The sequence below is a fragment of the Tinamus guttatus genome, unplaced genomic scaffold, assembly GCF_059628265.1.
Source record: "Tinamus guttatus ecotype Peru unplaced genomic scaffold, ASM5962826v1 Tinamus_guttatus_pri_ptg000138l, whole genome shotgun sequence".
Lineage (NCBI taxonomy): Eukaryota > Metazoa > Chordata > Aves > Tinamiformes > Tinamidae > Tinamus > Tinamus guttatus.
This window is the reverse complement of record NW_028288672.1, coordinates 3,159,121-3,231,209: the sequence shown is the minus strand read 5'-3', so window position 1 is coordinate 3,231,209 and position 72,089 is coordinate 3,159,121. Positions and strand designations below refer to the sequence as shown.

The window sequence follows — 72,089 nt, the reverse complement described above, 5'->3', positions numbered from 1 at the left end:
CAATAGGCAATTTAGAAGTCATTTATTGTCAGTGCCTACAACAAATGAAATGCTAATAGTAAATAATGTCTTAGAGATGGGAGCTGACAAGCGTTAGAGTTATCTCCCTTGTATATTCTGTCCAGCTACATTAGGTAATGTAATAATTAAAACACTGCAGAATAAGCCATTTCAAATAAACATTGAAAACACTATCTGAATCACTGAAAAGATGATTTTATTTTCAGGTATAAGTCAGTTGACACAACTGGTTTGTCAAAGCTGAAGCCTGTGTTCCAAGGACCCGCAGCAGTAGAAAGTGCCTTGCAAAAGAGGAAGGAGCTGCAAGTTGTCAGCAGTTGTTTGTGAGACAGCGCAAATACCAGGAGCCCAGCACCAACCCTCTCCTGTTTTAGTTCAGAGGTAGGGAGTGTATGAGCTGAGTGCAGGGCAGGATGAGGGAAGGCGAGGGCCTCAAACTCTTCTTTTTTTCATCACAACATACCTTTGACTGGTTAAACAGCATGTTTGGAACACACTCTTTTGAATCGTTTTATTCATGGCTGTTCTCCAAAGGGCTTGTGTACATGCTAAACACAGGTGGCCGATAGAATTACCATAACTGGAGTCAGAGCTGTGCTATCCAGGGATCTCATCTAAAAACTGGATACTTGCAGGGAAATCACACAGAAAGGGGAAACTAGCTAAGTAATTTGCTTATCTATTTAATTTATCTCATGAGTGACTCCCACCACCTCACAACCTAACAACTCACTCTGGTGACTATGAAGGATTCAGGAGACGACTCAGATTGTGGCTATAATGATATGATAGGAAAAGGGAGAGACTCAGTCTGAAATGAGAGCAAACATGTAATTCTGCACAGGGAGGAATACCTGCAACATCCTGCTGCTCGTGAAAAGTGGCCACAGCAGAGATATCACAGATGCATCTCATTTTTGAATGAGACAACAAAAAAGATTAACGAAATCCATATTTTTGAACGTTTCAGTATTAATAATTTAGATTGTCCTGATGGGGAACCCAGACGTGGGAAAAACTTGAAGGCATTGACCTGATTAGTATTTGGTGCAGTTTCTAGACAGGGAAGGAACTCGTTTAAAGATTTCTCATTAGAGTTCCCAGAAATTGAGTCACTGTTTGGTGTTTTTTTTTTTTTTTTCCCTCTCTCTCTCTCAATTTGTTTCCATCCTGTATCTAAAGAGCTGCTGTCATAAGAATTACTGAAGCTAAAAAGTAGTGTTTTATACCTTGTGAAAGCTTTGCAGCCCTGAGTCATATGGAGGGTAAAAAGCGATCCCTCTAAAAGATCATCAGTTTTTAAACTACTAAAACTTACGTTTGACCTTAAAAGTGGGAGGAAGGGGATGTTTATCATGATAATGGGACTTAAAACCTAATTCTTTCTAGTGTTGTATGTACACAGTCTGTCATAAACCAGTGCAAACATGAGTGAGAAAGCCAGTGAATTACCAGCAGAGATGAGATGTTAAGCACAAACGGCTGTGTTGGGCAATGTAAGTTATTTGCCTGTATAAACACATCCTTTTACACTGGAAACAAAAGCTTTAACTTAGGATATATGTGGAGAGTAGGTATTTCCGAGACTTGTCCTGCTCTCCTTTGTTTTTGCTGCTCAGGATTACACACATTCAATTAAGTCTAATCTTTGTTATATTCAGAGTGAGGCACTGGCTTCCTTCTTATTCCTTCAGACTGACTTGTGCAACATTCGTGTCGTCTCTGTGGCCAGTCTTGTGAAATTTAAGATACCTCTCTTGTCAATTCTTCTTACACCATGCATCCCTTGAACAGAAGCTTGAGTAACACAGCATCCTCCTGTCCTGTGTCCCAACCCCACTTTCAAAACAAGTTTCTTTATCATATCCCTTCCATCCATTCCTGAGTGATTCCAGTTGTCTTCTGCTGCTTCCTTTCTTCTCGGGGAATGCCTTTCCTGAGGTGCTTTGCAAAGCCACCACTCTCTGCATCTTTAAAACTTCCCCCCAGATTCACTTCTGTGATGCTTTCAAAAAACTAGCTAAGTAATCTGCTTATCTATTTCATTTATCTCATGAGTGACTCATTCCTTCCACGGTGTCTGCAAGAAACTTGGTGATTAAATATATTTCCTCTTACTCTGGTTTTATCTAATAAAACTTTGCTACATTATGCTCTGCATTGGCCTTCTGAGAGGTTCACAGAATTCTAGGATACTTGGGTCATGATCAGCTTTTAGATGTCATTCTGTTCTTACTATCCATTTGTTGCTTCTCATTAAAAACGATTCTTTGTCTTCTGACTGTCTACAGATGCCCTTCTCTGCTCTTTGCTTACGTCTCCCTGATTTTAGTATGTGTAGGAGTCACCAACATGAAACTTATAGGATCAGTGTGTTAGTTTTGGAACCGCTCCTGGCAAGATGCTATTTGTTTCCGGCAGGTGTCTCTTACCAGAGTTTCCAGGAGTGCTTAAAATGCTAATAATAAGCAATTAATAACATCTATTTACTGTCAAGCATTGTCATGTCAACCTTTGCTACTTGCAATTTTTGTTATTTAACATTCATTGTTTTATAACTCCACAAAAGGTTTCTGCCAGATAAATGTGTGGAGGTTCATCTCTGCTTACTATTGCTCTTATTAGCAATTGCGTATTGTGTTAACCACACTTCAAACAGAAAATTTTAGATACTTTAATTGAACTACATTTTAATCTAACAGGTAACAACAACCATTTAAAGAAATAGTTTTCTTAATGAGAGAAGGTAGCTGACTGAATCTTTTTATAAATGTACTTTGTAGTGCCATAAAGTGAAATATCGAGGCATCCTTTTTATTCCTGTGTTCCGTAAAGGCAGTATTTATTTTTGGCTTACTACACTTGCCATGTCTTTCTAATGTGTAGAAAAATGGTCTCCCTTTTTGTGCAAATGGTCACATCCATACTCAATGCCCTCATCAGTGGGGCATTCCATACGTATAAAGTTAAGCACATGCTGTGTATCTGCGGCATCTGTGGACAGCAGTTCGTGACATCTACCTGCTCTTCATTTTTTATTGGTATTTCCTGAAGAAATGTGCATTGCCCTGGCTATGTCAAGATTCAGACGTGGTACTAGACTTGTGGCAGTATCTTAGAGCAAGCAAATGTTCACTAGACATAGTTAATATTGCTAGACACAACGGCAGCATTATTCTAATTATTAGAGGCTCAAGTTTGTTCACTAAGACCCGGGGTTTGAATCCTAGTATTCCCAAAGTGTCTTGATTTGGAGAGGGAGGATAGATATGCATTAATGAAGCTAATTCTTGGTTTACTTTCCCTGCCGAATGGGGAAGGATTGCCTGGGGGATTCCTGAATGTTATATAAGCATTAGAAATTTGCTAGGACTAAAACAAGGGAGCTGTAGTTGAATCCTCATGGTTAACACTGACTAGCTCTCCCAGGTGCAATCCATTAGTTAAAATGTAAATAACAGCAAAAGAGAGAGTAAAAATCACCAACAGAGGATAAGTTTCTCCAGTGAATTTTGGGATGTTTAGGCAGTAGAGAGCTTTGAAATGCACACCTAGAACATGCTTTTAATGTATCTTTCTTTTTTCCTGTAGTTCAGCCTATGATACTAAAACAAGACAGAAGGTGGCAGTAAAAAAGCTTTCAAGACCTTTTCAGTCACTTATTCACGCAAGGAGGACCTACCGAGAGCTCAGATTGCTTAAGCACATGAAGCATGAAAATGTAAGGGAAGGGTCCGTTCTTTCCCCTTCTGTTTTTTATGAGAGCTTGCAATATAGACTTTAATTTCAATTAGGTGCAGTCTTTTTAGAAAATTTTCTTCCAATTACCCAAAATATCTGGACCTAGCTACCTGAGAAGTCATGGGAAAAACTGCATTTTTATGAAAAAAAAAAAATGTTCTAATTGAATCTTGAAAATTCAAGTAATGAAATCTAATGCAAGTGGTTCTACTCCTCTCTAACTGAAGTACAGAGTTCTGCTGTCTACTATTGGGTGATATTGAAACACCCATCCTGGAAAATATATTTCAAACATGCTTTTGCTGAATTTGGTTTCTGTTGAGAAATTAAGGACAGATACTCTCAATGAAGTGAATGACAATGATATGCTTGTCTTACACAATTCACCTGTTAATCTAGCTAAAAGATAGGAAAACTTCTGCCTCCAAATAACTCAGTACTTGCCTAAAATTATGTCACAGCTGGTTGATTTCAGTGGGAATATCCGTCTGCTTAAAAGTAACTTGCTTAACTGAGGCCTAATATAGTGGGCTGAAAAATATCCTGGAGAGAGGATACTTAGTTATTTCAACAGAGCAAGAAAACCTGTGAAATTGCACATAATCTTAAGTATAACAAGTGTACAAACCATGTATCAGTTTTTCTGTAGTGAGACATTGCATTTCCTGGCTTGATTTATGATTGGCTGAAGCCTTGTTCCACCTGCTATAGTTAATATATATTTTTAATTGGTCGTGGAGATAGCTGAGTCTGTCTCGGGATAAACCACTGATTATATTGGTTTTACTAAGTTTCCAGAATATCATATGTTATGTATTTGTAATTTTCATGCCATTTTCTAAAAATAAACTGGCAGTTCACTTGTCTTTCAGGTAATTGGATTGCTAGATGTTTTTACACCTGCAACATCAATAGAAAATTTTAATGAAGTGTAAGTAACATTTTAAAATTATTTTGAGTGTTTAATGTGTAAATAGGGATAGTGCTGCTCTGGTTTTAAAAAGCGCATTCTTTTCTAATATTGCAAAGAATGCAATATGTCTTATGTAGGTTTTCCACAATAGGAAAGCAAAAGGATGGGTCTCATTTTAGTACTTTTTTGAATGGTCATTAAAGAGATCCTTCGTCCCTTGTACTGGTGAACGTTTTGTGTAACGGTTTGTTGCTTTAATGCCAATGAACTTAAAACTTCCTAAATTCAATTATGTGTTAATAGTAGATTATTTTTTCACAGCTAGATTAGATTCCTGCTCAGAAATGCAGAGAAATATTATATTGGTTTAATTAGACAAGATTCCCAATTGACCTAGGAGTAGTTTTATGTTCATATTACTCAAACAAATCATTTATGTTGTTTTTGTCAACTGGTATAAGCATTTAGGTTAACAGTTTAGCAGAGGTAATAGTAACACTTTTTAGCTTTATGGAAATTAATGGCCAAAATCCCTTTAACTTAGTGGAGTGAAATTGAACCATGAAAATTGGGACTGGTAGGTGCAGACTTTTGTACCACAAACTTTCTTTGGAAGAAAATTGATGTTTCTGCAAAACAGGTTTAAAAAATAAACCCCTCAGTTGGAGTGGAGGGATTTAAACAAAGTACCCTTATTTCAACTGATGCTGTGTTAATTTTCATCATCAGATATTCCCAGGCCTCACAGTAACCGTCATTTGGGTATCTCAGGCTTCCATTTTTATGTAGGTTGAGGTTTCCTATTCATTTCAAAACGTAGTATATTCTCCCTTCATTGCTGTAGAGCGTCATTGAGAAAACATAGATAAACTGTTAATGTGCAAGCAGTTTTTTTTTTTCTCATATTAAAGCTCATAGGTGATTTCACTATTAGACATATTAAATTTCAATGCTGAAGCCACAGCTGACTGGAAAGAATGCAAACCATATGTTAGTTCTAAACAGAGTAAGAATCTACATGGAACTGTGTAGTTACACTTAAAAGGGTCTTCTTTTGGGGTATCCCTTCTGCCAATCTTAAACGAGGTGTGTTTGTTTTGTTCTCTGGGGTGTGTATTTTATTTTCACAGGTATCTTGTGACAAATTTAATGGGTGCTGACCTGAACAACATAGTGAAGTGCCAGAAGTTAACAGATGACCATATACAGTTTCTCATATATCAGTTGCTTCGAGGTCTTAAGGTACTGTCTGAATGCAAGAATTTTAGGCTTCTCAATCAAAATGTAGTAATGGCTGGTCATTACAGTGCCAATAATTATACGCTTGTGTTTGTGTTAAGAGTACACAGATATTTGTTTCCTTTGATCAGCAGTAATCATTTCAGAAATGATCTGATTCTTTTTTAGCCAAAGATAAAACCCCAAGCCTGCAAATATTTATATGCATAGTATGTGTGACCATTCTTTGTGACAGTTAACCTTCAATCAGGGTCTATTTGAGCTATTATGGAAGGATGGATGCTTCTCATGTGATATCTCAAGTAACATGTTCTATAGCACACGGAGTGTTCACTGCCTGCTCTGAACAGGGTGAATGTCTGTAGTGCATCGTGGCAAATGATTCATGTTCATGTTTTTGGAAGACATGAACCAGTCCAAAAAGCTACAGTGCTAATTTTTGCAGAAAGCATCAAATGAGTGGAGAGAGAACCAAGTTAGCTCTGTTTTTTTAGAAAACGTGTGGAAATTTATTCTAGCAATGTACAATGTTGCACAGAATCACAGGCTTTACATTGCTTGTAAAGTCACTGTTCCCTTTAATTATATCCGTTAAAATTTACACAATAAATAGTACAGGCAATGATATTGTGGCAATTTTTTCTTCCTAAAGAATTGAAGTGTGTATATCATTTTGCTAACATTAACCATGTAATCGTCTGTAATCAGGAGATGATGTAGAAAATGCTTCCCAGTACTTGGTGAAAAGTGTTTTTTCAGACTAATGCTGATATTTTTTTTTCCTTAGGCATAATTAAAAGAATAAGAGAGGTAGAGATCAGTTGCTTTAATAGTTCACTTTTCAGTACTCATTTTTTTTAGACATGCAAGACAGGTGTATGTGCGAAAGAAAGCTGTTGCAAATCTTGGCTGTGGAACAGACTTAATAAATGGTTTTGAGCAAGTCATCTGGTGCCTGAGACAATGATTCTTATTCATGCATGCGGGTTCTGACAATTTAAGTGCAGATTTCAGTGAATAAGGATTGCGGAACTGAGCTCTTAATTGCTTTGTCTCACTTGCTTCAGTTAATAGCTTAACTAGGAAGATAGATTCTTGAATTAATTATCCAGCTTGCAGTCTTGTATAAAAGACAATGAATGGAATTTCTCCTGTCTCCGTAAAGGTAACTCCTGGTTTACATCCATGCTGCAGTAATGACAGCTTGTGCTCGTGTACCTGAGTAAGGTTTGGGCTCACTGGTGCAAGTGGTCAGCAGTATCCAGCACATGCAGCAAGGCCTGCAGAAGAAGCTGTCGGAACACAGGAAGCTTTGACCTGGATTCTGTAGGGAACCACTGTCTCAGCACGGTTAATTCTGTTGCAAACAGCGCTCTGGTTTCTCCTCTCTTCAGCTAGTGTGAAAAACAATAGGGCTAAAACAAGTTAGTCATATCTACTGCATTCTGTACATGAAATCATCAGTTTCAATATCAAAAATACAGATGTAGTGACTTATTTCTTCTTTTACTTATACCTTCAAATTTTATTTTATTTTTTCTCTCTGTTTCACAGTATATTCACTCAGCTGGAATCATCCACCGGGTGAGTCCACTCAGTGTTATAATAAAAATGAATAGAGCATGTCCTTACATATGTGTTATTAAGACATTGCTCTAATATGCTTTAAAAGGTTGCAATAGTATCTGACTAAGTCTGTCTGTTCTGGTGCAGGACCTGAAGCCCAGTAACCTGGCTGTGAATGAAGACTGTGAACTGAGGGTAGGAGTCATGTCACTGTTACTGGTGCCCTCAGCATACAAGAAAAACATTTCCATTAACATGTGTTTTCTTCCAAATATTAATTTATTGTTGAAAAAAAATCTTTGCAAAATGCTCAGCTTTACTTCCTCACTGAATGTACATAGGCTAATAATTTGACCCATGAGTGAGTACATCAGCTGAGTATGTGATATGTGTCTACATCTGCATTGTTCATATGAAGAACTTAGTAACTTATATTTCTAGTGAATTTACAAACTAAATTACATAATGATATGAGAAAAAAGATGCCAAAATTACCAATATTACAGTTACATTATCAATTATAGGCAGTAAAAACAAACTAACAACAAAAATGTTGTCCACACTTCTGAAATACTATTACAATGCCCATGTCCATAAAAAAAGTATCTTCCTGTATCTATGTGTATCTATATAATAAGAATGAGAATCTAGGGAAGGAAGAGATGTCTTCTTACTTTTTAAATATAAAGGCTCCAGAAGCCAGAAGTTTAGCGTTTCTCTACGACAGGAAAAAACTTCTATATGAGAATAGGATTCTGATATAAACTTTATTCCAGCAACGAGAGATTTCAGAAAAAAAAAATCCAAATGTTACGAGATCAGCAGAAAATCGCAGTCTTGATAAGAGAAATGTGGTTAGTTTCTAGGACTAATTCTGATTAATGCTAAGAAACTAAGTTCCTATTTGTTGTAGTGAAAGTTGCAGATGCTGAGCAAGTTTCATATTTATGCTTTTTGATGATACTTTGCTTATATTTATTACTTGACATCCTCTCATACCATTTTTTGTTTTAATAATTAAAAAAAAGATGGATATTCCACTATATAATCAAAAACTAAATAGAGGCAAAAAGAAGGAAGATGTGTTTGTGTGTACACATTTGATAGAAGAGATCAGCTACTAAAAGTCTATTATTATAGAATGAGTCTATTATATAAAAGTATATTAAAAGTGAATATGCTAGTGTATATATTAATATTTCTCATCAATATTATTACTTTTAAATTGTTTTATAACTGGGCAATTTTGAATAATATATAAAATCATCTTACTCCCCATGAAGATGCTATCTGCTTAATAAATAATACTAGGTCCCATCAGGGACGTGTGATTGATCCCAATTCCCATTTCTATTTCAAGAGAAGTAAAGTATCTCAGGTGAGTGACTTAATGAACAGCTCTGAAGCTTGGGTGGTGCACTTTCAAAAGAGCATGTCTCAAAGTTAAGGATACCTTTTAGCTATGTAATTAGTAGGATGTAGACTAATCAAAAGACAGAAGATGAAGAAATGAGCAGGAAAAAAAAAAAAAGAATTGAAATAACTTCCTGTCATGCAAGCTTAGCAAAGGAGAGCACATGGAGGCTAACATTTTGCCATCAAGCATGCGAGTAATGTATGTATTTAAACAGAGCTCATTTGTTGTTTCACAACAGGGAATTTTGTTGAAAACGGATGATATGTGATATAGTTGTACCTTGTTATGTAGGATATATGCCTTTCTCTCCTAGTGTCATGAGAATGATGTGTGATTTGAGTGAATGCTAACTCGTACATAGCAACACTTAAATAGATGGGAGAGGGAATCAATAGAACTTCCGGGGATTTCAGATTAGCTTGTGGTATCTTTAAGTGTTGTGGCTAGCGGCCTTCAGAGCTGACATTTTACACAAATATTCCCAGTTGATAATAAGCACAGCAATAGTACTTATTTTCAGCAAATTAATGCCAAAGGAAAATTGAGCTTGAGGAAAAATGTAAGGTTTGTCTTAGAGGGCAAACTGCCGCAACGTTATAGCCAAATATCCATGGCCAGGTACCTCATTTAGGGAATGTACAGGTGATGCGGAGCAGGCAAGCAGATGAGCTCCTCCTCCACAGCATGCTGCAATTTTCCTTTACTGAAAGTGAGGTACTTGGACACCTGGATAAGCTCAAAAGTAAACAAGGAAGAAAGTCAGCTCCTGTAGCAGAATTAACAGCAGATTTCTTTTTGCTATTATGTAGATTTTAGACTTTGGTTTAGCTCGACAGACTGATGATGAAATGACTGGATATGTTGCAACAAGGTGGTACAGAGCTCCAGAAATTATGTTGAACTGGATGCACTACAATCAAACAGGTAAATTATAAAGACTTGCATTTTGCTTCAGGCGGATGTAGTTACACTAAGAGGCAAAAGCTTAATGATCTCTCATTCATTGTACATATTTCTGTGTTTTTTTTTTTTTGGTAGTTGACATCTGGTCTGTTGGATGCATTATGGCAGAGCTATTAAAAGGGAAGGCCCTATTTCCAGGAAATGATTGTATCCTTGACATAAAATACAAATTCTGTCTAGTTCTCCCTTTCTTTTTTTGTAATGACTGAAGTGTCTCCATCTTTCAGGTAACAAACTTCCAAAAAAGCAATTTTTACTAGTCTCTTAGTTTAGTGTTATGATAGCTGAGTATGAAACTGGTGGATGGGGGCAGGGGGAAGTAACAGATGTTCCTAAACAGTAATGTCATGTTTGCTGTTTATTTTGTATGTTGTATTTAAATAGTAGCCTAGTTACACACACGGATGAAATCTGTTCTGTTGTATCCATTTGAAATGACATACATAAAAGTGAAGCAGAGAAAAGCTAGTATTTTTGGATCAACTAATAAATATATATTTTTTCAGATAGATGTTTTCAGGCTCAGAGGTTCCTAAAATCTAAAGAAATTAACCCTTACATAGTAAAGGAATCAATAGATTAATAGGCATATTATGTCCTATTTCAAAGAAAAAAGAAAAAGAAGGAAAAATTGTTTCCTGATATTCCATAAAAGCAACAAAATGCTCTCTCTTGCACTCCTTTCTGGTCCCTGCTGGAGTGTCAGTGAATTCCATTGATGTTTCCTATGCTGACAGGAGGGAAGAAAAAAAAAAGTTAGGAGGAAAATTAACAAAAGAAAACTAAAGAAAAAGCAGATAGTGAAGAATGAGGAGTAATTGAATTAGAAGAGGAAAGCCTTTAATATGAGAAATAAATTCTGCTATACTGAATACTGACTCTTACTACTGTGAACCAAAAAAAGGTAATTTCTGTTAAAATTCAAGATACTGACATCTGCAAAACAAGGGGACGTTTGAATTGCCTGAAAAACTGTTAAGAGAGGGAATAAGAGACGTTGTCACCCAGCTGATCTGTGTGTGAAGCTCATCCTTATTAGCACAGGCATTACGCAGATGTTTATCATATGGATGATGACTGTACTGTCGACTGATTACCTGACAGATATGTCATATCTAGAGAAAAATAGTAAATCTACATTTCCGAAATAAGATACTTTTGCTATTAGAAAATATTGTCTACAATTACATGATTCCATCAACTTAATTAAAACATAAAATAACCTTGAGTATCTAGGGAAAATGAAATGTACTTTACTGGTCACATATGACAATGAAAAATGTGCATTTTAAAGTTTTTAATCTTAAAAGTGCTATAGAATGGATGTAGAAATCTACCAAATGAGAATTTTCTACTTAATGGATCTCAGGTCAATAATCTAGCCCAATTTCTGTTCTTCAGAAATCATTCATATCACTGTGACATAAGCATGCAATTAAAACTGTGCTTGTGAATGTATTGAATTGAGAGCTAGGAAGGGGCAACAATATTTTATAGGCACGTTTTTCCACAGATAGGCACACCCAACAGAGATGCAGATAGTGCAATAGAGAGTACGATGCTCTAGAACCAGGCTTCAGCAGCTATGAGCTGATGCAGTTCCCTGAACAGTGATGGTGCTCACTAGCTTAAATATTTTAACCCTATTGTGAATTGTTTAAACCCAAAAGCATTGTCTGCTGTTTTATTTTTTGTTATACTCCCTTTAATTTTCCTGAAATAATGTAGATATCGATCAGCTAAAGAGAATAATGGAAGTTGTGGGTACTCCCAGTTCTGAACTTCTGAAGAAGATATCATCAGAACATGTGAGTTCACGGCCTCATTCAGTTAAATGATATTTCATTGTTCCTTTCTCTGATTGCCTTTGTATGCCATTGGTTGTATTACTTGGATATGCTGATATCCTGATTTGGAAATGAGCAAATACCTTAAAATCTTTTTTTTTTTTTTTCCTCCCTCCTCTCCCCGGCTAGAATGGTACTATTCAAAAAATACTCCCTTTAGAGATGTCCAAATGCCTTGACTATCAGTAACTATCAGGTGAATTAATTTTGATACTTGTTCTTCTATACTTAGTTTTGTTCCTGATGATTTTTTTTCCTGATATCCTTAACGTTAAAAAAACAAAACAAAAAAACCCCAGATGTTCAGCTTGTAGCATTAGATTGTTGTTATTAAATCTGATGTCTTTCATTTTTACATTTTCTATCCTTGAGGGATGAAACCAGGTATACCAGAATCAAATACTGTTTGTGTTGCATGGGTGCTCTTATTTGGATGGCTAATTTGAGCCTGGTTTTATTCATGTCTTAGTGCTTGTGTGAGGTCAGCTGTCACGGCAGTGTCTGCACTGGCAACCATGTGATTTGTCACTCTCCATACAGCTTTTATGAAGACAGTAATGCAGCAAATGAAATATGCCATGTTTTAAAGTTTCACTTTAAACAATATCCGTGGATATTCAGCTATGTTGTAGGAATGAAATGTATAAAGTATAAAGGTTTATAAAGTCAGGTGACGGGTACAGTACAAATTCAGATAAAGAAAAGCACGACGATATCAACAACTGAAGCTGTTGACATCTTTCTCTTGTTAAACTACCGTCTCAACTGTTTTTCCTGAGGCTATCCAAAAGTCAAGGCAGAGCTGCTTTTGCTTATCATCCAGAAAGTTAGGTGGTCAGGAAATGAGGCCTGTAAGATTTTTTTCACACAATCAGTGGACTGGTAAGATGGAATAAAGAGTAGATTAAAAAAAAACACTTAGTTGTAACTTCCTCTTTCATCCTTCTGCTCAAAGCTTAGTGAAGAGTATGAGCTTAGTTGGAAAAGGTAAATGAGGCCAGTCTGGTGCTTTGGACGACAGGTTTATAACACTCATGCCTACTTTTCAGCTCATATGTATAAATTGATGAGTTTTCTTTGAACTTTAAGTGAATATCAATACCAGTAGGTTAAGTTAGAAAGAACAATAGGAGAACTAGACCAATATTACATATCCTGGAGGTCAAAGCATACTGAAAAATCATCATCATAAGCCAGTGTGCAGTTCTAGAGTTTGTGTCTACGTGTCAGAAGGACTGGGACAGGAGAGGAACAGTCTTCATACCAGGGGACAGCACCAACAAGCAGGTCTAGTATCTGTTCCAAGTGCTGTTCTAAGCACAGGTACTTATGTAACCTCTCTGGTTTTCAGAGCTTGTGACTTCTGCAGTAACGCAGTCAGAGTAGCTCACCCAGACATGTGACTTGACCACCGGGTCAGTGTGAAAGCTTTTTGATTATGAGATTAAACATCTTAAACATTAAAATTAAAAATTTATTTAACAGCAAGATTAAAGATTTTCTGAGAAGTCAACCCTCTTTTCAGTTATAAGGTGGGTGTTAGAGAACTGGAATTTAAAGGATGAGTTTCATGGGATATTCCAGCACAGGGTACTGAGCTGCTTCGTCAGTCTTTCATATTAACACAGGTTTATACTGCAATTGCATTCCACTACTTTCAGGCTAATTTAAAAAAAATCTACATCCTGTTGGATGAGTCTCTGTGGTGAATAGGGGCTCAGAGGCGCGGTTGATGGTCACTTTGACAGGCCTGAGTTATTTTCAGACGACTTCTGGACAAGGGTGAAGGTAATCTGGGCCCTGTCTTAGTCGTGGTACAGAAACAAATGCCCAATCCACAGACGTTTGTCATAAGATAAATCTACTTGGTGCTTCCTAGGCCATAGTTTCTATGCAGGAATGTCTTGACAGTTCTCTATTGCTCTGCTGTTTATACATATGTATAAATTCCCTAAAAAACATTCTCCTAATAGGAGCTACACAGCCTGAGTTTCCAGCTCACGTTTGTTACCCTCATGATTTTTTAAGGCCATAGAATAGGTGAAGTGAATCCTGTGTTTGCCTGTTCTTTAAACATCATGCTCTGCATGACTAGCTACAGCTGCTAAGCAAATCATCCCTAAGAAAGCCTAGCTATCAGTCCCGACAATAAAAAGAGAAAAATGCTAATACAGTTTTAACAGATAAAAGAAACAATGAAGTCTTGCTTCCATTAGGACTGGAACCTTATTAAGATTCTGAAGTGCATCACTAATGGTCTACAGTTATGCTAGAATTTACTTAGTTCTAATAAAAAGGAGAAAAAATAGACTTGCTTTGTTAAATTAGAACACTATTTGAAAGGAGACCGTTTTGTAACAATTCAAAGTACCTTTATATCAGTTCACTGTAGCTGCAGAAAATAAGATAATGGCAGTGTGACCTGGAAAGGGTACAAGTTTCATTTGTGTGGCTGTAGGATTTCATAGATAACACGTAGAGTATTTTATAGTAGCTTCACTTTACGGTATTCAATGAGTTGATCAGTCCTTAAGGCACTTCCTCAATCCTCCATCTCCTGTTCAACGTAAAGGCATGAAGTGGCTCGGTATGAGCTTCATTCTGCTTTGTGTATCCAGTAGGCCAAGGATGGTTAGCTTCCTTAATGAACTTATGGAAGTGCCAACAGGGAGACTCTTCCTCTAACACAGATGGGTGTTTTAAAAGGATTCAGATCTGTTCAGAGACTAACTGTTTCTTTTAGTAATTCAGACTTTCCTCCTCTGTAACTTCTTCATTTTCAGAACTGCCAGGTCTGTCTACAGTCTTTAGGATCATTGTACAACTTCCTCAGTTTACCCATAAGCATTTCCCTTATCTCTTCACCTCATCCCAGAATTTCATGGCTCTTTCAGTGCTGAGCATCATGCTCACATCTGTGAATGGGATGTAAGGATAGGACTTCATAGCTCTGTTTGGATGAGCCTTTCACAGCTATGGACTCTAGGCAAGCTGTAAATTGTCTTAAGCTTCTGAAGATCTGTGCCCTGGGAGTATCAAGGAGAATTCTCTGTTCTTTGGTCAGGGAAACTATTACTCAGCACAGGAGAGTTGGAAGGGAAGGAAGCAGAGCGGATTGTACTAGTTTGCTGAGGGTAATGATTTATGTTGCAGTTTCTGGTTGAAAGATAAATGCATTGCGTTCCCTGGCAATATATAGCAATGAACCAGTTTGTGTATGTGTTAGTACTTAACGTTTTCACCTAACTCTTAGAGCAAAATACACGTTTAAAATCCTCTTGTCTAATAAGCCCAAGTATGAGTGATTGTTAAAACAAAGTCACACACTGATTTTACATAAAGAACATTTCCTGTGTATAAGAAATGGAACAACTGCTACTTTTACTTTTTTAGACTTGATATTGTCCCTGTTGGGCAAAATCTAACATTTGTGTGTGTGGTATGTATTGATTTATTCCCAGGCCAGGAAATACATTGAATCTCTTCCCCATATGCCTCAACAAGATCTGAAGGCAGTGTTTCGTGGTGCCAATCCATTAGGTAAGAAAGTCAGACTGCTAAAGTTCAAATCCTTCACTACCACATAAACTCAAGTCCTGCTTTGCTATATGATCCCATAAGAATCACTAGACCATGGAAAGAGAATTCTTTAACCTTTCATTCTGAGACAGTTTTCCCTTCACAAAGCCTATGTATTTTGTTTCTGATGGAGATTACAGGAATCTTCTGAAGGAAATAGTCTGGGTGAAAAGGCAACGAGTGTTTTAGAAAGCAATTTTATATAGCAGGAATAAGTAAAAATGTCACTAGATCTAGAATGAAGGCACCATTTCTGGTTCAGAATGGCCAAGAGTTCTCAACTGCTAGCATGAAGAAAAATATTCCAGGAAGTATAGATGCTTCATTGGCCTTTTTGAATATCATTTTATATTATTTTTATTATATTTTATATAATATTAATTTATCAGCTGCTGTATATGGCACAAGCACAGAAAATTCTACTCTGCTAGTAAATCTTCAGTAGTTGTTTGTTATATACGATTGCCCCTCTCTCTTACTTCTAGACAGTCTCTTCTGGCTTTGATAGGAGTTTTGCTTTTTCTCTTAGCTGTAGATCTTCTTGAGAAGATGCTTATATTAGACAGCGATAAAAGAATTTCTGCCTCAGAAGCACTTGCACATCCCTACTTTGTACAGTATCACGATCCAGATGATGAGCCTGAGGCCGAGCTCTATGACGAGTCAATAGAAAATAAAGAACGAACTATAGATGAATGGAAAGGTAAGAGAGGACTGCACACGTGACTTAATACTTTCCACTGCTTCTAACCAGAATATTTTAAGCTCTGAAACCTCAGAAATGAGATAAGTCCATATGTTTGTGAGACTGGACAGATGAAAAAGGTTGTCCTTCCTCTGCATATTTCACTGTCTTCTCTTCAGTGCTTGTTGCCTTCAAATATTCCCCCATTGGTGATAGTTTACCATAGTGCAGACTGAACACCAGGGTACTCTGCATAATGAAAGCTTAAGTGGTGTTTGCAGGAACAGAGATGCATGTACTTCATGTTGGCCCTTGCTGTAAAGGTGAATTTCCACCTCAATACTTTTCCTGTATGCTTTCCCTGTATGTTAAAAAACAGATTCCAAGTAAGGTAGTCCATTTAAATGATATATGGTGGTTATATTAGTAAGGAAATCATAGGATACAGGTAGATGGGGCTATTTCGTATTTTCTAAACATACTGTCTTTGCGAAGCAGAAGGCTGAATTGTAGCTTTAAGGGGAAGATTAAAAATTTCTTTCTTTCACCTGAATATGCATGTCCATGGATGTTTGTGTACACCCTGTAGATAGTTTAGAAAAAATAAACAGCACTTGGCCTGTCTGTGCTTTGAATAGTAAAGCACAGAATAGTCAAGACTGTAGGAGCTACTTCACCTGCTGACCTTGCCTAGTATCTTGTATGGATTTCACCTGTGGCCCACAAATGTGAGCTAACGTAAAATACTTTATAAAGACTAGGCATGACAAAGTTTAACAGGATAATTTAGTGCCAAAAGAAGGAGCCTTTGACAGAAGGATTGGCAGCTGCTTTTTTCCTGATAGATTTTTAGGCTCTTACAGTCTGAATATCTGCCCATTGGAATTGATGGCTGTAAGGAAGTGAAGTGCCTACCTCTCGTTCACTGAGAACTGAACAGCTCTGGACACCAGAGAAGAGCCTTCATGTCCAGGCTCCCATGGAGAATGTGCTCCTTGCCCTCAAGACTGGAGGCAATTTCTATTTCACTTGAGCTCCTGCCACAGTATCATCTTTTTCACCTTAGGAATAGGAAAACTTGAACCAGAGAGGTGATGGAGCTGCCTCGGCCTGCTTGCACCTTTGCAGGAAGAATTTGTTTTATTGAATCTCCAGCAGATTTAAAGCACTTTGCACTGCTACGATATTACAGGCACTCGTGCCAGCTCTGAGGCTGACCCAAGGAACCCAGCAAGTCTGATGTCAGCGTGTTCATGCTGGCAGTTGAGTCATATGGCCTGACCTGTCTTGGGGGTTTTCTAAATCATTTTTATGTCTATGCAAATAATACAGAGCAGCAACTCTTCTCTAGGAGGTTAAGGATGGCTTCCTATCTGAAAGCAAGGGAATTATCTGATGGGAGAAATTTTTTTTTTCAAGTGGTTTTTCACATGCAAGTTGCTAGTAAAGTTAAACTAAAGGACTGTAAGCTGCTCTGGGGGCAAGGCTAGCAGGCTGACTACAGCAAATTCACCTTAGAAAAGGTAGGAAATGAATCTCTGACAATAAAGCAATATCCTAGCACCCTGGAAAGAATTTTGTACAATTCCAATGAGTGTACAAAAATTGAGAACTGACTGGTGTCAGTTATTCCTGCTGTGTGCCAACATACAACACTTCACATGTATCTCATTCAGCACAATCAATGCTTGATTTGCTACAGTGGTTGACTTGTTTTCTGCTGCTTCTTTAGCTGACTGAGTCTTCAACAGGAAAGTTTAACAATTTCTGATTCATGAAACTTAGCATTTCATCACCAACAAAAGTGTTAAAATTATTTGGGGAACAATCTTAGCTGAACTTCTGAACTGAAATGGGGAAGTAGAAGTGACTTCTCTAGGAAAGACAACATATTCTGCAGTGTGTATTTTTGTACATCACAGTCCTTAGTGGAACTACAGATTAAATTCCTTCTTCATGCAGAAAAAAGACCTGTGAGACAAAGATCTCAGAATTGTGCAAGCTCTGCTTCCTGGCAATATTTTTATCATGGGAAATAAACTTCCTGCACACTTCCACAAAGTTCATATAGCATTAAACTAAGAAAGCTTCTGTGCTCTGAAAACAGAGAAAATACTAAGTTTGTGACTGCTTCAGTTATTTGCCTTACCTAGAACTTTCTCCTTCACTATTTAAAGCATTTTCTACTAGCATTTTCTAACTATATCACATTTTTTCAGATGCTGAATTGAAGCAAATATGTACCTGCTTTCTCTGTGTTGAATAATTAAGAGAACAGGCAGGTTTTCATAGTTTTTTTTCTGTACGGTCATTCTTTAGCAGGCCAAGAAATCATTCCTCCAGATTAAGCATACTAACATTTTAAGGCATTGCATTAAGCTTATTAACATGTTAATGTTCTTTATTACATGGACTTAGAAAATTCAGAAGCTTTAAGTATTGAATTATTTAATTTTAATGAGTTTCAACTGTAGACTGAATACAAAACTAATGTCTCATTTCTTGTCTTGATTTCCTGAAAAAAATGTGTACTTTTCTTAATACGTTCTTTTTTTGGCATTTTGATATTCATGAATCCATACATTTTAGCAAAGCATTATCCTAACAAATATTTATTAATCTTTCCTAACCAAAAACTACTGTTCTGGTAAAACTCAGGAGTTCTAACAATATTATTAGTCTTATTACTATTTTATGAGCATATTTTAATAACGTAATGCTTATAAACCTAGAAAGGGGATTAAAAGCATAGAAGTTTGTTTTTCCATTTTGTTTTCCTTTCACAAGTAAATTAACAGCCTTGACTATTCAATGACTTTTTGACATCATATCAAGTAATTGTACCTGTGGCTCCTTGCTCTCACTTATTTATCATGTAAGAAAGCCTGTCACCCCAATAATGTAATAACCTGTTCAGATTTTTTGCCTTGTTAGAAATAAAACTTAACCAGTTAAGTTTTAGAACACTGTTAGAAATAAAACTTAACTATTGTCAGCAATATAACTGTGAGGCCAGTGCATATGAAAGGCTTTATTTATAACAAGGCTTTATTTAAAACAACTTATTTATAACAATATTTATAGCTTTATTTATAACAATTAACTTTCCAATATTCAAATTCTATTCATGTGCAACTGAGATTGTTACACTTAGAACATAATAAAAATAGTTCTAATGAACTGAGTGAATAAAAAAACATTTTTTAATATAATGTTACAGTACCTTTTGTAAATAAAATAATGAAAATGTTCCTATAGCATTAATGCCTGTAGTAATTCCATTATCTTTACAAGAACAGGCTGTCAGGTTGTTTGAAAACAGCAGAATTAACCACATACAGACTTGTAGTTTAAGTTAGTTTTGAGATTAAAACATGGCTGGAACAGGGACAAGAAAGACATGAACTCAGACTTTTTCAGTCTTCTGAGAATGCTCTGTTTTGATTTCCACGAAGCTTTTAAACCCATTATGCTTGGCATAGTCGAAGAAAATATTTTTATGAGACAATAATGTGACTATAAGAGGACTCAAACAAATAAAATCAATATCCAAGAGCAAGAATGCCTGAGGACAAAGGGCAGAGAAACTGCCCTCAGAGTCTGCGTGACCCCCAGGTTTGTTTCTGGCCCCAGCTTGACAGCACCTCATGGCAGAGGTGAGAACAACTAGGACACAGTTGTGCACACTTCTTCTGTGCACATAACAAATATTTTCAGCTGTGGTATGTGCCCCATTTAAATAAAATGATATCAAAAGTCACTGTGTGCATGAAATGTATTGTTAATGAAGGACTGTCCCAGTTTCTCAGTGGCATCTTTTCTCCTCTCTTCCTGTTCACATTAAAAGTCAGTAGTGATTGATTCTGAGAGAGACTGAGCACCTAAAGTGAAATGTGATTTTGGACATCTTTTCTTCTTTTCATCCATATTTCCTTGGCCCCTGTGAGATACGGTGGAAGGTTGCAGCCTAGGTTAATGTGGGTAGTTTCCTGGCATGTTTTTATAAGTTTATTCAGACCAGTCCCTGCCTCACCTAACCAGTCCTTCAGCCTTAGGAATTCTGCTCTGGCATTTCTTTGGGAGAAAGTGCCAGCTCGTTAGGTTGAGCTGGCGTGTTGGTCATGTTACACGGTGCTGCAGTGTCACATAATCAAAGCACAAGCAAGATTCAGCCCTAAGATTTTTATGCAATTTCCAGAGCAGCGCCAGATCCATTCATACACAGATTGGCTCTGTCTGACTTCAGATTTTTTTTAAATAAACTAGATAATAGGTATAAGTTTGAAACGACTTAACAATCAGGCAGTATTTGAAAAGCAGATGCTGAGGAAATGTGCCTTTAGCCACTTATTTATGTGTGAGCTGGATTTGGTACATAAAAATCCGTTAATCTAAATTGAGAAAATACATGGGAAGGAGTCACTGACATATTTTTCCATTACTTTGCAAGGCAGAAAATATGGCATGTGAGCATGGCAAGATGAAGAACTATTTCTAAAGCAATGTAAAATAGAAGAGAACACATCTTTCTCATTCAAGTCTTTCGTAGTGAAAATAGGACTGTGTTGCATGATCCTTAGGCAAAAGAATATTTCATCAAAAGACCTTTAATTAGTTAAAATTAAAAAGAAAATCCCAGAACCCAAGGCATTAGTACAGAATTCCCAGTGATTTATAGTGAAGGCTGAGATGATAAAGAACATTCTCCGCAGTTAAAACCTGTCTGGGAGCTTTTAGAGGTTCCATTTTATGTCACCTTTTGTCTTTTATTACGTCATTTTGGTAGGGCATTCTGACAGCGTAATCTCTGTGTCCATTTCAGGGTCGTGTGTTTTAGTATTAGCTGTAAAGGACGGACCTGTGGTAGAAAAATAGCATCTGTGAACCTGATTCATACCCTGAAGCTAACAGTTTTCTAGAGAATTCAATCTATTTTTGGGTATAGCCCTACGCAATACGGCTGGAAAGACAAACTGCAAATCACGTGTATCCATTTAATTGCATGGGCTAGAATAATTTTCTTTTAAGGAGAGCATCACGTAATCTTCTCTCTTCCTTACCCCCTCTCTGCAGAACTTACTTACGAAGAAGTGATGAGCTTTAAACCACCTGACTTAAAAATGGATAGCCTGGAAATAGAACAGTAAATACAGGCAGCTGTGTTTTGCCTTGCTGCACTGCGAAGACTGTTAAAATATAACCACACAATTTAACCTGTGTTCAAGAGTAGATTTTACTATCCAAAGATGTTGGAGAAGATGTGGGCAAGCAGATACATTACACAGAAACCACGTGTTGTCTGTTTTTTTGCCTTGTAATATGAATGTATTCCCAACACATGAAAGGATAAAGAACTGCTTCATTCTGACAAAATGATGCACTGAGTTCTGTTTAACTGTTTCCTGCATGTTTCATTTTATCAGTTGTACTGCCAAAATGAAGGTGACTTTTTAAATTAATTTTGGAATCGTGCATTTAAAGCATGAATGTATACAAACATAAACATAGAAATCCATAAAAGCAATCTGTTTTTTTTTCTTTTTTTCCTTTTTTTTCTGTTAACCTAATTAACCTAATTTTCTGTGTTTGTTTGTTTTCATTTTATTTATACTTAGTGCCTTTATGGAGAGGGTGTGGTAGTGAGATAGACAGAATATGCATATGTAGTCCTATCTGTGGTGGTCTTATGAATATACTGGATGTCTCTCAAATGATCTAACCCCAGTCGGAAGTCAGTAAAAATAAATCATTGTCTCCTGTTGCCATTAAAGTGTCTGTTCTCATTATTTTCCCTATATGTATATATACTTTTTTTAACAGCACAAAGTTTATGAGAACATTTCAGTCTGTGATGCTGCTCCTAGCCATGCCACTGGTTGGTAAATGTGCACAAGAAGGTGCGCCAGCTTCTCTGCAGCTTCTGCAAACTGCAGCAAAAGCTGCCCCAGGCTCCGATGTCGGGATACTGGGATCAGGCAACGGCTTTGAACCCGGGATTCCTCATTATCTCATTTGCCTTTATTAAGTCCTTGGAAAATTAATCTTGCCATTGGAAGACAGGTCAGAACACGGAGATTTAAGAACAGCCTGGGAATGTGTGAAAACCCAAATACCGGTCTCCCTGGGGTGTCCTCTTAAGCAAAATCTCACTTTCGGGCTTTCCAGCTCTGAAAAGGTGGAAAATCAAAATGTAAATGGCAAACTGCAGGATATATTAGATACAAAGATATGTTAAAGAATTACATTTATCATTTCATTTCCTCCAAAGGCATAATATTGATAGAGAAATATCCTTTGACAGGAGATTCCTTGAAGTTTAATGGCTGTGTCTTTCTCATATCCTTCTGATTGCACAAACATGTTGTTTGTTTCTGTGTCTTTTTCTCACTCTGTCAGTGTCAGTCAATTTTGGAAGTGACTTTTTATAATATTTAGGTTTTCTGCAACTTCTGTCATTAGATTGAGTTGTACAGCTATTAGGTGAGCTAATGAATTCTCTTTCATTTACTTACCTTCCACTTACCTTTTCTATGTAAATCTTTTTCTTAATAAACAGAAACAAAAAAATTGTAAGTCCAAGAACCTTTATTTTTTCAATTATACTTAATATATTACTTGATAAATAAAAATAATTTTATTTAAAATAGTTGCTAATTTGTCATGGAAGGTGGTTTTTAACATTTGCATATTATCTAATACTTTCAGCAGAATGCAGTCATTTGTATTCAGCTTTCTTCAAGGCATATTAATGTGAAAGTAAATGCTTAAATTGATTTACTGAAGTCCTCTGAATTATTGTCTGGTTGTCATTCCACTGACTTAGAAGTTGGATGAGGCCTATGATGGATATTCAGACTCGTATTAAATTTCATACTGACCAAAATAGGTGAAAAGGTTGTAAAATGCTATGAATGACCTGCCTGACTACATAATGAAAATCATCATTCCGTCATGTGTTAAACATATAATTTTATGCTTATTTGCTTACCAGTTAGAAAAGAAATAGATCAGTGTTTTCTCTGAAATCTCACCATCAGAAAACAGCCTAATGCAGGTAAGTCTCTAGGAGGGAGGATTTCGTTGTGCCTGGTGACCATAATTTACAGGTAAATGTAAGTATAATAGTGAAGATTTTATTTCACTTGAATTTGTTGCTAAAAATTTCTTTAAAGAAAGCATTGCTTACACAGCCCAAATATTGCTCCTAAAACTTGAGCCCACTAAACTGTTTTTTATCTCCTGATGGCATTCTTAGGCTCATAATTGGAATCAGGCTATTATATATTCTTTAGACTTTGAAACGTGTGTCATAGATTTTAACCTACAATAAGTTACTGTTCTGATCATCCCTGATCACCTGCAAAATACTGAATTAATTGTTGAAGAAACATGAGAGAAAAGCTCTAGCTAAGGAAGCAGCTTGGACCTGAGCCATTTGGGTGTGTGATAGAGGAAAATGTCAGCTCCTCCCATTGCTTCGTTACTGCCGTGCATTTCTAACCTGGGTTTACCTAAATCCAGCCTTGAGCCTCTAGAGCTTGTTACCCCTCTGCCTGCTGAGTTGACACCTCTGGTACTGCTGTCTCACTCTAGTGATTTTATTACTGGAAACAAAAGGTTTTGCAGAAGAAAAAAATCCTGAAAGTCTTTTACTTATATCTCAATCTTTTTACATGTATAATTACACAGTTCATTGATTTTAAAATCTGTACCATTATTTTTTAAGCCCTCTATCTGATCAGCACTGGAGCTCACTAGTGGGAAAGTAGTACCTCATAGCTAGAGCAGAAATAAAGACAAGACTAAAGAATTTACCAGAGTGCTAACAGAAAGTGTAAGTGAGCGTGGGACAGAGGAAAAGGGCAGCATTATGGGGTGTTACTTGCCATAATAAACAGAATTCCAAAAAAAAATGTGGCCACATGAGACAGCAGGCTTACTAATGACCTTGGGAATTTATTGAAAAAGTAACAGATTAGGTAAACAATACTATGACGTAAGGACAAATGTCCTGCAGCAGTAGGTCAGGAAGCCGTTAACTGGATGGCAAAGTTGCAGAACTCCTGTTAGTGCCGTCTGCCTGTTCTTCCCTTAGTGCAAAAGGCGAAAGCGGGAGGAAAGGAGGTTGGCTGCAAGGGAGACCCCGCGAGAGGAGGCACTGAGCGAGCAAGCGCTCAGCGTCGCGCGACAGGAGGGAACCACGGCTTCAAGAACAGGCTGCCGGCAGCAAAAACCAGCTTTGCAAAGCCGGGGAGCAGTCAATACAAAGGCCGCTTCCTTTCTTCCGGTCACGTGTGCTCCTCGATTGTGAGCAGAATACGTCCACCTTCCTGGTTCTCAGAGCCTGGTCAGAGATGAATCTGTGTGCCAGTACCATATTGAACGACTGAAGTAGCCTTTGCTACATTTACTGCAGCCAATTGCTGTCTTGGCTCAAGAATGTCTGATAAATCAGTTGGTGATAGCTTCTGCTTCAGGGAAATTCTTTTAATACCCAGGATGATTTTTTTAGCAAAAAATCTGGGGGGAAATTCACTGTGAATTGGATAAATTATGCTTGCTATTAGGAGCGAATTCAACATAGACAGTAACAACTAGTATCATCAGCTCCGTTTTTCTTAAAAATACAAGACACGGGGCTGTTTGTTGCTTTTACATGTGAGCCATGTGCTGTAGCATTTACAAGCGTAGTGCAGCTCTCTCAAGCTGATTCTTAGAAAATCAGCACACTCGCACAGAGTGGTACCAAGTGTCATTAATTTATGAGGCTTTGACATTCATTTTCAGCACTGAGTGCAATGTGCATTGCTAAAAAGGGATCCATATAAGTAGGCAACGATTACAGGACTAGTATCAAGAGGCTCAAAAACTGCATTAGTGCAGCTGCCACTGACCTTGTTTTTGCTATAATATAAAATATTGAACTGATGTGCCTAAATGGGTCTGTTTTCATTAAAAAAATGGAATGTCCTGTGAGCTTCCTATACAAATGTTGATCTTCTAACTGATATAATACTTAATCCATTAAACACTAAATCCCTACATAATGAGTGAAACTGTTCAATTAGGTTCAATCCTGCATGCATACAGATGCTTAATTTTGCATTTACATAGTCCTCCAGCTCCAATTACTGTCACAAATTAACGTGCACATCGCAGTACAGCAACTTTAGCTGGAATTGCTGCCCTTTTAGGTTCCCCAGCCTGAAAGATCTGAATTAGATCACACGTGATACTGAATGCAGTAGCAAGTACTGAATCTCAGTGGTAACTCTTAGAAAAAAATACTCAGTAAATCCAGCATAACTGGCAGCTTCCACTGAGCCATTCTTTGCTCCTTGCAAATGTTCTGTAGATTGGCATTCTACTAATGTGTTCTTATTTTCATACTTGTGTTTTAACAGAGCCTGAAGGCTCAAATAATAAATGGTAGATATATCACACTGTGCAAAACTGACAGAACACATGTGGGAAAGGCAGGGTAATACCGTGAAGCTTGTGGCTATATGAACAGGTGATGTGTACAACTGCATCTCTCTTCAGGATCTTTGCATTAAGATGGAAAAGTCTTCAAAGCCAGAGTACTTTCTCCTCTGTGTGATACTCACCATAATGAGATGTCACACTGTGATAAGCTCAAAAATATAAAAACATCCTCCTCCCTCATCAAAAACCCAGATACAACCCCAAAGTCCTTCACACACATCAGTTTACTTTAGTAATCAACATGAAGAGGCAGGATCTAAGGGCAAACAGTTGTGAGAGTGTTACCAGCCTTCTTACTGCCTTACTTAGGACTTACTGCCTTCACCTCTATGCTACTTCCAACAAGTAGCAGATAATGGTGTAGTAAATACTCACTAGTACTCAAAAAATGGCCTTTAGGTGGCCAATACTTACTACTTTCTGCTTATTTTTGAGTACGCTCACAGCACACCTAGGTTCCCAAGCCTGCTCTGTGTTACATAACAAACTGGAACTCAAAGGCTCTGCTCAGAGGTCACAGAAAGAGACCAAAACAGAAAAGTTGCAAAATAGTTGGCAACAGCTCTGCTGAGGAAGGGTGTGGGTGCAAATGATTATTTTCAAAAGAAAATGAAGATTTTATTTAAAGTTTACTTCTCCCTGTTTTAATAAGTAAAATGGATTTGCTTCCTCCATGGTAACGTGTTTCAGTTGAGGCAAGAATAGACTATGAACATGCTTTTTTGAAGAGGGAGATAGAAAGCTGTTTAAAGAAATAATATTCTAGGAACTAGCCTTTGACAATCCAGGAAGACTTTTTTGTCTACTGACATTATATACAAATCTGAGGTGTATGTTGCAGATCTAAAGTATCCATATGTGAATTAGTATATCAAGAATCAAATGAGTTTGTTCCAGTCATGTGAAAAATATCTTACACATGCAGACAGTAAAGTGGGAACAAGTTTGATTTTTCCAAATTATTATGCTTTATTATACAAATCAATGTCAGCAGTGTCTGGAGTGGAGGACCAATGTCATTTGTTTGTATCTCAATTACAACGGATGGACTCACTTCACTTAGGGCCTGGCCAGGAGCCATAGTTTATCTCCCAACTAATCTGAACCATTTTAGTACTGTTTATGAATAGTTTGTTGGGAGTTGAGTTACCATCACACTCTCTCACCAGGGTTTGTAACTGCTTTTGCTCTGCAGAATTCCTCAGGAAAACGTAGTTAGCTTCTTCGCTCTTACAGGGTTCTTTATCCAGCACAAATGACTTATGTCCCAACCAGAGGGTAAACTGAGTTATTAATCCCTGGAGGGATTAGAAGGACTGCTGTGCACATCGTATGTGGGTTGTATGCTGTGCAGCTGATGGCGACCTTCCAACAGATGCAAAGGTGGCTTTTAAAAATCAAACAAAACAAAACAAATGTCTCTTCATGGTAACAACCAACCTTGCCAACCCTTTACAGGGCAGGCATTAAGAAAGTGTGATCTTCCCATCATTAATTATCATTTAGTCATGTGTCATGAGGAGCTTATTCTGTTACTCCTTTTTGCTGTGCAGACTTTACAATAAATATATGCTAAAAGCAGAAACATCTCATAGCACTCCTGTTTAAACCCCTGGCAAGGACACTTTGCCTGGGTTAAGGTATGGTCTCAGTCAGCCTCATTGCAGCAGACTGTCCTTGGGAAAACACAATGTCATATATCCACCCAGGAAAAGCAGGACATCAAGACTCTGGCTTTTTGTGACTCTACTATGAGATCTGGCAGCTGTGGATATATCTAAGTATCATCAGAGACACATGTGAGTTTTTTACTAGACAAAATTTCCCTTCTTACAACAGTGCTGTGTGTGTGTGACCTGATAAGGAAAGCTGATCTTGTATTTGACCTATGCTATAACCTTACCACCTGCAGCAAAGTATACCTAGTAACTTACATGAAGGAAAAACATGGAAAATACAGCGCTGGTCAATCTTGTCATTGAATCTAAAATATCTTAAGAAAACTTTTCTATCTTCTCTACCTTCTTGCTCTATCTCCTGAGCTTCTGCACAAGTGTGAGGTTACCCTGATGATGACATAGTACTTTCATCCTACGGTATCAAAATCTTCTACTTCCTCCCTGAAAATAAGCTATAACAAACCATTTACCAGACTGAGGAAAAACAAGCTAAGAATCAATGGCAGAATTGATCCTCATTGTATTAGAAACATATCTATTTATCATGAAAAATGGCATGGAAGACAGCACTGCTCTGGCCTTCTTACCCACACTGGATTTTACTCTAGTCATCATGTGAATGGCAAACATCGCATAAAAGTGGTATTGGAAATTAAAAGACAGACCAAAGGCTTCACCAGACCCCAAAGAACAAGTATTTTAATTATATTCACACAGGAAAAAATATTTTTAAAAAAGTAAAACATCTTTTAAAGTAGGTCTTTGCCTTACACATGTTGTGAAGGTTGCTCTTCTCCACAACCAGCACTGCAATTGCTCTAAGCTACTGCGTGAACAGTTTTATATCGCACCAGGAATGCACAGGAGCTCCTGCTCTGAGCCACCGACACAAGTGTTGACAAGTGTTTAAATAGGAATTTAAAGATATGAAATACTGTTGAAGTTTTGAGTCTGATCCCGAGATAAGGATGAACTGTGAAGTCCACAGCTGTACACCTTTGTGCAAAGGCAGTTTGGAAGCTCTCATCCACCTCGCTTATTCAAACCATCCTTTACTCTTCATCAAACCAAATGAGGGCCCCTCAAGGTTGGGAGTGGAGGGGCACATGACTATTAGGGGGGATAAAGCAGTTTGTCACTTGTCCCTCCTTTCTGCTACTGCCAAATGCTTATGCACACACCGAGTTTTAGCAAGAAGTGATCATGTATATACATATACATCCTGTCTAGCCATGAAAGAATACCATCATCTTCCCTGTGTTTTTTATGAGGGCTCCTGTTGCTACATGTGCCTTTTGTCTCTGCAGCTTCTACCACAACCATCATGTATTTCTCTGCTCCGCTGATCCGTTTTCTTCTATTTTGCCAGCAAAATATCATCAAATGCAGTAAAATCCTTCTGTGGCCTCTAGGAATATAACTGAGTGCAATTTCCCTCCTTTGTCTGTAGTTTTCATTCCTTCCTCTTTCCATTTGTAGTCTTTCCTATTACTTAACAGTGTCATGTAAAAGTCAGCCACATCTTATATATAAAATATCTAGTGCAAAACAGCCCCAGATTGGGAGCGTAAAAAGTGTAAGTGCTTAAGCTCTATGTTCAGAAAAAGAAGGCTGGGATATGTCTGCTTGCAGCTGCAGAGCAAAGACCCTTAGTTTACTCTTGATTTACACCAGCAAAGGGACGTGTAGCAGGGCACAAGTTCCTGAGCCTCGGTGGCCTCTCCACACTTGCCATTGCCACGGCCAGGACCCCTCGGTACCGGCCAGGACAACTCCGTACCATTCCGGACCCCTCAGTACCAGCCAGGACAGCTCGGTACCAGCCAGGACCCCTTGGTACCAATCAAGCCCCCTCAGTACCAGCTAGGACCCATTGGTACCGATCAGGACACCCTGGTACCGGCCAGGACCCCTCATTCCTGGCCAGGACCTTTTGGTACCAGCCAGGATACCCTGGTACCGGCCAGGACCTCCTCATACCGGCCAGGACTCCTTGGTCCTGGCCAGGACACCTCGGCAGCAGCCAGCTCCCATCGTTCGCAGGCAGGACCCCTCGGTCCCAGCCAGGACACCCTGGTACCAGCCAGGACCCCTCGGTCCCGCCGCCGGTGGCCGCTCCCACCTCCGCGCCGGGCCGAGCCGGGCCGAGCCGGTCCGGACCGCGCGCGCCCTCCGCGCCCGCCGCGCCCCCTCCCCGCGCGGCCCCGGGGCGGGGCCGCGCGGGGAGGGGGCGCGACGGGCGCGGAGGGCGCGCGGCCAAGCCCGGCCCCCGGCCCGCGTCGCCCCCGCGCGGCGGCCGCGGCCCGCGGGGCTCTTTGTGGTGCGGCGGCGGCGGCGGCGGGGGGCGGCAGCGCCATGTCCTCCCCCAAGAAGGGCTTCTACCGGCAGGACGTGGCCAAGACGCGCTGGGAGGTCCGCGAGCGCTACCGCGACCTGCAGCCCGTGGGCTCCGGCGCCTACGGAGCCGTCTGGTGAGCGGGGCCGCCGCGCCCGGGGCCCGCGCCCCGCGGAGCCCCGGCCCGTCCCGGGGGAGCGGGGGGCGCGCCCGGCGCCTCCGCTTTGTTCCCCCACGACTTCGTTTTTTCTTTTATTGTTGTTACTGTTTTCCCGCGTGCTTTGCCCGACCCGTGCAGGGCTTTTTTTTCGGGGGGAGCGTGTTGTGGCTGTGGTTGTTTTATTTAACGTGCCTCCCGGCCCCGCACGTGTTTTCCTTGATGGAGGGGGCAGCGGCGACCGCCGACGGTGCGGATGTCCCCTCTCCCCACGCGGGTGTGTGTGCGCGTGTCCCCACTCCGAGGCGTGCATGTCCCCTGTGTCCCCCCTCCGTGCCCGTGTGTGTGTGTGTCCCATCTGTGGGGTGTGCATGTCCCCTGTGTCCCCACTCCGCCTGTCTCTGTGTGTGTGTCTGTGTGTGTCCCCTTCTGGGGTTGTACACATGTCCCATCTCCAGGGTGTGCATGTCCCCTGTGTCCCCGCTCCGCCTGTCTCTGTGTGTGTGTGTCTGTGTGCGTCCCCTTCTGGGGTTGTGTGCATGTCCCATCTCCAGGGTGTGCATGTCCCCTGTGTCCCCACTCCGCCTGTCTGTGTGTGTGTGTCTGTGTGTGTCCCCTTCTGGGGTTGTACACATGTCCCATCTCCAGGGTGTGCATGTCCCCTGTGTCCCCACTCCGCCTGTCTCTGTGTGTGTGTGTCTGTGTGCGTCCCCTTCTGGGGTTGTGTGCATGTCCCATCTCCAGGGTGTGCATGTCCCCTGTGTCCCCACTCCGCCTGTCTGTGTGTGTGTGTCTGTGTGTGTCCCCTTCTGGGGTTGTACACATGTCCCATCTCCAGGGTGTGCATGTCCCCTGTGTCCCCGCTCCGCCTGTCTCTGTGTGTGTGTCTGTGTGTGTCCCCTTCTGGGGTTGTACACATGTCTCCCGACCCGGGGTGTGTGTGCGCACATCTGCCCTTTTGGGGGTGTGCGTGTCCCCTGGTCCGGGGTGCATGTCCCCCCTCTCCACTGTGTCCCCTCCCTGAGTGCATCCCATGCAGGGGGGACACAAACCCGAGGGGGCCACCCAAGCCCTCAGTACAGGCCACCTGGCTGTTTTGTTGTTGTTGTTTGTTTTTTTTCCCCTGGTATTTAAATCCTTTGGGAAGCAGCTACTTGCATCACGGGGTTTGGTGGTGTTTTACCTAAGGCGGCTGAATCCTGGCCAGGTGCTTTTGAAAGGGGTGGTCCCCCCTATTCCATCTGCCGGGGGGGGACAAGGGTGACAAGGAGGGCGGGTGATGACTGCGGCGCACGGGTGACAACGGAGGTCCTCCTTCTCCCCCCAAAGCTCGGCCGTTGACGGCAGGAGCGGCGCCAAAGTGGCCATAAAGAAGCTGTACCGCCCGTTCCAGTCGGAGCTCTTCGCCAAGCGGGCCTACCGCGAGCTGCGCCTCCTCAAGCACATGCGCCACGAGAACGTGAGTGGGGACGCGCGGGCCCCGGCACTGCCCCGCAAGGGGCATCCGGCCTCGCTCCGTCTGCCTCTTGTCCCACGCTGCCGGGTCACCGCCGCCGTGTCCCGTGGGACGCGGTTTTGTGGCAGCGTGAGCGAGGTTGGGTGGAGGAGCTTAGGGCCGTGTTTCCAACATCGTAAAGTTCCAGGTTTGTACTGACGTGAAGTGGGAAAGGGTGGGGAATGACTGAAAAAAATTGCCTTATAGGGATGAAGTGTCTCTGTGGGATACCGGTTACTGGGATAGTACTTGGCCCCAACAGTACTTGGTCCGGGGTGGGGATTGGAAGATCACAGTTTGGTTTTAAATGCTGTATTTGAAGAGTATATGTGAAGAAAGAGACTTTCAGGTGACTTAGTAAAAGGACACATAACCTCGTTTAAAATACTACTGATGTGGGAAATAATGGTTTTCTTTGGAGTTGAACATATCTAAGAATGAGGGAAACAAGTAGTAATGAGAATAGCAGTCTTTGCGGTATTAACATGGTGAGTACCAATAATGGCTAGATTCATTTGGAAGAACAATCTCTGGGATATTCTGGCTGTCCAGACAGAAAAAAGAGGCTTCATAGTAGACTTATGAACCTGTAAGCCTGATAAGTCTGAATCTTTTAATAATATTTGCTCATTTTACTTGATTAATCCTTTTGAAGTAACTGATTTTTACCAGTGTTGGATATATAATAAAGAGTTAACATTTGTGGGGAGCTTGTATATCATACACAGTATTTCATGCTCTCAACATTTGTTTCACTAAACATTTGGGAGCTCATGCAGTTGCCAAGCTCCTAGCAGTATTCAGAATTTTGAGATTATTTTTCTTCTGTTTCACAGAATGATTTGTTTTTCAGTTGGCTAGCATTTTCCACAACTGGCTGGTTTTGTGCTAGATATGCCCTTCAGGATAATATTCTGGAACACTTGCATAGACTTGTTTGGTAATTAAAAGTGTCTAGAAGGAAACAAACACTAAGGATTGCAAGTGTGATATGCAGAAGGTCCGAATGAATACGAGTATGAAGGAAGGAAAGGATTTACAACCTTAGAAATCATATTGGAAAGGAATATTTAGTCCAGGTACTAAGAAAAAAATTCCTCATTAATTGACTTATTAGAGAACAATGAGTGAGGAAATGGTCATGCAAGGAATTTGCAAGGAAAATGGTCATGCAGTACAACCCTCCAAGAGAATGTGCATCCTCCGTTCCAGGCTCATGCCATCCTGCCAGGCATTTCCTCCCAGGAATTAGGAATAGCAACAAAGCCCGTCAGGATTTCTAGCCTCTTGCTGTTCCCACAATACTCCCTTAACGTCTTCGCCCTTCCAAAATTAGGCCCGAGTGGCATTGTCACTCCTGCCTGGGATTTTCTGCCCCTTCCTTTTGATCCGTCACCATTCTGCCAAAGAATCCCTTCTTTTTGTTTGCTGACCAAAGGATGGATTAATGGATTAACAAACCATAGGGCCTGGAGCTTCTGTCTTGTCCGCAATTCCCATTCCTGACAGCATTCCCTGGTGGGTGGTGCACACTTTTAAAGGCAGTAGTGGTAGCACAACTGCTGTGTCCCCCATGGTGGCTTCCACAGCTATTGTACTTTGAAAGTCTTCCACTCGCTTGGAGGAAAGTGCCTGAAGGGTCATACCTGATGCAATAGCTATTAAAAATTAACGAAACTGAAGTGAATGTCTTGAAGACCGTGCCACTCTTATCTCCATTTTGGATTTTAGGAATCTAAGTGTGTAGAGGAGCTGATGTGTAATAGCCAATTTAGCTGTAGCTGCCCCTGCGTATTATACTTAGGATATTGTGCAATATTGCGCTGATCTGCTAGGAAATCTTCCTCTTGCCTTTTATTCCTATCCCAGCAAAAGGCAGTTTTGATGGTCAAAATTCCATCCTATTTGCTCTTTTAATCTCTTTTTCTTTTGAAGTGGCTTCTGCAGTCGTTACACATCTGAAGTGGGATCCACATGAAGAGCGTCTGTGGTGCTTTGTTTCCCCCACAGTGACTACCTTTAAGTGAAATATTTCTGCCCTTCATAACTTTCTGGGAGGTGCCGTGTTAGGCATGCAGTAATACAGTAGCAATACAATACACTCAGTTCATTTGTCTTTATGCAGTATTCAGAACACTAGAAGAAAATCTAGTGATCTGACACACTATGTTAAAATAGCATCTCTGATTCTCCATTAAGATAGTAGGAGCTGCCGTTGAACCTGCGCCATGGTGATACAGCACATCAGTATGCCAGGCTTGTTGGAAAATACTTCTGCTCAAGATCCCAGACTTCCTTATGCCCCTTATTGATCCTTGGAGGAGTATGATTGTGTGCTTTGTAAGGAGAGGCTCTAAGATGAGCATCATCCTGTAAAAACAAATATAGGAGTCATTTTTTTTCCTGGATTTTTATCTTATCTTGCAAGGAAGTGAACCCATATGGGTCAATATGCCTGTTTATTTAGGCATTTTCAGGAACAGACAACCCTGTTTGCAGAGGTGACCATCTCTCTTCATGCACACCAGATTTTTGTGTGCCCCAGTGACCCAGGGAGCATGTTACTTAGTGCAATGGACAGTATTTTATATAAGCAAAGGAAATTGGTAGCATGGGACTTCTCTTCATCTTTGTCTGCAAGCCAATCCCTGGGGAAGAGCATGGGTAGAGGCCGTGCGTGACACAGGGGACACCGGGATGTTAACAGATAAACTACTACTAATGGCAGTTATAGCCATTTTTTTTTGGTAGGCCTATTAATTGGTGGAGATTGGGATGTTTCCAAACTTCACAAGCTAATTCTGCTGCCTAAGAAGTAGTTTAATCCAGATCAGTTCTTCAAACATTGTCCAAAACAAAAGTTCGTTTCCAGCTATGTAGCTGCATAAACCCATATGCTGCACAACAGAGGGACTGGTGTAAAAATTAGGAATAGAAACAGCTAAGATGATAGGATAAGGCACTGCTTTTTTCCCACTTATTCACTACCTTACAGTATTCATCCCATCACAGTCTCAGTAGATGTAGATGCCTTCTTTGGCATCACTGTGTAGGAGAATAGTGTTTACTGTTAGGAAGCTTTTTCAGTAATGCTGCTTTTGTTCCATGTTTCATTCCCTTTTGAGTTTGTCTAAAGTGGAGCACTCTTAAAACTGTCTTTTATAACCCAAAAGAGAATGAAAATATTGCCAGCATGGCCCTGGCCTTGTTTCTCAAACGTTTGCTTACCTCTGCATACACGTATCATTCTGAAGGTAATGGAAATATTTATATATCTAAAATTAAGCCCAGAGGCGCAAGCGGGGGTGTATGTCATTTCATTTTGCCAATAACTTGGATTTTGCTCTGTATTTGCACTGGAGGGGGGTATTTTGATGACGACTTCCATTGAAAAAACAAGTGTACAGTGACTCATTCTGGTGCAGTCCTAGTGCCCTTCTCACTTCTCCGTTTGCTAATGGAAATTCTGAAGGTGCAAAGTCACAGGCAAGGGGAGATGGCAGCTGAGAAAGAAGAGCAGTGGCTGCTGCTCATGGATTGTTTTGGAAGGGAGTATTGTTTTCATGGAAATGTGGTGCACCGGTGCTTGCGTGTACGTATGTACCTGCATGTACATGCAAGCACACACAGAAATTCAGACCGAGTTCTACCAGCTGAAGTTCTGAGTGTGTTTTTGGCATAAAATCCTTGACAAATGCCCTTTAAACATTTCTTAAGTTGAGTCAGTTAATATTCTACAGATGTTTTCCCTTCCTGGAAACCCTACATGTAAGAGTCAGCTGCAATATTGGTTTAAAGATAGTCTGTATTATGCTCGTACTCTTTGCTCTATGTGGAAATTGTGCTCTGGTGCATTCCCACATCTGAAGAGTGATGTATGTTTTACATTATGAGAACCTTTTTTTTTTTTCTTTTTCCTGCCTTTTGGAAGGAACACAGGTGTCCAACAGACACCAAATCAACTCTCATTCTGCAGTTTCTTTTCTGAGGACGATGCAGGCATGAAGTTTTAGGGTATTTTACATGATGAATTCTGTATTTTGGAAAAATATTCTTGGCTGTTATGGTTAGATTTACCCAGGGTCAACCAAGGGGCAGAAGACGTTTCCTATAGGAAGTTCTGATTTGAGTGATTCTCCAGCTAAAAATTCACATCCTTCACGTGGAAGCGCCAGTAAAGGGCATCGTGGGGATCCAGGATAAAGGTGGCAAATTTCCATAGGGTTTATGGGCAGAAATGCGTTTATGGCTGTACTGTTTCTTGCTGGTTTTAAGAGGAAATCACTTTTGGCTGTTTCTGCTGACTGAGAGCTTAGAACAACTAGGACACCAGGGTCACTTATTTTTGTAATCAGAAGCCAGTAAATCCATGTAGTGATATCTCTTGTTGCTTCTTTTATTGTTTTCTTAAATCTATCTAAAAGGTGCCTCCAGGCTGAGCTTCAACCTCTAGCCATTTACACACCCTCACCCTTAGATACTAATCACTGGAGTGAGTAGCTCAGGCCAGGGAAACAAAATAAGGAGGGCGCCACTGAAAGCAAAATCTCCTTTCTCTTTGCATCATCACCCAAAGCGAAGATGAAGAAGTGCATGTGTGCAGGACTGGAGCTTCTCCAGTGTTCCTGAAGGATGCAGTTGCTAAGGAATGGCTCGTGTCTGCAGGTGTATTCCCGAGCTCCTCCCCGTCCCTGCTCTTGGTTTTGCTGGGGGGGCTGGATTGGCTGTGCCCCACTGCACTCCGTAGCTTCCCTGGATTCTGCGGGGCTCTCAGGCCACAAAGAGCAGAGTCCTGAAGCCCTGAGGACCTCAGAGAAGCCGATGAGAAGAGCAGCCTCCCTCCCCACCATCGTTGTTGTTCTCTGGCTTTTTCCTTTGATCTTTTACAGCATAAAATGTTACGGCCTTGTGGCAGGATGCTCTGCTTGGTCTGTCAGTTTTATGCAGAAGGAAGGGAAGCGAAAGGGAAAGGGGAAGGGAAGGGGAAAAGGAAGGGGAAAGGGAAGGGAAGGGGAAAAAGGGAAGGAAAGGGGAAAGGGAGCACTCTGTCTCTCAGTGGGCGGACATCCCTTGGTGCTGGGTAGCAGAACGGCTGGGTGATCCTGAGAGGAACAAAAGTGACTGCAGCACAAACCTTGTGCAGGGGTTATATAGGATGCAGCAACCCTATGATATGGAACAGCACAGGAACATGGAGACGAAGTGAATCCTGCAGAAACTTAATGCAATATGATATATATATAGTGCAGTGCGCCCCAGAAGAGATGTCTCTTCAAAAATTGCATTTGTAGCCTGAGTGCCACAGTCACTCCACTTCACTGTGTTCTCAGGCGGAACATCCACAGGATAACGAAGCATTTACTGTATAAGAGACATAAGCTGCATTACTTATTAATTTATACAGAATCCGAGTGTTTGGTTGATGTGCTGCTTACACCAGAAAATTTTGCTTTATAGAAACACAGTGGAACAGTCTTTGAATACAAGTAATCAAATAAATGAAGGTGCACGGGAGAATAGAGATTAGAAGCTTTTTACTGATGTGTTCTACTAATGCAAACAGGTTTGGAAGAGGAAGTGAAGAGCAGAAACTACCTTGCAAACACAAAGCTGTTATTTACTAGCTGATAGCAGTTAAAATTGCTCCAGGAGGAGAGAGGGAGGAGAAGGACTGAATGCCCTGACTGCCACCACTTCCCCACCAGCTTCTTAGGAAAGAGACAAAACTGAGTAAATATTTGAGTAAAAACATATCCTGCGTAAAACAAGTTAGAGCAGTAGAAGTGTAGGTTTGCTGTTGCTGTGGCTTGGTGTTATACAAAATTCTGCTGGGCTTCTTCACTCTAGAATTTGTCTTTTAGTATAATTAAAAGGGAAAAAAAAGAGAAAGAGGGACCACAGGAGGGTAGCCCTGCCGTGTTTCCACAGGTGCTTTTCCTCGCTGTCCCATTAAATGTTGTTCCTTGTCTGGGCCCTCACCACAGCTCACATTAAATGGGCTGAATTAACACCCAAAGTCCAACTTCAGAATGTCTGAAAGATGCCCCGGTTATATTTTGTATAAATCACACCATTAAGAAAAATAAATGATTCTTGTAGTTTGTAGTTTTACTCTAGTTTACTTCTGTGATGGGATAGTATCTTTAAGTACTGTGAAGTTTTTACAAATACTGAGTTTAATCCAGAGAGAGGATTTTTCCACAGATACAGGATTTTCCATGATCTTATGGAGGGGGCAGTTTCTTTCACTCTGTCCAGTCCTTTTCCCAAAGAAGTAGCTGGAGTTGCATCTTCCTCAGAGCATTTATTTTACCCTGTGCCTCCTTCTTGTTAATGTATCTGCAGAAAGCTGTGACATAAATGGAAATAATAATGTCTCTTCCAGTAAAGGAAAATCATCCCAAAGCATAGCTATTAAATAGAGATCACCAAGGAAGAGGAAATGGGTCCCTCACTTCCATTTTTTAAAATGATTAACTATTAGTATGACCTACCATTGTGGATTTTAGGTATTTTATAAAGCTCACTAGATTTATGCAAAACTGATGCAAAATGCTAAAGAATATTTGTTTTCTGTAATGTTAGCCCTAAAGAATAACTGCAAGTGCATATGTCTTCTGTGGATTTAATTATTGTTTTTATGGTGGATATGTTATTCAATCGGTTTCATATTACAAATCCCAGGGAAAATATTCTTAGTGATTTTTTTTTCAGATCTATGTAGCTACCAAGATAGAGAGTTGTAACCTTCCTGTCTTCATCTTTATTAGATTTTTATCTTGGGTAATGCTACGATAATATCTAAGCTAATTGTAGCATGTAGCCTGTTCTGAATGAGGACAGGATAAAAATATATGTGCTAAGGGCTTCATCTCAACTGGATATTTTTTATTTAAAGCTCTCCATAAAGAAGGTCTTTCTTTTTCCTGCATTTTTTCAGCATTTCTGACCCCGCTTCCCCTTACTTCCACATCCCTTTCAAAGGATCTCTATTAAAGTATTTTAACTATTCCCCAAAATAACAACCAAAATGCATCTTCATTGTTATGAAATTCAGTAGATTTTACCATTCTTCTATAATATCGACTATGCAATATGCTGCTAGCTATGCGTTCATTCCTGGGGACTGTTTACTGCTTTTACTCTTTCATTTGTTTTAGCTTTGATTTGGTGTTTCATCCAGTGTCCTTAGGCTGCATAGCCATGGAAATACAGAGATGTGTTTAACCTTTGAATAAGGTCAAACAGGTTATAAAACTTTTGGGAATAATAATCACGTCCACTTCACATTTCCATTCCTGTTGCTTTCTTTCCCATATAGAAACTGCCCCATTTGTTGGGGCAGTTTCTGCACAGATCTGTTGGAAATAGGAAGACGGAAGAATTTGGGGTAACTTTTTATAGCGTGACTTTCAGCTGTTCTCATTAGCAGCTAGCTCCCCTGTTGTAAACAGAAATTGTCAGGAATTGGGGCCTAGGTGGCTAGAATAAGGAATATGGGAGTCTTCCCTATGTGCAAATAAATACCCTTATTATTAGGCAGTGGTTACTGTCCTGTGTGTGGCCTGGTCACAAATGTTCTCAATAGTGGCATTTTCAGTCAGATCTGCAAGATCTGCTTTTGTCCCTCCTTTGGGAAAGTCTTGGTGGTTTGAGATGGGATATCTCTGTGTAAGGCCCAATCCCTTCAGATTAAAGGGGGAATACAATTTAGGCCTTTCGTTTGCTGATTGAATGCTCAGATATTAGGCCGAAAGGAACAACTCGGGAGACTGCCTAAGCCTGTCTTGGGTGTGTTCAACCTACCAGATTTCTTAAGAGGAAAGCCTGATTGCTGGATTCCTGCAAGCCTGATTGCTTGGATTTGAGCAAGACATTGAGCCTCTTTGGGTTTTGTCAAGACTGGGCAATGTAGGAAGCTGAAAAGATGCAGCTCTAAATGCCTGGGAAATTTAGGCATTGCCTGGAGCTGGCAGCCTCAGAGCAGGGATTTGGCTTTAGACACCTACATTGCAGCTACATGCTTTGGAGCATCTGGCTCTGTATATTTAATTTACTAATGTTTGATGGTTTGGGGAGAAGCATTGACAGTTGTCATAATTAATTTAGTTGGTATAGTTCTATTGAGAAACATAAAAATCTGTGATGGGAAACCTGTTTTATTAGTGTATAACTTCTCTGCTGGGTAATGGAATGCATTTGTGTGACCCAAAATGCTCTTAGGGAGAACCTAAGCCAAAGCATATTAAGCTCTTGATAATTTACTCTTTTTATAGAGAGTTCAGCCCCAGTTGCATGTCTACATAACCATTTGGAGATTGTAATCCAAATACCTAAATTACCCCATAACTGAAATTAGAAGGAGTCATGAAACATTTGGTATCCTTGGTATTGGCAGGTAACGGGCCCAGCTTGCTAAGTAACACTTAGACTGCTTCACAGTATTAGCTGGTTTTCTGGTTTATTTTCAGTACTTAAGTGGTTCAAGTTAAAATGTACTCTCTCCTCTTCATTAAAATTGTTAATCTCTGAACTTTTTATTTAAATAAATATAATATTTATTTCTTTACCACTGTGTTGCATGGTCCTCAGAGCTGTAAAATTTAACACACAACAAAGCCTGATAGTGCTAAGCACTACTTTAAATATTCTTTCCACTGTCTGCATGCCTATAATTAATGTTGTATTATACAAATGTTTTTGATTATGTTTTGTTACTCATCATGCAGCTTGGGAATTCTTGTGTTAAGACAATATTAATCTTTTCTCCCTCTTCCCCCCTTATTTTTAGGTCATTGGAATATTGGATGTATTCACACCAGATGTAACACTGGAGAAATTTAATGACTTGTGAGTTTTGTGTTGTTTATATTTGGGAGCAGGAGTTATTGCTCATCTGGGGGAAGGGCTTGTTTGCCTTTTTTTATCCTGGAGAATTCCAAAAAAGTCACTTCATGGCTTTTTCTGAATTCTGTTTTAATACAAGTCTTGTGTACTGCCTAAGATTGGTATGCTGAGGTTTCCAGATTGTTAGTGGAGCCAGTTGCCTGTCTTACAAGATGTGTAGTTCTTTCAGTCGTTATTAAACTGCAGTCTAATGAATTCCCTAATCCTCTTTTGAAGTATTGATTTCTTACCCTGAAGCCCAGAACCACCAAGTGATAGAACCACCCCTGCCTCAAATTAGAGCTAGAATGGATCACGCTGGCGGTGCGTCATGTAGCAGTCATCGTTTTCAAGTCTGAATCACAAAAATACCCTTCTCAAGTCTGAAAATGGTGACTGCTACATGACGCACCGCCAGCGTGATCCATCCCAGTTTTGGGATTAAGTCAAAACTGCTGTTTTTTGTGGCTGTTCTTGTGATTATGTCGCAGACTGCCCATTCTGCAGTTGCCTGCATCCCGCTGAGGGTGGTTTGTGCTCCCTCCTCCATCCCCGCAGAACCGCGCGACCCAGCGTGCGCAGCAGAGTTTACCTCTGGCCCGAGGCACGTGCCTCTCTCTGGCCTTTCGACAGCAGCTCAGGCAGCTGTTCAGCATACATGTTTTGTCAGTGGATCTTGCTACAATTCTCGTGAACTTGATTCACTAGAAAAACAGCGATCCTGTTGCATAACTTTCATGTTACAGGACTGTTCTGGATTTCCTCTAGTGTAGTTTAATGTTTCAAAGCCATTTTTTGTTAACCTATGAATATGCAAGGTTATCTAACAAGAAAAGATAGAAAATGAAGTACAAAAACCATAGATCATCTTTCCCATTGGATTTTATATCTTGTTTAGACCTTTGAGACAAGAATTTTGCTGTCCATATTGCCTATCATTCTAGCATTAAATAACATATAATACAACACGCTTACACAAGATTAGCATTCAAAGATTGCATTTTAAATGTAAATTATTATATGTGTGTGTGTGTGTGTGTATATATATATATGCATATATATATATATAAACCAAAATTCATCCTCAAGAAGAGCAAGTCAAATAGGAGGGACATCGTTATAACTAAATATGCAACAGGTAGAGCTGTGGCTAAATGCGTTTTCAAGACTTTTGGTAAGCTGTGGATATGAGCAAGATGGAGCAAGATGCATTTATTGTGTGGATTGGAGGTCAAGAGAGTTGCTTGAGAGAGACCTCCTTTTTGCTGGCTAGTCCTTAGAATTCATCTGTCACCTGTTACATAAAGATCCAAATTGAAGCTGAGTTGTGTCTAGCAGCAGCAGGGCTGAGGCAGGTGGTTTCACCACAGTCAGTCCCTAGAGATGTTCTTGTTTGAGACCTCAAGTTTTTCCTTGCAACATGGCATGGAGCCACATTATATAATACTCGCAGTTATATAATACTCACAATACTCACTCCCCCTTTTGTGGGGGAGTTCGCTTATTTGAATTTATCTTAAAGATGACTCTTTTGAAAGAGTCTGCTTCCTTTCCCCCAGGAAAACTCTACGGGATTTATAGCATTGTAGAAAATTTCAGAAATCCCTTAGGCAAAGTGTGGAACTGAAATGGTTTAGTTAGACTGTTGTTGTGAGCCTTACTGTCAGTGAAGGATTTGCTGGAAAAAATTAACATAGCCATAACCCAAAAGAACAGGTAACTTTTATCCAATTCAGCTCTGAGAGAGCTGTTTGCATAGAAAGATTTAAACCCTATGTTTGCTAGTGATCATAATGTTCTTTCTGCAGTAACTCCTGTTGCTGCAGAAGGAAGCCATAGGTAGCTACCACACTTCTAAATGCCCATAATATAATTATAAATTATGAGAACTGCAGCTGCTGTGATCCAACCACAGTAGTACTTCACATTCACAAATCTGTGTCCCAGATAGGCCTGGATGAAGTCTCTAGATCAAAAGATGAAGCTCCTTTAGAACATGTTATAATGTAGCTGATTTCTTTTTTCTTCTTCCTTTTCTCCTCTGTGTATAGATGCCCATAGTATTCGATCCCACTGTTGTCCTGTCCCAATGTTGTTCATAAAGTGTTAATAAATTTTGGATTTTAAAACTCAAATAGGAGTGTTTTTTTTTTCATCTCTTGTTTTGTTTTTGTTGTTGTTTTCCCATACTGCTGTTCTTCGTATCTCGACTACTAGAAATTAAAAGTCAGCAAACTGTAAACTCATCAAATAGCGCATGCATAAAAATGCCCTCTTATTTATCCTTCCCTTCCTGCTATTTACATGACTTTATGGGTATAGATTGCATTGGGATCTCTCTGGTTAGGTACATCACTGCCCATCCAGAGCCATAGGATTTACAAAGATGATGGCAGTCTAAGGAAATTGCTTATGGATGCTTCAAGGGCACCACCAGCAGTATAAAACATGTAGATATTTCACTGTGTCTCTCACACAGAATCACAGAATCACAGAATGGTCGAAGTTGGAAGGGACCTCTCTCACCTCACATCTTATTGCTTCTGTTTTGTTATTCTTTTTCTAAGTCATTTCATATATTTATGGCCCTTGAAAAATGTATTTTTTAAGTTTGGATAGGGGTAGAATTTAATATACCTTCAAGATTCAGAGATGTCAACAAAGCAGAAGTTAAACTGCATTTTCCAAGTAATTTGCTTTGTTAATGCGAAGCATAGTGTCATATACTTGGGCAGAGATAAGAAATTTCATTTCTCATAGACCATATTTGTTATTGTCTTTTGTAGTTACTAAATTAAGTTCACTTATTTTCTATCCAAAAGGATAGCAGATTTGTCTATGAGTGCTGGGATTGGGAGCCGGAGTCCTCATAGCCCAAGTGATGAGAACAAGGCTGGGTACCTAGGGAATTTTGAATATACTCTCTGTAACTCTTCGTGACTAAATAAGTATCCCATCTTCCTCTGGCTTTGTGTTTAATATCTATTTAGTTTGCAGCACAATTATAACACAGCAAATGAAGATTTTACACAGCTCTAATGAGACAACTCAGCATAATTAAAATTTGCATACTTTAACCAAAGGAATCCATTTAAGGCAAATTAATAAAACATATCCTCATGAAACAGTGATCACATCTAATTCTTAATGCATCTGCTTTTATATAATAAGAAGAAATCTGATGACTTTCTCTTTAGATGCCAGGCATGCGCCTTGCTCTATTTGGGTCTAGACATGGCTCTCAGAAGGTTTTCCGAGATTACTACAAGCAGCGTGTGGAGACTGTCCTGGAAATGGCAGCTTGACACTCTCCAGTTTTCTCTTGCTCATGTCCATTACCACCAATAAGAATTACCAAATTTTAAGGATTTTACAATCCCAGATGAAAATTAGTGGAATCTTAATATGATGAACTCTGTTCCTGGTATATCTGACCTTGTCTATTTGAACGTCCTAATCAGTTTTGTTGTTGCTAAGATCCACTACTCCACCAACCCTATGGTCATGGTCGTAAGATAAATAGCACTGTATGAATATCTTAGTTTTCTGTGCAGGTATCTGGGAAGTGTCATGTGGCTCTGCTCTTCTGATAATTAGCAACTTTCCCTCACCAGTGGCATGGTTGTATAATCCCTATTAATGACAATCAAAAAAATAGCTTAAAAATAAAAGAGAGAAGTTTGGAAGGGAGAGATCAGTAGAATTACGTAGTAAACAGAATGATCTGCCGTTGAAATATGTCACTGAACTGACTTATGTTTCAATCTATTTTACAAATTTGTAGTTATTTTGTACTTCTTTTTTGAAAGCTACCTAGTCATGCCATTTATGGGAACGGACTTGAGTAAGATAATGAAGCATGAGAAGCTAACTGAAGACCGAATCCAGTTCCTGGTGTATCAGATGTTAAAAGGCCTAAAGGTTTGCAAATTTTATTATTTTTACTTCACATTTTTTTTCTTGGTAAACCAACATGTAACACTATAAACACTTGGTATTTGACAGCAGGATAACATTTTATGGTATAAATGATAAATTCTGTACAACAGATATTTTATGGTGATGAATGTTCCCTTTTTGGTTTTGTTTTCATTTCAAGGAAAAGGGAAAAGAAAAGAAGTTTAATCTCATTAAAGATCTGTAATACATTAATCTGAGTGTCCTGGATTTCTGTATTTCAGTAAACCAGAAGGTTTAACCACTGCTGTGATTTTTAGTTAAGGCTTCATCCCTGGTAGTTGATTTTAGTGCTGTTTAGCCCTCCCTCTTACACTGGCTACTTGAGGAGTGTAGAAACAGAGAATGAAGTAAGCATTGAAGTCAGAGGTAGGATTCCCTTTGCCAAGGGCCAAACGTGGTATCCTGTTTGACTAGAAATGGTAAATCAGAGCCCTTGGCTATGTCATCAGCTTCAAATTTCTCTAGTTTGAAAAGTTTTCCCAGTCTTGCCTGTATTCGTTTGATAGTGCAGATTTAGCTGTTGCTGAGGCAGTCTGCACTAACTTACTATAAACATCGTATGTGCTCTTCTGAGAAAGGTTTTCTTCTAGGATTCTTGCTTTTAGTTAATAACTCTGTAGAGTTCTTCCCGTGCTTACCTGCTTTGGTTTGGTTTTGCTTTGTGGTGGACATAGTTTTAGGGGTTGTTTTAATATTAATATGGAGAATACAGACTTGTGGTTATGGTGTTTGTGGTGAAAATACCACCCTGATGGAGATCCAGAGCCTGCTTGGTTCTTAGTGCTTGCACTGGTTTTGGTGAGTGTTCAGGGGCAACAGCACATCTCAGTTTGGTTCATCCATGTTAAGAGTCCAGTTCTACAATATACTAAAATTCTTTTCTAAATCTAAATAGGCAAGTCATTCTGTGGAATTTATTGCAATTATTTATATATTCAAACATATTTTTTTGAGCCAGATGTCTGAATATTTCTTGTGAAATTCAAAAGCATGTATCCTTTGTGTAGCATTTTTTGTATACAGTTAAAGAATCTCTGAAGTCTCCAAGTCTGGGACAGCCTTGATAAAAAGGAAGGGGTGCAGAGTTTAGTGACTGCTGTGAGTGGGAGGAGGCCCAGGGGAGCCCAAACGAATAGGTACCTGAGGTAAAAAACTGTGAAAGAGATCAAAAGGGATTCCATTGAAAGAACATAAGTTTTGAATGACATTTCACAGAGTTGCTGAGGTTGACGGCTCTGGAGACTGTCTAGTCCAAGGTCAACCACAGTACATTGCTCAGGACCTTGTGCAGGCAGCTTTTAGATATCTCTAAGGATGGAGATCCCACAGAATCCCTCAGCAACCTGTTCCAATTCAGTCACCCATATAGCACCCATATAGATCCAGCTCCCTGACCTGCTGGCAGTGCTCTGCCTTCAGGAAGCCCAGGGCGCTGTTGGCCTTCTTTGCCACCAAGTCTCATTGCTGGCTCATGGCCAGCTTGTTGCCGCTGGACCCCTAGGTCCTCTACTTCGCAAAGCTGGTTGGCCACCAGCCTGGAGTTATTTCCCTCAGAGGCAGGACTGTATTTCCTGTTGTCAAGCTCAAGCAGGTGTCTATTAGTCCATTGTATTAGGATGCTATGAGAGTGTCAAAAGCTTTGCTAAAGTCATGAAAAAACATCTTTTGCTCTCCTGTCATCTGCCAAGCCACTCATCTTGTTATAGAGGACTATCAAGATGGTTAGGCATAATTTTCTCCTTTGTAAATCCATGTGGATTGCTCCCAATCGCCACCTTGTGTGGAAATGGTTTCCGGGATTATTTGTTCATCATGGCTTGGGATTCCTGAAGGTGAATCTTACCAGAAAGAATAGGAGAACAAGTCATTGACTGTCTTGGCCTTCTCCATGTCCTTTGTCACTAGCAGGAGAACAAGTCATTGACTGTCTTGGCCTTCTCCATGTCCTTTGTCACTAGCCCCTACCTCATGCAACAGCGGACCCAGATTTTCCCTGGTCTTCGTTTTGGTGTGGATACATGTGTAGAAGCCTTCCTTATTGCCCATAACGTCCCCCAGCAGCTTCAAGTCCAGATGGGCTTTGCCCTTCCTAACCCGTCTCTGCACACTTGAACAGTGTCCCTGTATTCCTCCTGGGTGATTCAACCCTGCTTCAGCCTCCTCTGGGCTTCCTTTTTATGTCTGAGTTCAGCCAGGACCTCCTTGTTCATCCATGCAGGCCTCCTGACACCTTCACTTTATTCTGAATTTTTGATGCCTGCTTTCATAGTGTGTCTATGTTTTACACTATTAAATAATGAAAGCTTTTATAAAAGACTAGAAGGAAACATTCACATCTGTCTAGATTTTAACTGTATAGGAGAACATTGTTTTGTAGCTCCTTCATTAAGTCATGGCTTAGCTTAAACACGATTTCCATGTGAGAGTAATATTTTTAATGTAAAATTTTCAAGCACTTCAACCAAATATAATGAAAACTCTATCCCTTAGTTAGCTCCGGGGTCTTTTTCTGACCCTGTTTTTGCAGAGTGTAACCCTGAATGTAAGCCCAATTAGCCCTGATTGTTTAATCCCCCTGTCTTTGTCAGGAATAATGTTGTTTATACTCCAGCATTTATTCCCTGGGTCTCATTAAACTCCTTTCTGATTGATTGCAGAGCCATCTGCACAACTTTACCTTAACCTTTTTTGATTCTCACAAAGGTGATTCTGAGTATACTAACTATATGTATATGGACTTTATATGTTTTTTTTTCTCATCTTTCTACTAGACTGTTTATTATCACTAGCTTTTTTTCCCATTTTTTGGCTTTTACAAGATGGATGGTGATTAAAACTCCTACCTTACAACACAGAGCTTGTATCTTATAGCACAAAAGAAACTCCTCCTTGAGCCCCCAGATCCTCACTAACATGTATTGATGATTCATATTCATATATTGATATGATTCATATTCATGCGATATGAAAATGCTTCACAATCTCAACTGGTACTGCAGGCCATAAATCAAAGTATTTGTTGTTAGGGGGAACACGACATTGATGACAAAAGGGCTGTTGTTCCTTTAGCATTTCCTTTGCTGGGTTGGTTCCAAGCGGAGACTCTGCTTCCCATAAAAGCTGTGCTGTCCTGCAGCAAAAGTGCAGGATGTGCAGAAGTTGGGATGTTCTTGGGTAAATCCCTGACCTCGCTGGGCAGGCTCAAGCCTTGGCTTTCCTGCAGCAACAGCCATTCAGTTCCCACTGCTCTGCAGACAAATGCCAGAACAGCCAGCCTAGAGTTGAATGTGGTTTCTTTGGCTGCTCCTTACCCTATGCAATTTTGGTTTTATGGTCCTTCAATATACAAAGTATGGGCAGACTTCCCGCTCTGCTTGTAGAGAGGCAAGTGGAATCTGCTGTGCGGGGAGATGTGTTGCACAAGGACCCGCTTGTGCGCTGGAAATACAGACCCAAACCCTCCTACAAATAGACAAAATGCCAGGATATCATGCTGCTCCTGGACAGGAACAGCAGGAACAGTGTGCCCCTGATTATTCTATCTCTCGCTATTTAACAGATACAGAAGGAGAAGTAAATTGTTTCCCTCCCAACCCAAAACTTAGTAAGTGTATATTGTTGGTTCCTGCTTTGCTCATTTCCCCTTAGCTCTACAATAGATGTGTAATATGAACTGTAAAAATGTAGCATGAATTGAATGAATAATGAATTTAATTCCAATTAATTAGCTTAGAATGGCTTAGAAACTTATTTTGTTCGAGTGGTCTAGGTTATGTCTACAGAACAGAGCTTGTGGGCCCAGAAGGGCTGATTCTGGAGCCCATTGGATCAGCAGATGTAGAAGGCAAGCAAAGCAACTGACCTGTATCTGAAGACCTGTATCAGAGTATATCTGAACAAAACAGAGCAGGGCTTAGAGTAAGGAGAAAATGAGCAGGAAGTTCTTGATGTAAGCTGGGATTCCCAGGATTTAATAAAAAATGTAGCATTTTCAGTTATCAAGTGACCAGCAGGAATACCATGATAATCTAGTAAATTGGTATCTCTGGCCTCTGTATTATTAGATCTTCGATCAGCAGTGGTTCACAGGAATGTTTTGCTTTTTCTCCCATCCTACATTTTTAAAAAGCACACAGCAGTAAATAAGACATAGCAACTAGACTGGTGTTTTGTTATATCCTACTGCACACCAAACACTCGAGAACAATCTTTACTATTTTACCTATTCCAGCAAACGTTGGATTCGTCTCCTTGCGCTACTCCATCCAACCCTACCAATAGACCTAGTTGGAAATACCATCAAGAAAGTAGGTATCAGGAATGCTCCAGTGCTTTATGTTTGAGAGACATTCCTGCAGCACTGTCCATGCCAGTGATTAAGGTGAAATCAGGATTTCTGGCATGCAGAAAAAAGGAAAACAGGTCTATCATTTGTTTCTTCTTTCAAAGACATCAGTAAGTTGTTTGTTTAAGAATGGCTCTGCCTGGTTTTGCAAGAAAATCTTGTAAAGATCTAGCGTTTCTGGAAGAAAAAACAGCATATTTTCTGTGTTTTATTGAGGAAGCTTGTTTTTTTTGTTGGGATGCAAGGCATACATGTAAGTAATAGTTAAAGCATTATAGGGGAAAAATACTTGCCATACTTGGGAAGAAGGAGTAGGTAGATTTTTGTTGTAAAGCTGTTCCAAATTCCCCAGATTGGCCTCTCCATTTCATAATGTATATATTTTTTTCTGCACCTCTTTAACTTGATGGGTTCTGTTTTGGCTACTTGGTAATGCAGGTGTTAACTGCGATATGCATTTGTCCCTTGTGTAAAGTACATAAACATTTTATGGCATCTGTATGTAAGTCTACTCAAAGGCAAGAAAGCTGGTCTTTATTTTTGCCACATTTCAGACTCATGTTATAATGGCCCATTTACATGTCTTTTTTGCATGTATGTAAAAATAACAGTATGAGTGGTTTTATGTGAGGGGATAAAATAGATACCTTTTTGCTAAGGCCCCGAGACAGTTCTCTGCATGTTTCATTTTGCATCTTTTTTATTTTTGTGTATTTCTGTAGCCTACTTCTGAAATGATTATATGCTGAAATGCTCCACAGACTTGATTTAAAAAGATTAAAAGTTGGGTTTTTGTTTTTTGTTTGTTTGTTTGTTTTTTGAGGCCAATGGAAAGTTCATGTAGAGTTCAGGAAAATTTGTATCAAGCCCTCAGTGCTTTGCTTTGTAAGTCAGTGCAGTCTTGTTTGTTGATTATGTTTGTGCTGTTTTACTGTCTTCCTTTTGCAGGGAAGGAAATACTCATTTCCTTTCTTTCGAGAACCTTGTAATTTTTCAGAATATAACTTCAGCTTTGGTGGAAAAAAGAGAGTATATGATTTGACATGGCTTAAAACCAATAACGCATTGCCTTTTTCTGTTCCCGAGCTGGACTTTTTTTTTTAATTATTTTATTATTATTTTATTTAAGCGTGAGCTTTCAAATATGCTGTGCCTTTTTACTTCTATTTGACAGAAAAAAACAGTGATTGTCAAAGACTACAGGCAACAAGGTGCAAACAGATGTCTCTGGGAAGGTGGAATGGACTGGAGTTTTCAGCTCTTTGAGCCTTGAGTCTTCAGTCTCGTCTCTTCCACAGGGAATGCCCCTTGATCCTCTGATCCCGATCCTCTACAGCTGTCAGCAGCAGTTTTGTGTTGATTTGTGCCACACAAACATTTTTTTTTCTCCTTTTCTCCATTTTAGGATCCCTATTTACTCTCTTCTCTTCACATTGAGGTCGTTCTTTCTGCTTTTCTCTTTTCCCTTTGCCCCTCACCCATTTCCACTTCCGTTTTCTTTTCCCTGCCAAGTCACTTTCCTCATTTTCATTCTGCTCACTAAATACTTCTTCCTGAATCTCTTCTAATTCCGTTTTGATTAGCTTTGTATTTTGTGTATATGTTACATATACAGGCAAGAATGCTTAGAATTTAGACAGCTGTTGCATAGCTTGCTAGCACAGTCTGAAACTTTCTTGCAAGGATTTCTGCAGACTACCAAAAATTCTCTGTAGGGTAGTGCATGTAATTCTTGAATGAAATATAGTAGTAATAATTTCCAAAGAGTATGTCCTTGCCAGCAGGTCGAGGGGAGATGATCTTCCCCCTCTGCTCAGCCCTGGAGCTGCAGCATCTGTGTCCAGTTCTGGGCTCCCCAGTGCAAGAGAGATGTGGAACTCCTGGAGCAAGTCTAGCAAAGGGCTGCTAAGGCGATTAAGGGACGGGAGCATCTCCCCCATGAGGAGAGGCACAGAGAGCTGGGACTGTTCACTCTGCAGAAGAGAAGACCGAGAGGGGATCTTATCAACAATTGCCTGAACAGAGGGTGTGGAGAGCCAGACTCCTCTGCCGTGGCCAGTGGAAGGACGAGAGGCAGCAGGCAGGAACTGAAACACAGAAAGTTCTGTATGAACATAAGGAAAAACCTCTGTCCTGTACCCATGCACTGGAACAAGTCGGCCAGAGAGGATGTGGTGTCTCCTACCTTGGAGATATTCAGAGGCTCTCACAACAGGATCCTATGCCAGGCACTCCAGGTGACCTTGCTTGAGCAGGAGGCTTGGACTAGAGGATCTCCAGAGGTCCCTTCCTGTCTCAACCTTTCTTTGATTCTGTGCTATGGTCTAAATACTTTGTCCAGATGAATCTGACAATAAATGTATTGGTAAAAAATTGATCCAATTTCAGAAGATTTTTGAATTGAAATGGGTTTTTTTCTAAATTAAGGCTCCATAAGTTCACTAATGTTACCTGAGAGTAGATAATAAGGTGCAGTTAAAAATATTGCTATTCTTAAAAAACTCTGCAGCACAGACAACAATATTGCAGCTAGAAAGACTGGTGGTTAAATTAGCACCAGAAATAAGTGCTGTTTCATATAATCTCAATAGTTCTGTGTTGAGAAGTGTTTAGAAAATACATGAGTTCTCCCCAAAGTGTTGGAGGGGAATGAGACTGTGCTCTTCCCTCAAACAGCTGGGAGTGACTTATGCTAAAACTGCAGAAACTGCAGTTCTTTAATTCCTCTTTGTACCTGCCACATTATTAGCTGCAGACATTCCTGGGCCTCCTTGTTATTTCCTGACTGTGAATAGTCATTTCAGTAAAATTAGACTATAGACTATTTATAGCATGTGTGTTCTGGAGAATCAGGAGACTTCCGTGCGAAGACATGGAAATAATTTAGAACATAAGTGATCGTTGTGACACCATGATACAGATGCCTGTTTGCCAAAGACATTGGCTTTTCTTTTGTTTTCATTTATTGTTTAACAGTTTTGGAGGAGCTGGCTTACTTGGAGACACATTATTTTAATGTATCTTCAGGGTCGGTGTGCACGTGGCAGGCTTCCTCTTTTTGTGCCTTGTTCCTCCCATCCTCATCCACTTCCTGCACATCCATGACAGAAACGCTGCTTTATAGTTCTTCATTTTCTGTAGTGGTTTTGCAAGCTCCGTTCTGGGGGCCCATTCTGCTCCCTCAACTCCCAGAAACCCAGTGGAAACTTTGGCAGTTTCTCCTGGTGATGAACCAAGGGGCTGGAGTGTGGACCATGCAAGGAGAGGCTGAGCAAGCCGGGCTTGTGCGATGTGCTCATGGCACCACTGTCTTCATCGGCCTCAAGGGAGCGTGTGGAGAAGATGCAACAGTCACAGTTGGAAACATAAGAACAGTTTGAAACATGATCAATTCTCTTTAAATATAAGGGGGAAATATTCACCTCGGAGATGGTCAGGCCCTGGAGCGGGAACCCTGAGCAGCCTGGTCTAGTTGATCTGTTTTGAACAGGAGTTTTGACTGGATGGCTTCCCTTGCAGCATGAGGTCCCTTGCAACAGAAATTACTCTAGGATTGCCAGTTTTCCACCAAACCTAGAATGACAGGCAGAAGTAAAATCTGCTGTACAAACATAGTGTAACAAGAATGTAAATGCTCACTGACTTCAGGTATCTGACCTAGTCACTGTAGTCTGTGGGTTCCCCCTATAGCAGGTGGAAGGGAGGCTTTCTGAGAAGGGTAAGTCAGAGCAAGAACTGAGCTTTGTCACTTTTTTTTATCATAATCCCAGAGGCCTCCATTGTAGCAGGCTACCATTATATAAACTTCCAAAATAACGTCATGAAAACGGCAGCTGGTGCTGGGGTGCAATATACGTGCTCCTTCTTTTACTACTGAATAACAAGCATATTTTACTACTTTACTACATGCACTACTACATGTGAGATTCAAAACTTACTGGATTTTTGGATTTGTGTAAAAATCACCAGTTCTCAGAACTGCCGTATATTTCACACGCAGAAAATAAAGCAACAAAACCCACCCACACAGGTGTGTGATCATTAATTTCTCTCGCTTCCTTCTTGGGGTTGCTCCAGGGGAATCACCGTGCAGCCTTTTCAAGTCAGTTTAAGACAAGTATTGGGGTGTGATTCCCCTTCTGCCTTTCAGTACTTGCAGAGCAGGTATCTCCATCTCAGTTGGTTACTAGTGACTCCCTTGATAGTCAGTGGAGAACAGTTTTTTCCAGGGCAGTTTTTCTCTAGCTGGTGGAAGAGCTGGGCACCAGCAGTCCCTTCCCTTCAGTGGTGGGAAGGCTGTCAAGATAGACACGGGTGCACATATCTGTATTGGATCTGATGTGGATTGGATCTGGAGGGCAATTCTGATATAAAAAATAGTCGGGTTAATTTTGATATATATCTATCTAGTAATACCAAAATTAACGTGAACAGAGTTTTATAAATTGATAGAATTACGAGAATTATATGATCTGAAGGAGTACTAAAACTCTTTTACTGATACCTACATTTCAGGGGAGGGGAGGGCAAAACACTAGATCTATTATCAGTAACTGTTTTTTTCTTTAGAAAACCAGGACCTGAAGTGTGATCTAGGACTTTATCTTGAAATTGTTCTGTAATGACCTTGATAGAAAGTGTATAGTTATTCAGAATATTGTACTTAAAAATAGATATGAATTTCTTTTATAAATGTGTATCTTTTTGATCACTGATTCTAACCTGTTTGTATTCCTTTCAGAACTTCATTTTTTTATATATATAACACAACTTGTGCTCATTTACTGAGAGTTAAATCTAAACAAAAGCTATAAAGATCCTCTGCACAATATATCCACGCTTTCTAATTTCAAGTCACTTTAGCACCAAGAAAAAAGTCCTTTCTCTCCCTCAGGCAACTTCTTAAAGTCATTAACTAAAAACTATTTTCTGTTTTCACAGTATATTCACTCATCAGGCATAATTCACAGGGTAAGTAGAAATAATTTAAAACATGTTTATATTCTGATGATGTGATCGGTATTTCTGTATAAGCATGCACATACATATGGCCAAACATGTTCTGATTTTGCGTCTGTTTTCTGGTGGTTGTTTAATAAAAGCAGTGTGGCTACATCAGTGTAAACTGGGCCCTCAAGTTGCACTGAAGTCCTTTAGATTTGGATTTCTTAAAACCTCAAGTTCATAAAGGGTTTAAAGCCCCATCAGAGCAAAAAGCATATAAATTAAGATTTCTTGCCTTTTTAGCAAAGGCTAGAGTGAACTTTTAAAAGCAGAGATTAGATGTTGTTTAAACATCCTGTTATTGATTGAACTATTAGGGGAGGAGTAAACATACGGGAACTGAAAAGAAAACCCCAAATTTTAGAGCCTTGAAAACCTATTTTTTCCCCCAAGGGAAATGAAAGTGGATGTTTTGATTCTTTTTGAATCCCTGTTGCCCACATGAAATCACTCCTGCACTGAGGAAGAGAGAACTTTTGACTGGTATCAAATATCGTAAGTTCCCCAAAGACTCCGTTTGCATCAGAACAGTAGAAACCAGCCTTTTGTAATAAAAATCAGGAGCACGCGGAAAGCACATGTCTTAAGTGGCAGGTTTGAGATGGACATGGAGTTATGCCAATTGCCAGGATAATTTGACAAGCGGGTATTTTCACTTCCACTGCTCTTGTAATCGTGGTCTAAACTTCTCAGTTGTTCCGACTTTTTCTGAGCTCCCTCGTGCTGACTCTTGAGCTTCTCAGTCTTGTGGCGGTTCCTCTGCACCCCTTGGTTTCTCTCTGAGGCCCTTTTGGTCTCAGTCCACGTCCTGTGTGAAACTCTTGGGGGACTAAGTTCTGAGAGAAGATTCCTCTAAACAACTTGGGTGCTGAAGTGTGACAAACAAAGGTTTGCAAAAGCTGAAGGAAAACTTAACTCTGCAACTGTGAATATCTAAGAATCATTAACACTGCAAAACCTTCTCAAGCAGGGCCAGTACTCCCTCCTCCCTTTTTTGCTGAGCTTAGCCGTACAACTTCTGAAGATCAGCACAAGTCTCTCTAGTAGTTATAGAGAGTTAGTTTGTGTTTGTTTGTTTTTGTTTTATGTTGCAGCCTTCATTCCATAGACTTACTTTGTTAGGAATTCCATTTCCTGCAGAAAAGAGTATAGGTTTTTATATATGAATTTAAAATCATGTTTAATTTATTCAATACCCATTCCAGGTATGTCAGGGTATGGAGTCTTTCAAGTAGATCTTGATATTCAATGTGTACGGTCCAGAAGTAGTGAAGGAAATAAATTAACTATTCCATTTGGCTATATGTGAATCATTAACTTTTAGGTAGTATTAAATGGTACACATTTATGTTCAAACGACATCCACATTAAGATGACTGAGTTCTTTTGTTAGAAAGTGTTTTTCTGACTTACTAATGCAACTAATGCAACAAAAGTTAATCTTTTTGGGAGGAGAGGACCATAATGAAAAAAAAAAGCCATATGTTATTCACATTTATGTCTTTTTTTTCTGTTCTTTCTGATAATTAATCTCCTAAGATTGATGGCATTGCTTTACTTGTTGCTCTTCCAAGCAGTGGAACAAGCAGTATGAAAGCCCTCTAACCTAAGTGAATGAATGCTTTAGTTTTTAAAAAGTGTGTTTTTTTCCGTCGGCTGCAAAATAAATAAGTAAAATAAATTTCAAATCTGATTATATCTACAGGATCTGAAACCTGGAAACCTGGCAGTAAATGAAGACTGTGAATTGAAGGTAAGATCTACTTATTTAAAACAAATAATGAATATATATGCACCACAGTACAAATACAAATGAATGTGCACCACAGAAAACAAGATGGGCTACAGCTGTAGCCATTGATAACTGTTTTCATTAATAGTTCAGGATTTCAACTGATGAGTTTTGAGAAGTAATGAATAGTGGAATATGAAAAGAAAAAGGACCAGACAGACAATGGTAACAATCTTCAAACAATGATGGGAGACTGATGCTTATAATTATATTCCCATTAGTTAACTTTAGCTAACACATTTAATTAAATAATAAATATTTATTTAAGAAATAAAGCCCTGAATGCTGGAAATTCAGTATTCTCCTATTTGTATGGGTTTGATGGAAATAAATGCATGTTCCATACAAATGGCAGATGTGATGATAATTTCTAAGATCATTATGGAGTGAAGCGCAAGAAATGGCTCTAATGAGAAATGGAAATGCTGCCCAGGACATCAGCCATAAAGACATCAGGTCCAGACAGGGAGCTCTGGGAAACCAGGATGGAGTGTTAATGGCTGAGAGGCAGTTCAGGTGACTCTCAGGATGTGCAGAGGATGGATTGCTGGTAGGTCTGCGCCGCGGGTTGTCTTCCTGACATTGCTGCACTGATTAGTGACTGCAGGGTCTCCGGTTGGTGCCGGGCAGCATAAGGGCTAAAGGGTCATCTTCTGCCTTAGCATTTATGCCCGGGCACAGGGAAGAGCATGTGCCTGACTGCAATCGTCATCTTTTCATGTGTCATACGTAAATTGCAGTGAATACTGTTATATTGCTATGCAGTCATTTAATTAAAAAGAGTTTTCAAGAAGAAAATTGTGTTTAAGAGCTGTAATGGAGAAGTGTTTTTATGATATGTTGCAGCTAATCACTTCACAGAGGTGTAGGGGGAGTCAAATGCTGCTCAGCATGAACCAGAACATGGAATTTTCCCAAGTGATTCCTTTTAAAACTTAGAGCTAACCTTAGTATCAATTGCATATTTAAAGATACTGCAGTATCTTTTCTAGCAGTATCAGTTCTACTTGAGTTTTGCTCTTAATTCAGAAAAAAAAATCCTTAGGGGTATCAGTTGCTAATTCAGGCCCCGGTAGTTCAGCTATTAGCTGTTCCTCTTTCTACACTGCAAGGCTGGCACTGACGGGTATTTCTTGCATTACTTGTTTCCTGGTTATCCAGAATGGGGGACGAATCTTGATGACCCTCTCCTGTTCTACCCATCTGAGCTTCCTCTCTAGGATGGGTAGGAGGAGGATGATGCACAGCCAGGTCCTTCCCAACGTGGAAACTAGATGTTCTCAGTAGAGTCCACCTGAATAGTAATTTGTCTCCTGTACATGGGGGTACCATGAGCTGAAGCCTCCTCTAGATCATTAAAAAGAAATACTGAATATGACCTACTTGGTTTTATTATCCAGTTTCTTATCTGTCTTGGAAATCCTCCTATTCAGTCTGTTGGGGCATGTAATATTTGTATTCTGATAATTATGCAAAGAGATAATTGTGCAAAGTGTCCTGACCTAGCCAAATATATCTGCTTAATTATGTTGAATGAGTTGAGCATTAAAAAAGCAAATAATTCATTATTAAGTAGACATATGTAGTACTCATTGCTGCTCATTTTAAGAATATAACATATTCTCGTCGTTCGAGAGAGCTCATGCTGCTTCCAATCCCCAGTTAATTCTGTTCTCATAATTTAATAGATCAATATGAATTTTCTAGAATTATTTTTGCCAACTATTTTCTCACAGCTCCAGCAGTCTGAAAGTCCAGTTGATGTTTTTCTGTTAGTTACCAGTTCTGCTATGCCTGAATCCCAACTGGCCTATACATCTTCACAAAACAACAGTAAATGGGAACGAGAGTTCTCCCAACATGTAATTCTTCAGTTTGCATTCAGAACTTACAACCAAGCTTTCCCCCTTAAGAGATGAATAAGACTTTATGGGAAGTATTTGGTAAATTCCATCTTAGAATAAATAGAAAAAGCTAGGAGATAAAGAAATAGATCAAAGGATGTAAAGCTCTCCCTTAATTAAATAAAATAAGTGGATGGAACACTGCAAAGATGTGTTTTAATGCATAATGTACAAGTTATGCACTTGTACACAGCTGCTGTAATACCATTTTATACTATTCAGAAACTCGGTAGAACATGTTTGAATGTTCAGGATCCTGTTAAGATTTCCCTATTTAAGAAAAAAAAAAAGAATTGTCTCTCTCTGGCTTTTGAAAATCTGTTGCCAAACTATGAATAGGTCCCAGTGTGATAGGGGAAAACAGAATCTTGGCAAACAGTTACTCGTGTGCGTTTTTCCCACTCCCCGCCACGGAGCTATAGGATTAGATTTTGAGATGCAGCCCAAGTCCTGCACATTCTTTCCTGATATGATCACTGTATTCCCTTACTTAACACAACTTATTTTCCTGTTACCTTGGATATTCTTACACTCTGAGATAAATCAAAGCAAGTAATTCTACATCAGAAGATCTTTTTGTGAAACGGCTAGGGAGAAATGCGGCATTGAGCCCTGGTTTTCATGTTTCTCAACAGTCAGAGCATATTCTACAGTCCAGGGTTTTGCAATATTTTCTGGTATCTCTGTGGTCCAGTGTTTTGAAATAACTTCTGATATCATATATGGAAGAAATATCCAAACCTGTAATTAGGATATACTGGATGTTTAAGTGCTGCTGCAGTCTCTGAACAGAAAGCTGTTGAGACGGGTGCTTATGGGGGAGGTATGGAAGTGATGCTCTAAATGTGGCAATGAAGAAAAGCTTTAACATTTATATTTTCTCTTCTTGACTCAAGAAAAAAATATATACTTTTTCTTGTTTATTATTGCTAGGGAATGATGAATGTATCCTTTAAAAAAGGAAGTATTTTTAAATGTTTAATTACAGTGAGAGCATTACAAATCCATCACCATGATACACAGGTGCTTCTTGTGAAAATCTCTGCTCCCAAATACATACATGAAACCTAGTACCCGTGGAAACCAGTGGCTGCCCATACCAAAATGTGTGTTCAAGTATCTGTGGATGATGATGGTTTATTTTGAATAATTTTTCTCACACAAGGCCCTTCTTCTCCTGTTAGTGTCAAGAATTTACTGGTAAACCCACTGTCATACCAGGAATGGACCTCACCCTTGGCCAAATATGTCTTTGGAAGGTCCATACATCTGGGCCATCATGTTAGCCCATTGTGTAGGAGCTGACAAAAGACTGTAATGTTTCATTTTAATCTTGCTGCTGTAGACTTTAATGTAGCTAAAGATAAAAAGTTTGAGTTTCAGAAATAAGCTGAATTGTACATAATGCTTTAAAAAAAATGTACTAACCATGAGTTTTCTACAGAGGAGTGTTCTGTAATTAAGCAGCAGGTTGGAATTCAGAGGAACAAAATAATGGTAATTCCCTGTTCTTACTGCAGATTTTCAGTGTGACCATGAGAAAGCTTTTCTTTGCATTATTATTCATAAAAGGAAGATAATGGTGTCTCTTGCTTCAGAATATTATTAGAACTGTTCTTAAAAACTGTGCCACGTGGGATATGAGCGCAGTGAATACCATACAGAACCATGCAGAGTGGAGGCTGCTCTCCCAGCCCTGACAAGATAGGATGGTCCTTCTGTGATCAGGGGATTTTTGCTTTGAATGAGACCTGTATCTTCATAACTAAAATTGAAGTATTTATTGTTTTCTTTACTGGTAGTGTTCCAGCTTTTCCTGTTGCTATAGGAGTATCTGATGGGGAAAAAAAAAAAAAAAATTCTAATGTTTCTTGCTACTTGTGACTTAGAAAATGAGAACAAGATACTTTGATGAGCAAAAGATATAGAAATAAACCAATCTCTGCAGACTCCTTTCTCTTGTTTTATTTTCCATATTTGGAAAGTCTGTATGAAATATGTATGAAATAGGTTGTCTGATGGGGGTGTTCTTCCTGATTGCATTGCAGATCCTGGATTTTGGGTTGGCAAGGCACACGGACAGTGAGATGACAGGTTACGTGGTTACGAGGTGGTACAGAGCCCCAGAGGTCATACTCAACTGGATGCATTACACACAAACAGGTCAGCAGCTTTCCAGAAAGGGCTTAACAGAGCTGCCTGCATCAGACCAGATTTAGCCACGTCTTGTTTTCTGAAGTGAATAAGGAACTGGAGGGGGAAATAATAATAATATAATTATGAAATAGTTCCTTGTAGATAAATTGCAGGTAGTAATTTGGGCGTTATTTTGTTAGGGGGTTATTTTGTATATTGTGTGAGGCTAGCAGAAAATCCCAAGGTTATTGGAAAAAAACCCTGTAGATGGACCCAGATGTAGCAGCCTGGTCTACATGCCAGTGCCTGTAATCTCTGCAAGATGTGCAGACTGTAACTCAAACTGACAGGGATAAATGTTAGGAAGAGAGGATTCCAGTAATCCCATGGAAGTTGTGAAAGCACAGAAAAATGAGTTCCTACATACACCTGCTTGTTAGTGGGAAACTGATTCTGTGCAATATTAAATGATCCTTTCTTTGCTAATTAAAAAAACAGTTTTATGTATCCTGCTTATCATACTCTGCAAGGCACACATTTATTTTATAAAAGGTTATAAATGTAAACATTACTCTGCTTTCAAACATATTTCAAATTAAACTTCAGCTGTTTTTAAATGGGCCAATATTCAGCAGTTTAATGTTGCTGTGCTTTTCTTGTCAGTTGACATCTGGTCTGCGGGCTGCATAATGGCTGAGATGATAACTGGGAGGCCTCTGTTCAAAGGAAACGATCGTATCCTTCCTCGGTGAATTATGGCACTAAGATAAGGAAATGATGAAAGGTGCTTGTGCAGTGTAGTAAGTGTGTTCAGAAACTGCTGAAAATAACAGTCAAATGACTCTCACCTTTTTAATTTGTGCGTTCTTTAATATCGTACTGAGTTGCACATCTGCAAATTAAAATTGGACATTTTTACTGGGCATTTTTACTAGAGAGACGTGACCTCTGAATCATGTCTTGAATTGAGTGGTTCAGTGTTCAAAGAAAAGGCTTTTTTCCTCTTTTTTTCCCTCTTTGCTTTTTAAATACCAGGTTCCCAAACTCCAGAACATGGGACATGTGCAGAGAAGTCTGGTGCAGTATGCGGACATCTGTGCACATGAGGGTCCATTTCATGTTTTTTGAGACTTTCACCAAAAATTGTTATGATCTAATAAGATGTTTTAGATATACGGAAAACCCTGCAGTATCATTTCCTTGCTGAGGAATTAGGAAAATAGTTAAGATCAAGCCAAACTTAAATATGTAAATGACACTTCATTGGTGAGAGTTGTGATAGTTACCCAGTATTAATAGGGGACAGCAAGAATATTTTTTACTTTGTTGTCATTGTTGATATGTCTTGCCTGTTTGACAGCTCAGCCTAATCATTTTGGACTGCTTTTCCCCTTGTGGAGTTTCAGTCAATAAAGAGCTGACCCTGTGAGTCCTTGTTTAATTTTTTTGTAAATATGCTCTATATTTAAGTACCTTCTTGTAAGGCTAGGACTTCATTGCGTGGATCTTACTATTCTGTCTGTGAAAAAAAAAAACATAATAAAAGAAAATTGTATTTACAAATAAAATGACAAGGATATGGAAAAGGAGAATCCATCAGATTATTTTGGCTGTACAGATTTTAAGTATGTGTCACTTTTTAACAAGAAAATAGTAAAATACATGATAAAGGACAACAGTTGACTAACAAATATCATTTCTCAACTAATGCTAACCCTGAAAATTCTGGTGCATAAGTAAGAAATTAATGAGTCATAATTTCCAAGTTGCACTGTAAATGGAGAATATAAAAGCTAGTATTTAGTTGTTCTGCATTTAGGATTTTCAGAATTATCGTTAAAATTCTATGTCCAGTGTTATAAATGTAGCTGACCCTGCTGGCCCTCAGGTGATATATGGCTCAGTTTTACAGGTCTTCACGGCAATGCAGCTATGAATTCAGATGCGAGCAGATGAGGAAAAAATGGAAAAAATGTTTTTTCCTTTTTTTAATTTATTTTATTACGCTTTATGAATAGGTTATCCTGCAACCTCCGGATGAGATTTTTTGTCTATTTGTTTGGAGAGCATTGCCCACCACTGAGAGGCAAGGCTCTTCTTTGCAGCATTAGTCCTCCTGTAAATGTGGTTGTTGCCAATGTTGTTGCTGATCAATCTCTATTGCTTTGGGACACAGAAGATGAGGCTGTTGTGGGGCCTTATCCCAGTTAATGCTTTCAGCATCTCAGCATGAGGAATCAAGCAATGCAGGTGGGGAATAAGGAGGAAGAAGTTGCTCAGTGTGATAAAGAATTAACAAAGACTGGTTTCCTCTCATTTTTTGTTATGCAACTTGGAGACACTTAGTAACTTTTGGACCAGTTTTGACCAAAAATATCAGAGGGGCTGGATAACATTAGAGGAGTTTGGTGAAAGAGTTTGTTCCTTATTCCTGGTATTCAGATCTGGACCAACTCACCGAAATAATGAAAATAACAGGCACACCAACTCAAGATTTTGTTCAAAAACTGCAGAGTCAAGATGTGAGTATTCTGCTTTATCAGTTTGTTTTACGAGTCTTAATTTTACTTAAACCTTGATCAGCTCTGATCACTGGCTGAAATAACATGTATTGAAGTGACCACTGATAGTGCATATCCACCTTGAAGTGCTTTGGGCACCCAGAATATCTACAGGAGATTAAAGGGAGCTAGAAAATGATTTGAACACCTGAAAAATCTATAAATTTCAATACTTTAAATTTCCCAGAGTGCAGCATATAAGGAGCTAGGCTGATGTATTACTACGTTTATTGGAATTACAGTAAAAATATGAGCCTATTTAGGTTCATGTGTCAGATGTCTCTGACTTCATCCTTCCTATTCCTGTGTGGATGTCTGTCTGAAGTCCTTAAACCCTATAAACTCTATAAAGGGTATAAACCCTATAAACACCTAAAATTAATCATTAGACTAACTATACTATATACATTACTTTAAAAGATAGACTTCTGAAGATTACTGTAATCATAAGTATGGCTTTTATTCTTTCAAATGATGCCTACATACTTATTTTGATTAATATATTAAATATTAAGCACTAATAGTTTAATTTTTAATATAATTTCTGAATCTTAATCTTAAGTCTTGATTTCAAATATTCTCAGCAAGAATTTGTGCATAATCAAAAAGAAAAGAAGAACAAATCCATTTGTACAGTACAATATCAAAGTATCATTAGAAGTTGTCTATTAAGCATAAAGTGCACATTGTCACAAAGTCAAATTTCTAACTCAAAATTCTTGTTTCTTTTTAAGGCAAAAAACTATATCAAAAGTCTCCCAAAAGTCCAGAAAAAAGATTTTGCATCGATCTTGAAGTACGCGAGTCCCTTGGGTGAGGAAGTTTGTGTACCATTGTGTGTAACCTGGGGTGTTCTTGTGCTTGCCTTGGGGGCAGCAGCAGTAACATCAGTCATGGGATAACCATGACAGTTACGTGATGCTTCTCATGCTGTTCTACCTCTTGCTTCCCATAATTCATAACGTTGATTTTAAGGGCTGAGTTTAGCCAAGTTATACCTGCCAGGAATCACATGTTTCTGAGAAGAGCTGAAAGGAAACCATGGGATATTCTTTTGTGTTTTAGGCTCTTATCCAGGCTATGCTAGATGCTTTTGCTGGATCTGCTTTCTCAAGAGTCCTGCGAAACAAAATATCTGTAATAAATTTTTCTATTTATTATATTTGAATACAATTCTGAAAGCTGATTCTAATTCATAATAGCAAATAGAAAGGTGACACTTCAGTGATGGAATGAATACTTTCTGAGAAACATCTGTGCATTCCTAAGAAGAACTGACTTGTATTGGATAGATTAAAAAAAAGCTACAAGAGCACAGCAAGTCTGCAGAGCTGTGACGTGACAGCCAGAGCTTTGGTCTGCCCAAACCTTACACATTCTCCAGCAATGTGAGCACTGAAAAAGCTAGGTTTTATTAAAGTATGAATTAGGATAACTGTTTTCTCTATTTAAGAAGGCCAGTGAAAATCTACAGGATCGGTAAACTTACATTAATAGGTCAATAATTCTTACCTGGCCGCTCAGTGAACTCACTGAGCTTTTGAGCTCCAGCAGACGGCACACATTCCCGTGCAGTGTTTGGAGGTTTCTCCACATGAGCTCTGAGCCTGCCCGGCTGCGCCGTTCACAGCGCAAGGGCTCGTGCTCTGGCCGAGAGGGCTGTGGAGGAACCGGGATGCGGCAGGAGAGAGTCAGGGCTCCCTGGTGCATGTTGCTGCCTCTCCCCTTTCAGAGCGTTTCTCCTGACTCAGGAACATTCCCACAGGAATATAATACAGGAAAAGGGAGAATTAACAAATCTTGTCTGCTTCTTCTAACCCCTTCAGATAGTCTCACATAGCACCTGATCCAGAATCCACTGAAGAGGAACCTAATTTTTTTGTTGTTGTTGTTGCTGAATAGCTGTAAACCTCTTGGAGAGGATGCTGGTGCTAGATGCAGATAAGAGAGTCACAGCAGCCGAGGCTTTGATGCATCCTTACTTTGAACCTATTCATGATCTGGAGGAAGAAATTGAAGCTGAGAAATACGACGACACGTTTGATAACATGGATCTTCCACTGGATGAATGGAAGCGTGAGTTCCGTTTTGTGGTGGTTTTAGAAAGGAACAGACAGAAAGTTCACCCAAATAACCCGTAAAGGAGTAAGTTGACAGCAGTAAGACTGAGAAACACTGTGATGCCCACTGTATTGCAGAGCCGCTGCTCCCTCCATCCCTCCTACATTGCTGCACTGGGCTTCTTCACGTCTGAAATGGTGTCTTAGCATAAAATGGTCCTAGATTGCTTTACTCTGTCCTCTTTCTACTTCTTTTGCTTGAAGAAGTCTCTCCCTTCCTCACCTAGATGAAAGCATGACCGTGCTGGGTTGCCCCTTGCTCAAGTCTATGCTCTTTTTCTCAAGATACCAGCAGCACTATTTTTCTTCTTTGTTTTGTTTTTTTTTTTTTTCCAGGTATTACATATAAAGAGATACTGAACTTCAAGCCACCACAAACGTCAGAGTCAAAGGAGACAGCGGTGTAATCGTGGGACTTGATCCTTTCAGAAAAGCTGTAAATGTTTCTGATATTTCAGGTGTATAAAACTTTTATAGATAAACTGGATGTAATCTATTTCATCTGCAGTGTAAGAAAGCAATGTCTTTTACTCTGCTTGTGAAAGCTGATGCCATTGGGAATAGCATTTCAAACCCATCCAGAAATGTATTTCTACCCACATCTCCCACACGAAGGAATTCAGACTGGGGTAGCACAGTGTCACCTTAAAAAGAGCAGGTAGAAGGAATTCCTCAAATCAGAGGTCAGAAGAGAGCATGTAACCACGCTGAACAAGCTGAGACAGAGACTGTGTATCAGTGATACACAGTGAGTACACGCTCAGGCCAGTGACCTGTCTTCAACGCTAGAAGTATCAGCTTGAACAGTCCTCTGGGCTGTTCTGCCTTGGCGAGGTGCCTGGAGAGGCTCAGGAGCTGCTTTTAACACAGCTAGCGTGGCAGTAGTGGAGATGATACACATTCATTCAGGCTGTATTTCCCTTGTCCAGCATGAGTGGAGGTCGAAGCTCCAACCAATTCTGTCAGATTTTGCAAGAGGCAAGAAGCAGAGAAGTGGCAGTGTCCCAGATTTTGCACGGTAACCAGTGTAGTAGGACAAGATTTCCCAAATGCATGAGGTAAACTGTCACTAGATAGTTTACTTTCAGGGGGTAGAGTATTTTAATCTGAATATAGTACAGTTTCTTTTAATAGACCAGGGGTCAAGGTTTTCCAGGGAGAAACTGTAAGGTTTTCTAAAATTTTGTAATTTTCTAGCATTTTAGTATTGAAACAATCACTGAGAAAGTGATTCACCTTCTCGGGGGCTGGGGATGCTGATCGAAGAATCAGCAGTGCTGACATTAGAAATAAAGTTGCATGCAGATCACTTTATAGAAAATGAGAGTAACAATACTACAGTGCAGCAAGTTGTTTTGTTCACAGTGTATAGAGGTGATGCCAGGTGCACAGTAATAACTGTTCCTTTTTTCAGCCTTTGGAAGTCATCTTAATTTCTAGGGAGAGCGGAGGGTGGCAAAGGGGGCACTTCAAGCTCAGCTGGAGCCCCAGGCTCCCTCTGGAGCTCCTGTGGGATAACTGCTGAGGCTCCTGGTAGGCCCCTCTTAGTGTCTGGATTCATCCCTTGCATTTTCCTAGATGCTTAGTTCGTAATAATCTCTCAGAGGAAAAAGAAGTTGTCAGAGCTGTGGGATGCAGGGTTTTTTTGTGGGGTTGCTTCTCCTTGTTAAATGTAAGCTCTTCAGCTCGTTGGCTTTGTGTGATTCCCACTGCAGTTTGCTGCTGTGTGTTGCTGCTGAGTCCTACAGCAATTCTGCAGGAACACATACAGTCTTAGCAGAAAAAAACTTCAAAATTCTGAAAAACAACTGAGAAATCACTTAGGTTTTGCTTTAATAAGCATTTTAGAACACCAGTTTAATCGTTGCAGTTGATCTATTTGTCTTAATGTTTTAGTTAAACAACTGTAAATATCCATGTTGGCTTAAAAATTATTTTTGATGGTCACTGATTAGCTGAGACAGGCACTGAGAAAGGCTACATGGTCACAGAAACCTCGAGCCCGTGGTGGGCTCGAGACGCCACTAGAAGCAATTGCTGCAGGAATGCCTGGAGCAGCAGGCACGGGATGTGACTGGAAACAAACATTTTTTTCCATGCTACAGGTCACTGAGGAAACCACACTGCAGGGTCACAGCCAGTTCTGCACCACTGGCTTTCTGCTTGGGCTACAGTTATGTTAAATAGGAAGTTTGGCTCTAGTTAATGAAGGTTTTCTCTTTTAGGATCATGCCCTGTAGTCCTCCTAAAATTCAAGGGAGAAAAGTGGCTTTTGGAGTTAGGAGCTTTTGACAGAGCCAGTCACGGAAGGTAAAAGAATATCAATATTACTTTGAAAATGTTTCCTTTGTACTTTACATGCAGTTTCAACAGCTTACGTCCCAGCAGATGCCTAAAGTCTTGAGATCCCAGAATGGTTGAGGTTGGCAGGGACCTCTAGAGATCATCTAGTCCAACCCCCTGCTCCAGCAGGGACACCTAGAGCACGTGGCACAGGGTGGCATCCAGGCGGGTTTGGAAGATCTCCAGAGAAGGAGACTCCACAACCTCTCTGGGCAGCCTGTTCCAGGGCTCTGTCACCCTCACAAGAAAGAAGTTCTTCCTCATATGGAGATGGAATCTCCTGTGTTTCACTTTTGTTCAAAAACTAGTTAGATTCAGATCATTTTGTTCATTAAAAAGTTATTTATAGATTTTTTTAAATTCCAACACTTTATTGGGCTTTTTAACTGTTTTTGCCCCTCTAGCTTTAGTGAAATCAAGTCCTGTAAAACTCCATTGGGTGACATGGACTTCTGCCTCTCTTGGCTGTGACTTAGAATTGTAGAAAGAGCTAGTCCATGAGAGACAGAAGAAAAAAAAATATTATTTTTCCTAGATACTTGGGGAATACAAAACTCTTAAAATAACGGAAGAGAAGACCTTGCCGTGTGTGCTAGCCAAGGCAGAAGAAGTAAATTACTGCCATGCTGGTTTCTCAGTAAAAAAGTTTGAAAGGTAAAATAACAAACACTGAATCTTCAATCTTAGCATGATGTTTCTGCAAAGAGATTAAAATACAAAAGAAAGTCTGTTCGAAACAGCATTAGAGAATATTAGTATAAATAGCTCATTAAACAAAATGTGGGAAAAACAGAATTATTTTGCATGGGAAGCAGCTGCTGCTTCAAAGGGAGAAGTTTTTATTTGCTATTTCTACTGGTGCTAAGCAACTCAGGAATAAGAACCCAATTTCTGTTTGCCTTAAGGAGAAATGTAAATATGTTCTGCATGTACTTGAAATGTATTGTGAAAAATAAATGTGTTTTGGGTTTCTTTTTTTTTCATAAAAATGGTCTTATTTTTGCCCTATGAATCCCAAATGTATAATCATTCCTGAAAATACTATTTTCAGTATAAAGACGCAGTATGGAACCTAATATTTTAGGTACATTTCATGTAATATGAGCTGCTGACTTAGTTTATTTCAGCAATCAGTCAGACCACAAATCCCATTCCAAAACTGCAAGCCAGCCTCAGAAGCGACTTGCCCGTCCTGTGGCCATCTTAGAGCATCTTTGCTTTTACCAGACACCTCTGCTTTGTTCTGAAGAACGTTTCAATACTTGCACACACATTCCCCAGCATGATTTTAAGAGCTAGAGACCCTTAGCAGCCCCTCTCACATCTCAACCCCTGAGCTGGAAGGGGAAGCCAGAGGTAGCAGAGCTCTAGCAGCACATGTGGGACCTAGCCCGGAAAATACACACGTTTCCTAGAGCAGAAGTTGTCCCACTAAATATTCCAGTGTTGAAGAGTTGTCATTCACGTTACATTTTGAAAATGGTAAGAAATTTCTGAAACTGACCTGTTTCGGCTCACAGTTGGATTTATTGATCATTTTCTCTTTTATTATTGGATACCTCTGAGGTGACTGTCTCCATGGCGCATGCCTATGTAGGTCTTGCAAAATATATGTAGAAGATGCCCTTTATTTCAGAGGTAATAAACACATGAGCCGGGTGGGGTGCTTTGAGCTTCCTGCTTTCTGATCAGCTGTTCAGACACCAACAGCAGACGTTCCTGTCCTGCTCCAGCTAAGGTTGTCAAGGTCCTGTTGTGTCGGAGCCCGCATAGGGTGTCACCATTCACTGGGTGTTGGCATAAAATACCCCCACGAAGCTGCCGTGAGGCTACTGCTTGTTTAAAGCCCATCTGAAGTAAGAAGTCAGTTTTTAATTGCTTGAGTTCTGAATAGCACTACTAGGAGAACAAGGACAGAAAGGGTGGTTTGGGGGCTCATTTTCTGAGAAAGGTTTTTGTTTAGCAAGTGACAGGGAAAGAATAGAGGCTTGTAACACCTGCTGCCTCTGCTCATTAGTTCTCCATCTCCTGGGCACACTGTAAGGTGCCTGGTTGTGTAGTCAAATATTATCAGGAACTATTCTAGGGGCTACCGCACTTAAAACCTGTCCATAAGTATTTTTAAGAATTAAGAAACATGGGTTTGAGAAAAAAAAAACAGCAACAAAATGATCTGAAAGCTAAAGTGCCATTTAGCAACCACACGCAGCTCTCGTGCATGGGAGTGATTGCATGAAATTTAGCTATCAAAATGCATGGAAGCAAATGGGGACAAGTATGTAAAGGATTCATTATTTTATTGAAGTATTTTAAATCCACTTTCTTGTGAGAGTCAGCAATGAAACAATTAAATGTTTGGCGAAAGAAATTAGTCAGATTCTGTTTGAAATTTTTCCATTTTTTTGCTATGGAACAGTTTTTTGGAGGTAAATAGGCTTGTGTGGAGCAGGAAATGTCGCACAGGGTTTGGATGGGGTCTCAAATCCTGAGACTCAGAGTTCAGTGAGATTCATGATTTTAATATAATAACAAGCAAAGATGGCCACCGAATCCAATTCAGATAGTAATGAGAAACGCGCTGATTATTAAAACAGTGAAATCATACTGCTCCAAAGATCGTGTGCATTTAAATCTACCTGGAGGGCAGGGCCAAGGTAGCTTTTTTGTGGTATTTCAAAAGCCCCCTTTGTTTGTGTCTGTCAGAGTTACTGTCTCTGAATGGTGCTACTCAGCATGTGTTTAGACATTCTGCTGCTCCTAGGAATCTCATTATGTTTTTGGTATTGATTCAGGTTTTAATTTTTTATATATATAAAGACAGTAGTGTGTAACTGTAGAGAGAGAAAATATGTCTTGAGAAGTAACACCAAAAAATATTAACTAAGGCTTTCCCTTAAGCAAATGAAAATGGCCACTCAGCAATAATTTAAACAATGCCTGAAGTAACCAAATATTTTCAGTTACAATTTTAACTCTTAGAGAATGCCAAGGAGCACTGGTTAAGGTACAACATTCATGGTGTATAAATGTTCAGTAAAAAAAGGCATGGCTGCTGAGTGTCTGCTGCTCCTAAAGTAGGGCACCTCCTTAGGAATAGATGTGTGTCTTGATAAGGGAGGCAGAAGAACCCCACAGGGAGCTCCCCAGGATGTAGGTCGAACTACACATTCACAGAATAAGATGATGAAACCAGGCAAATTTGGCTGGGCTTAAATGATTACATTAATGGACGCATCTCCATTGGACGGAATATCTATGTTTTTTAATTCCAAAATTTTCAGGCAACAACTTAAATACAATAAAATTAATCTTGCGGGTTTACCGTAGTCCCAGTAGTGCCAGTCTGTCCATAGCATTACGAGCATGAACACAGTTTACCTACGTGATCTTAATTTACTTTTCTTGTCTATGTGTTTTATTACATAGGCTTCATGTTATTTTTCTTCATACAGTGTCATTTTCATTGAGGGTAATGGGCAAGACTTATCTAGGATTTGGTATTGGAATTGTTCCTGCCGCTGCGTGCTTGCAGAAGCTGGTGAGTAGGACATGAGAGACCAGTCTCGTGGTTGTGGTACCTGAACCACAGAATCACAGAATGGTTAAGGTTGGAAGAGACCTCGAGATCATCTAGCCCAATACCCTGCTCCTGCAGGGTCACCTAGAGCACGTGGCACAGGGTGGCATCCAGGCGGGTTTGGAAGATCTCCAGAGGAGGAGACTCCACAACCTCTCTGGGCAGCCTGTTCCAGTGCTCTGTCACCCTCATAGTAAAGCAGTTCTTCCTCACATGGAGGTGGAACTTCCTGTGTTTTGATTTATACCCATTACCCCTTGTCCTGTCACTGGCCACCACTGACAAGAGTTTGGCCCTGTCCTCTTCACATTGTTCCCTCAGGTGGAAGGAGCCCCTGTAGAACAGAGGCCTTCCCATCTCTGCCAGGGCTGCCTTTGGTGCTCCCAGCGTTTCAGTTGGGGCCCTGGGTCCCTGAGGCAGCGGTGAGGACCTGCAGCAGGGCTCTGGCTTGGGCCTTGGGCAGGCTCTGGCTGTGCTAGGGAACTCCCTGGGAACAACCTGTGCCAGGAAGTGCTTCCAGGCACGGGACCACCTCGTCCTGGCAAACTGCTGGCCCAGCGCGGCACCGTTAATGCAGTCCGGGCCGGAACATGTCCATTAGTACAAGTGCCAGTTAAAGCCGGCCAAAATTTTCCTCTGTTGGTTTCAGAAAGCCTATGCGTTTCAGGATCTTAGGTGGCTTGTATTAAATGAAGGTCAAGTCCTACCTGAACAGATCACAAAATACCTTAACATAAAAGAAAAATAATACATATTTTTTCCTGTTATTTGATAAATCTACTGTGAAGCTGTCATTTTCTATGAATGGGTTTTGCACTAAGCCCGTAGTAAGGGTCATCTTAACAACATAATTTGCCCTAGTAATGTTTTTTCCTACATTTGTGCAAAAGATAATGATGAGGTAGGAAGGAAAACTACTATTGAAAACAAAGAAAAGACTCTATAGGCAGTTCAAGGCATTGTTGATTAATCTATTAAGCAAACATTCATGCTTGTCAGCTAGTTTAAACCATAAATGTGAGAATATGGTGAATTTTGAGAGCTGTATGCCAGCAGAATAGGAGCGCTAAATCACTAGGGATAAAACTAAACTTTAAATTCAATGTCACAGTGTAGGCCTTAAACATCACTCCCTTTATCTAAATCAAAAATATTCTGTTAGTGCTTTAAATTCTGAATTTATCAGCTGAATTATCAGAATGGTATGAAACTATGACATGTAAACAAGGACCATCCAGAGACTCCAAAACAAGAGAGATTCCTTACACAAATCAGAGTTTACTATGTTCATGCATCCATTAATTTCTATAGCTATTCAGTATTGCTGTTTTAAGTCTGTAAATAAATATTAAATACTTTTCCTTTTTTCTTCAATTGCTCTTAATTTTACTGCCTTTCATGCTTTAGGATCAACTTAGTGGTTTTAATCGCCTGGATTTGACATGATTAATGTTATGAACCTCCTCTATGTCTTTCAGTTCTGAATTGCTTTGCAGAGCTAGTGTTTGGCAGCACTAGCTAAAGTGCTTTGAGGAATAAATTATTGATGTAAATGGCAAATTCATTCTGCACTGCAGCCTCAAACCTTGGCAGTGGGATAAGGGTGGCCTCCCCGCAGAAAAGGCTGAGGAGCTGAGCTGAGCAAGCAGACATCATCGCTGTGCTCCAAAGGCTGCCTTGCCTTGATGTGTCAAATTCACACCAGAAGATGGCTGTGGGTTCCCTTTGGTAAATTCTTCTCCAGTATAGTCACATGCCATGGTCAGCTTGTTCCTGCATCCTTTGTGGTCACTGAAGTAGGGTTAATGAAGATTAAATGTCTTTCAAGAAGATTAAAATTTAACAATTTAAATTTCTTCCATTTCTTTCCAAGAGCAGTCAATAATGTTAATTGGGGTAGTTATAAAGAGTTTGAACCAGAAATGTTCATTTCTCTTGGATAATTGTTCTTGGAAAGGGAAACAAAAGATGGAAAATATGAAAGTAGGCAGAAGCTGAAGCAGTGATTTCCCTTATTTTTCTATATTAGCTTTAATTCAAATAATCAAATAGTGTTTTTACCAAGTAATCAAGTACTGAAGGCAGGGAGGGGATGGTTGTGTGAGGAGTCTGTTAAGCACAAGTGTCTCTGGGCTGTCATTAGGCAGGAGCCGCTGTTCATCCCTTTCGGAGCTGGGCATCGGCACCTGTGCTGCAGGGAAGAGTTTCTCCATGTTGAGTCTTTTTAAATACCACATTCCTGAAGCAAACATTCCTATATAACCTCCTAAAGGGCAGTTTACCAAAAGGAATGGGGTGGCCTGTTTATGGTGGCCACATTTGACAGTGTTACTAATAT

General features: G+C 39.8%; 2 protein-coding genes across 2 annotated transcripts in view; both read left to right on the top strand.

The window, feature by feature from the left end:
* The window catches only part of MAPK11 (mitogen-activated protein kinase 11), a 30,656-nt gene extending 8,915 nt beyond the window's left edge, over positions 1-21,741 (top strand). The window contains exons 2-12 of the mRNA XM_088521872.1: positions 3,613-3,742; positions 4,635-4,693; positions 5,806-5,917; positions 7,469-7,498; positions 7,628-7,675; positions 9,707-9,821; positions 9,936-10,007; positions 11,589-11,668; positions 15,169-15,247; positions 15,816-15,989; positions 21,045-21,741. Coding sequence (XP_088377998.1) covers positions 3,613-3,742; positions 4,635-4,693; positions 5,806-5,917; positions 7,469-7,498; positions 7,628-7,675; positions 9,707-9,821; positions 9,936-10,007; positions 11,589-11,668; positions 15,169-15,247; positions 15,816-15,989; positions 21,045-21,118 — 973 coding nt within the window. The 3' untranslated portion in view covers positions 21,119-21,741. The remainder of the gene's footprint in view (positions 1-3,612; positions 3,743-4,634; positions 4,694-5,805; positions 5,918-7,468; positions 7,499-7,627; positions 7,676-9,706; positions 9,822-9,935; positions 10,008-11,588; positions 11,669-15,168; positions 15,248-15,815; positions 15,990-21,044) is intronic.
* Positions 21,742-29,480: 7,739 nt separating this feature from the next.
* Positions 29,481-64,366, top strand: MAPK12 (mitogen-activated protein kinase 12). Its single transcript, XM_088521871.1, has 12 exons — positions 29,481-29,607; positions 30,958-31,087; positions 39,915-39,973; positions 43,819-43,930; positions 53,256-53,285; positions 55,024-55,071; positions 59,063-59,177; positions 59,814-59,885; positions 61,593-61,672; positions 62,446-62,524; positions 63,614-63,787; positions 64,168-64,366. The coding sequence occupies exons 1-12, from the start codon at positions 29,492-29,494 to the stop codon at positions 64,236-64,238; spliced, it is 1,086 nt and encodes a 361-aa protein (XP_088377997.1). The 5' UTR covers positions 29,481-29,491; the 3' UTR covers positions 64,239-64,366.
* Positions 64,367-72,089: the final 7,723 nt, after the last annotated feature.

Coding starts and splice junctions, on each gene's coding strand:
- MAPK12 (XM_088521871.1), top strand. CDS start 29,492: ATGTCCTCCCCCAAGAAGGGCTTCTACCGGCAGGACGTGGCCAAGACG. Junction 39,974..43,818: donor CTGGAGAAATTTAATGACTT/GTGAGTTTTGTG, acceptor CTTTTTTGAAAG/CTACCTAGTCATGCCATTTA. Junction 63,788..64,167: donor TCCACTGGATGAATGGAAGC/GTGAGTTCCGTT, acceptor TTTTTTTTCCAG/GTATTACATATAAAGAGATA.